This window comes from Elephas maximus, chromosome 12, assembly GCF_024166365.1.
Source record: "Elephas maximus indicus isolate mEleMax1 chromosome 12, mEleMax1 primary haplotype, whole genome shotgun sequence".
Taxonomy (NCBI): domain Eukaryota; kingdom Metazoa; phylum Chordata; class Mammalia; order Proboscidea; family Elephantidae; genus Elephas; species Elephas maximus.
This window is the reverse complement of record NC_064830.1, coordinates 83,817,005-83,876,630: the sequence shown is the minus strand read 5'-3', so window position 1 is coordinate 83,876,630 and position 59,626 is coordinate 83,817,005. Positions and strand designations below refer to the sequence as shown.

General features: G+C 40.1%; 2 protein-coding genes across 3 annotated transcripts; one reads left to right on the top strand and one right to left on the bottom strand.

Annotated features, from left to right (window-relative positions):
* Positions 1–2,589: 2,589 nt before the first annotated feature.
* Positions 2,590–28,722, bottom strand: DCTN5 (dynactin subunit 5). Its single transcript, XM_049903713.1, has 6 exons — positions 28,573–28,722; positions 27,766–27,834; positions 16,625–16,743; positions 13,206–13,317; positions 9,923–10,025; positions 2,590–3,957 (listed from the first exon to the last, which is right to left on the bottom strand). Exons 1-6 carry the CDS (start codon positions 28,618–28,620, stop codon positions 3,860–3,862), a joined length of 549 nt encoding a protein of 182 aa, XP_049759670.1. The 5' UTR covers positions 28,621–28,722; the 3' UTR covers positions 2,590–3,859.
* A 71-nt stretch (positions 28,723–28,793) lies between these two features.
* On the top strand, positions 28,794–58,315 carry PALB2 (partner and localizer of BRCA2). Of its 2 annotated transcripts, XM_049904035.1 has the most exons (14): positions 28,794–29,017; positions 31,528–31,587; positions 31,724–31,826; positions 36,107–37,564; positions 39,238–39,251; positions 39,356–40,174; positions 40,535–40,606; positions 42,228–42,389; positions 44,629–44,714; positions 44,975–45,136; positions 47,159–47,275; positions 51,392–51,479; positions 54,498–54,637; positions 56,917–58,315. In XM_049904035.1, exons 1-14 carry the CDS (start codon positions 28,970–28,972, stop codon positions 57,122–57,124), a joined length of 3,537 nt encoding a protein of 1,178 aa, XP_049759992.1. In that variant the 5' UTR covers positions 28,794–28,969; the 3' UTR covers positions 57,125–58,315. The 2 variants fall into 2 exon arrangements, with proteins under 2 accessions (XP_049759992.1, XP_049759991.1); XM_049904034.1 differs by lacking the exon at positions 39,238–39,251 and having other exon boundaries at positions 36,107–37,555; positions 39,351–40,174.
* The last annotated feature ends 1,311 nt before the right edge of the window (positions 58,316–59,626 follow it).

Sequence of the window (59,626 nt, the reverse complement as noted above, 5' to 3'; positions counted from 1 at the left end):
TCCTAGGGTACACACACTCATTATCGTCAATACACCTTTAAACAATACCTGCACATAATGATAGACTCGCTCGCTGTTTAGAGTAGCTATTGTTTTTGTCTTTCCAGCTCCTTGTTTCTGGTAACAGACGCTCTTTTCCCACCATGGGGGGATGGAGGGAAGGCTGTGACCCAGGTTGCATTAATCATAGGACTGACTACCCATGACCACTGTGATTGAGCCAAGATGGCATGTGACTCGTGACAAGCCACGGAGAACCTTTCTTTGAGATTTTCCAAATTATAACTGGAAGGGAAGAAAGCTTTCTTTCAGGATCACCAAGTTAGGAGGATATAAGTCTGTAGCTGTCAGCTGCCATGTTCCCCAAAGCACGGAGAAAGTTCATTTGCAGGAAGAGGAAAGGGAGCCTGCTTACTGCTCTCCCAATGTCCATTCTCCCTTCTCTTTTTTAATACTAGAAGCTCCTTCTTCAGAGTTTTGGCTGGGCACATGGCTGCTCAGGTAGAGACTAAATGCACAGCTTGTCTTATTGCTAAGTGTGGCCATGTGACAAGACAGTAAGAACCTAGGTGCCTGGATGACACTGTGGAGCCCAGCCACCTACCTGCCTGGAACACCTGCCTACCTCTGCACTGTTGGGTAAGACAGAAATACACTTCTGTGGTGTCTCAGCCACTGTATTTTGGTGATCTCTTTGTTACCGCATCTTAGTCAGTACCTTTACTAATGTGCAGGTGAAGACATAAAAAACAAACTGCCCTGATGGGGTTTAAATCCCTGGGTAGAGCTGTCCCTAAAATAATAGCTATTACTTATGGAATGCTTTCTAAGTGACAAGAACTGTCCTTAATGTTTACATAGAGTAACTTATCTAATCCACACCAACTCTATGAGGTTAGTGTTAACTGTTATTCCCATTGCTCAGATTAGGACACCAGAGCAGAGAGATTAAGAAACTGGCCCATTACACTGCCTCTCAAACTAGTCCTTTCCATGATTTGTTACATAAGCAAAAAAAAAAAAAAAAACCTTTTTTTTTTTGCTTAAATTGGTTCAAGTTGGATTTCTGTCACTTGAAACAAAGTGTTCTAATTGGATTTTTGTCTAATCTACTTTGCATATTCCTCTATAGAGTGTCAACCATCTCGTACAGAATTTTAAGACATCATTTAATGACTGCAAGCAGGACAATTCTCCCAAGTAACCTGCTCCCATTTAACCAGTCAGGCCACAACTGTGGCTGCAAGACCAACAGGGCGCATTGCAAGGAGATAGTCTTCTCAGAGGAGACACTAGGCTTCCTGCCATGGCAGACATGTTGACTCACCCAATATCCATTCCCAATATTCCTTTTACTTGCCTGCCTAGCAAAGCCAAGTACTCACTTTCTTAACTTTCTGTAAAGCAAGCGCTGGCCAGATGACACAATTTTGGGCAATGAAAGGTGTTACAACACAGTAATTAAAATATGGACTCTGGAACCAGAATGCCTGGACTCACCATCATAATAGCTGTATCAATTTGGGCAATTTGCTTAACCTGTGTACACTGGGAATAATAACTGTACCTTATGGTTCCTGAGGATTAACAGAATCAGTAAAGAGCTCAGGATAGTACCTGGTACATGAAAGACACCCTGTAAATGTTAGTAATTGCTAATATGGCATGATCACCGATATATTATTAAATAAAAGCAGCAAGGTATACAATAGCACAAATACTGTGCTCCCATACCCATTAGTATGAATAAAAACAGAGGTTGGCGCGCGCACGCACATGCACGCGTGCGCACACACACACACACACACCATAGGCTCTATCTCTGGTAATCTCTGGTAGAATAGGTCAAAACCTGTTCAGGGCAGTTGTCTCTGGAAAGTAGAATGTAGGACTGGGGCTCTGAATTGGGAAGATCTACTTCATTATAGATACCCTTCTCCTTCTTTACCAATTGGATTGAATTTTTGAAGTCCTGCACTTGAATTACTTAAAGATTTTAAAATCGTGTTTGTGGTAAGAGGCTAAAACAACAACACACGCACTTACACATTTTCTCTTAATTTTGGTTGTTTATCAACAAATTGGGCAGTCAGTCACCTACCTAACATGGCAAGCTTTTAGAGATGTTCAAATACAGGCTGGATGGTAATCTGTTAGACACGCCTGGGAAGAGTTCTGCAGTAAGCAAGAGGTTAGCCTAGGGAGCATCTACGCTCTGCCAATTTCTGATGGCACAAAAGGAGAAGGGAGTTGGGGGAAGATGCCAGAATAAGACCAAAAACACTTGCTGTCATCGCAGGCTGCTGGTATCAGATGGGACACAAGCAGATGTATCTTTCCAGGGCAGAGCTGAAGAGCACAGGCTATGGAGTCAGACACACGTGGGTGTGGCTCCCGGGTCGGTCACTTCTTTGCTGACTGATTTAAAGCAAGTTACCTAATGTTTGGAGTTTGTTTTCTCACCTGTAAAATGAGAATGACATCTACCTTACCGAGTTGTCGTAAGAAATAAACAACCTCGAGAATGCAGATGCACAGCCCAGCACGTATTGACATGCTTAAGGAAGACAGGCAACACTTTCAAAAGACTTCTTTCACGGATAACTGTTTTAATGTACAAACACGAAAAAAGGGACAAACCAGAAAGTCGTTTTACATTGACCTAGCAGTGATGACTACATACAGCTATACTGGCAAACCCTACAGCCGGATATTAAGAAGGCTCCTGCAAGGTTCTAACCTTCAAGACTGAACAGATCTACCCTATCTGTTTACAGCAGAAACAGACATTAAATGAGGCTAACCTCTTCAGCCCCTCACTTCTAAATCTTCCTTTTTAGGCCAAGCTCAGAGCAGAACCAGAAGGGTTGTGTGGCCAGAAGGAGGTGGTAAGAACAGTATTGGCAACTTTATTTAATCCTTGGGACCCTGTGTCCACAAGACAGTTCTAAAAGCCTCCAAAGTACATATGTGATTGAGTCCAAGAACAGATATTTTGGTCCGAACTGTGGGTTTTATGGCATAAACAGGGTGGGTTGAATGGTTCTAGCCAGAGAGTATCACAAGTGCTATGTCTTCAGTGGAATAAAACATATATCACTGCCCCAAAATATCTTCAGACAAGGAGTGACTGCCAGACTAGCCTATCCATATGGGAGACTCAAACCTGGGACTTTGCAACATAGAATCTCGGGTGCTAAGGTCCCTCCTTTTAGTGAAGGCCAAAGACCCTACCACAGAATGCTAAAATCTCTTACTAACCACACTGGGGACAGCTAAGGTCATTTTGGGAAGAAGAGAAACACTAAACACCCCTCCCTTCAAGTTTTAGTGCCCATCAGGAATCTAGTTCTGAAGATTCACGGAGACTATTTTCCAGGATTATGAGCGATGTAGCCACCAGCCAGTATGTTAGCAGCAGGGAAGCTGAGAGTGATCAGTGTGAGTGTGAGCTCACTGTGGGCTGCCTGAAGGCCATGAGAGCATACCAGCTACATAACCTCTCTGCTCAGACAAAGTGCTCCTGCTCGGCTGGCCTGTTTCAGGCAGGATCTACCCAGCCACAGGACCAACGGGCTGGGGCATCAGGAACGGGTGGTTCTGTGTTCCGAAGATAACGGTGTGAAGTGAATAAAGTTTAAGCACAGCATTTGGAGACACCTCCTCCAGGTGTTCTGTTACTAAATTTTTAAGAGCTTAGAGCCTTGAAGGATTGCAAAATTCTGAAGAATTAAAAAAAAAAAGGAGGGTAGGTAGGAGGTATCAAAGACATAAGAGCTCCTTGTAGGTGATGATTGGCTCACTTTGTTCCCAAGTTCATCTTAGAGCTCAAGCAAATTCAAGACACGAGGCAGAGATACTAGACTTGTGTCAGGGGCAAAAACTTCTGGTAGTAGCTCTTGGTGACGTCAATCATCAGCTCCTGGGTACACTCTGGGAGCTCCCCTGAGAAGAGTCCTGGGGAAAGAAAGACCCGGTCAACCAAGTGGAGCCATGGAAGGCTTGCAGCTATGATTTCTGTTTAAACCCTTGTAAGGTCGTTTTCTTTAGTCTTGAGTGTCTAAATGTTAGGTATCTATCTTCAGTACTAAGAGAATACTCTACTGACCACATCTTCTTGATGACATGACTGTGTGTGTATAAAACAAATAATATGGTACCCAAAATAAAAATTATACTCCAGATAAGAGAGGTTAATATACTATTACATGATCTTAAGAGTTATGGATCTCTGGGTACATCTGAGGTTGTTCCAAAGAAAGACTTGTCCACCACCAGGATTCTGGTGTGACACCTACTGAGTGAGTCAAAGTGAGGGTGCCCATGGGGGACAAAACTGCCCTGCTGTCCATGCAACGAAGCTGAATCCAATGCCCAGATATGCAGATACAGAGACAAATCATGGAAGAAGAGTGGAACAGATGTGTCCTAACGAAAGACAAAAGACAGGGCAGTTATATTTAATAATTTCAGGGGATGAGGCACTCTTACACACTACCAGTGGGTGTGTACATTCATATAACCTTTTTGAAGCGTAATTTAGAAATACAGTGAAACCTATGAAAGCCGGAACTCGATGGGACTGCCTTGTTTTTCTGGGTCTCCCAAGTTTTCCACCTTTGACAGGGTGCAGTCTTCCCACTTTGCTATCACTTTCTATTAGTGGAAAATATTTTAGTTTTCCTTCTCTGACAAGTTTCCGCCTTATATAGGTTCCAACTTTCACAGGTTTTAATGTGCCTAGCAAAATTTAAAAGTTAATATGCTGGGACCTGACAATACAACTTCTAAGAACTTATCCCACAGGTAATCTTGCTCAATTGCACAACAGTATGTGTACAAGTGTTCAATGCAGCAAAGATTCTAATGGTGACAAAGTAGAATAATGATCTATTATACTAGGGGAGCCCTGGAAGTACAGTGGTTAAGTGTTTGGCTGCTAACCAAAAGGTTGGCAGTTCGAATCCACCAGCTGCTCCTTGGAAACCCTATAGGGCAGTTCTACTCTGTCCTATAGGGTCACTAGGAGTTGGAATTGACTCAGTGGCAACGGGTTTGGGTTTTTTTTTTTACTAGCGGACTGATTAGATACACTGTGCTACATTTATGCAATGAAAAACACATAACCAGAACACATATAATGAGAATGTTTACCCACTGTGAAGAATGTAATCAATGTCACTGAACAATTTGTGTAGAAATTGTTGAATGGGAACCTAAACTGCTATGTAAACCTTCACCAAAAACATAATGAAGTATTATGAAAAAAAAGAAATAAGGAAAACCCTATGGACCACCGTTCTACTCTGACAGACATGGGATTACCATTATTCAAGACCAACTGGATGGCAACTGGATTTTTAAGAACCTAGAAGAAGCCACCAGACTACATGCAGTGGAATTAATCTCTTTTTATATGGCCTTTCTAGCCATGGCTTTGTAACTCCCACAAAATGATTGGCCGGGGCTATGCAAATTGAGTGACTTATGGTCTACTGGGAGCTCTAGTGGCATAGCCAATTGTTCGGCTATTAACCAAAAGGTCAGCCCTTCGAATCTACCAGTCGCTCCTTGTATAAACCCTATTGGGCAATTCTACTGTGTCCTATAGGGTTGCTATGAGTTGGAATGGACTTGATGGCAACGGGTTTGGTTTTCTGGGTTTTACAGTCTATTGAGGTGACTGGTCAGTTTGTGGTCCTGCTGGGTGGATCATGCCTTTAAATTGGTAAGGAGTAGACTTATATAAGGGCCAATCCCACAGAGGTTCAGGGGGACCTCACCACCATTAAGAAGAGTCTGGACAATTGATAAACGGTAGCTTTGGTAAAGGGTAACACAGTACACAATACTGGGGAAGCCAGCACAACTTGTCGAAGGCAAGGTCATGGACACTCCACAGACACATCCAAGCTCCCTGAGGGACTAAATTGTTGGGCTGAGGACTGTGGGGACCATGGTCTTGGGGAACATCTAGCTCAACTGGCATAACATAGTATATAAAGAAAACGTTCTATATTCTACTTTGGTGAGTAGCATCTGGGGTCTTAAAAGCTGTGAGCAGCCATCTAGGATACTCCACTGATCTCACCCCTTCAGGAGCAAGTAATAAGGAAGAAAACTAAAGAAACAAGGGAAAGATTAGCCCAAAGGACTGATGGACCACATCTACCATAGACTCCACCAGACTGAGTCCAGTACAACTAGATGGTGCCTGGCTCCCACCACTGACTGCTCTGACAGGGATCACAATAGAGGGTCCTGGACAGAGCTGTAGAAAAATGTAGAACAAAATTCTAACTCAAAAAGAAAGACCAGACTTGCTGGCCTGAGAGAGACTGGAGAAGGCCTGAGAGTATGGCTCCCAAATACCCTTTCGACTCAGTAATGGAATCACTCCTGAGGTTCGCCCTTCAGCCAAAGATTGGACACGCCCATAAAGACTAAAGGGGTGCACAAGCCCTGGGGCAAGGACTAGAAGGCTGGAGGGGACAGGAAAGCTCGTAAGAGGGAATCCAAGGTTGAGAAGAGACAGTGTTGACATGTCGTGGGGCTGTTAACCAATGTCATAAAACAATATGTGTACTGACTGTTTAATAAGAAACTAGTTTGTTTTGTAAACCTTCATCTAAAGTACAATTAAGAAAAAAGAGAGACAGAAAAAAAAAGAAGAGTCTGGAGCAGAGCACATCCTTTGGACCTGGGGTCGCTGCTCTGAGAACCTCCTAGACCCAGAAGAAAGAGCTGTAACACTGATGATGGCACAAGACGGTGAGAGACAGTAGTGGTGGGCTTGCCAGCTCACCAGGTGGGAGCTGAGCACCCTTGAGCAGGAGGCTTGTCAGTGGAGCTAAAAGAGCTGTTAACGTTGCTCCTTGGAAACTCCATGGGACAGTTCTACTCTGTCCTATAGAGTTGCTATGAGTCGGAATCGACTCAACAGCACTGGGATGGGTTATGCAGGGAAGAGGCCTGAGTGTGCCCTGTGCAGGAGTCTCCCCACGGCATGGCAGAGACACATGCCTCTGGGCAGGACAATTGCCAGCAGAGCTAAAAGAGCCATAATGCTTGTGAAGGGCAAGAGAGGCCCTAGTCTGCCCTGTGCAGGGGTTGCATGCCTCCCCCGCAAGCAGTGTGGCAGCAAGAGAGCCCCACAGGCCTGGGTAGCATGGCAGGAGTGGGCAGCACAGGCTAGCAAGGCCCAGTGGCAGAGCAGAAGCCTTGGGAACTGTGCAGACCCCCTGAGCCACATGGTGGTAGCTGGAGGCAGTGGTGATGTGAATTCAGCATCTGACCTGAACAATGGTGTGCCTGCCCAGTGACATAAAAATGGACAAGGGGAATTCTGGGGAGGGCAAGTGGTCCTCCTTGTAAGAATCTGCAGTTATTGTTTACTGTTTGCTTTGTATAAATAATAATAATGGCTTTCACTTTGCCAAAAAAAAAAAAAAAAAAATGTAACCGTTAAAAGGAATGGAGTATCTATACACTGATAAGAAAAAATTTCCAAGACATGTTGTTAAGTAAAGAAAGGAAGTTTTATAACAATTTAGAGTGTGGTAAGAATGTGATTCTGTTTATATAGGCATTAACAGTTCATATATCCATATTATATATACCCCCCCCCCATATTTTCGTGTACATACATACAGCATGTACGACAGGACAGAAAAAATAGTCTAAAAAATACAAAATTCTTAAAGGCACCCTTTGCAAATTAGCTGCTCGTGTTAGACTTGCAAACATATGTTGGGTCTGCATAATATTTAACATGTTTTTAAAAATTAGTAGCCAACATTTATAAGTTCTGAGATTTCACATAAAAATTCAGATTTTTAGTTCCTCTTAAAACATTACAAGATCTCAAAATTCTTAGATGGCTATGACAGCTACTACTTCGTTCATTCACATTATCTTCCTGGCTCCTGTAGGCATCTGAGTTTTTGGCTCCTGACCCAGATTCCTCCGGGATGGTTTGCCTTTCATTTTGTTGGAGGACTCAATTTCATGCTGTGTTGCCTTCCCAAAATGTGCCAGTTTTCCTGCAACCCTATGTCTCTGTATTAAAAAATGGGGGCTGCCAACAGCAGTATCCAGATGGTTAGCATTTGTTTGTAAAACTACAGAACATAAACATGGGGAATATCCTGGCACATGGGAAGTACAAAAACCACTGGACACTAAATAACAAGGGGTCTTAGGTGCTACTCAAGGCTTTCCCGCTTTCTGCCACCTCTGACAGCCCGAGCTCTCTAGGCCTGTTTCCTCACTCATGGAGCTTGAATTCTTCATCATAATCTCCAAAACTGTGTTTATTTGGTTTGAAAAGGCAAGTTGTGCTTCCCTGCCTGCTGCCATTAATGCTCAACAACCATTGCTTCTAATAAACTTGAATAAGTTTCTCAAAGACAACTAAGATATTTCTCTGGCAATATCCATCTCACCTCAAATCTGCTTGCCTGACAATCACTTAAAACAATCACTGGGACTGTTCTGGTCCAGCACTTGCTGAGAACAGCTAAACTTTTCCATAGTCTGAACCCACCATGGGGAGAATTGGGAGCCCTGGTAGCGCAGTGGTTAAGTGCTCAGCTGCTAACTGAAAGGTCAGTGGTTTAAACCCACCAGCCACTCTGTGGAAGAAAATACCTGGCAATTTGCTCCATAAAGATTAATAGCCTAGGAAACCTATGGGGCAGTTTTACTCTGTCATAAAGGGCCACTGTGAGTCAGAACTCACTTGATGGCATATGACCACAATAACAAACAACATGGGAAGAATTACTAAACAAAAGTCTCTTCTTCCTCTCTGCAAAAGCAGAGATGCATGAAACAACCTAATGGCCAATTTCCTCCCTAAAGAATTTGAGTAATGAGTCTGTACGTCTTTGCAACTCAAATTCAATGATCTGAGTGATTAGATTTTTTTAATTGGAAAAATAATTAAATCCCCCAGTGGCAGATATCAAATCTATCAAATCTCTCTCTTCCTATCATTCTCCATCTGTGAATTTGTAAATGTGACTCTGTACACCCTACATGATTTCAACTGTGTAAAACAATATGTAGAAGAAAAGAGACTGTTAAGAAAAATGAGCCAAACAGTAGCAGTAGATGTCCTGGGCTGGGGATGGAGACTGTGGGATTTTCTTCCTCCTTCTGGTTTTCAGGGTTTCCCAAGTTTTCTGGGATCTGCGTGTTACTTTAGTTTCCTCCCATGGTTTGTAATTTGGAGCTCTGAGCGGGGTTGGGGTGGAGGAGCTTTACCTGTGGGCTTCTGCTCAGCCAGGGCTGAGAGGCAATGCATTTGCTTCTGTCAGGTGTCCCAGGGGAATCCTGAGTCTCAAACCATCTTTTATGTTTACTTTTCAATTCGGGGATTCCTTATCCAATGTGAGGGAAAGTCCACAGCTAGAATTCTCTAGAGACGACTTCTTTTTCCACCCAGAGCCCAGGCCAAGAGAGACAAGCTTCCTTGTACTTCCCCTATGCTGGTGGGAAGATTTATTCTACATTAACCTTTTATTGACATCTTCAAGGGTACTAGCTGTACTAGAGGATCTCAGCTCAACTCTCTGCCATGTGTGGATTCAAGGCTTTACCTCCCATCCCCACATGAATACCAAACCCTAAACCACCTGATCATAAAGATGGCATCATCACCCAGGCATGCTTACAGCTTGGGTTTAGTTTCCTTTTTTTTTTTGACCCTTAGTAGTTTTCTTATTTTCTTGTGACCCAAATTATGCATTTTAAAACATATTTGTTATATTTTAGATAATATTTCTAGGTTCTTTTTATCAACAGAATTTTTAAGTTAACTAGACCAACATATTATTAGAGACAGAATCATGCATTATTTTGTGATAGAAAATAAGCTTGAGTTTTAAAGAGTTTTAAAATAGTCTACATCCAAAGTTACCTGGGCAGCCTGAGAAGACGGTGAATGGTGGGACCACAGTTTCTGGGGGTAATACTGTGTTGTCAAGAATTTTGCAACAGTCTTTCAAAACACACCGGCGTCCCTGAAATTAAAATGTTAATAAGAATGTCACCAACGTCACTGAATTGTACATGTAGAAACTGATAAATTGGTGCATGTGTGTATATTTTGCTGTGCATATTGCCAACAACCACAACAAAATTTTAAGAAATTTTTTAAATGATGTTAATAGGAACCAAAAAAAAAAACCTGTTGCTGTCGAGTTGATTCCAACTCATAGTGACCCTATAGGACAGAGTAGAACTACCCCACAGAGTTTCCAAGGAGCGCCTGGTGGATTTGAACTGCCGACCTTTGGTTAGTAGCTGTAGTAATTAACCACTACGCCACCAGGGTTTCCGTTAATAGGAAATAGATCAGGAAATGGAAGTCAAAGTTGTCTAGTTTCCTGTGTGGAAGGCTATTTTGTATCTTCTCCATTCATGATATATGACAGCCAGAAAAAGCAACAAGAAGTTTGGCCACAATCCCCTGACCAGGAGGAGGAGGCAGAGGTGTGTGTGTGTGTTTATGTGCACATTTGGCGGAGAGGGGTTGTATGACAGGGACAGTTCGGGTTATCCTAGGCATTACAGACTATGTGAATTTTGATCTTCCAAGAGTTTTGCTTAATTTTCTTTTTTACTTCTTTTAGTGGACACTTGTTGTTTTGCGTTCCCAATATCCTTGCCCTTTCTTCTGATAATAGAGCCTACATTTTCCTTGAGGAACCACCCTATCCCTATCTGAGTCCATGTGCTTCACCCCCTATCCTGCACTGCAACACACATGCCTGGCCACAGCAATTGGTTTAGGGTATCAACATATGAGCCAATATTAGTCTGATGAATCTCAACCTCAGGCTACTGCTGGAACTACTAGAAAAAGCAGCTCTTTCCACTGAGGTTTCTAGAGGATGCAACAGAAACCTAGAACAGCCATCTTGTTCCCAGGAAGAAAAAAACCTGCCTGAGGGTGAGCTTCCCAGGGGAAGGCAGAAAAGGGGTGGAGAGTAATTCTCATGGCCTCAAGGGTTTGCTTGCTCTTTTGTCAAGTCTAACTTGAAAAGGCCTGACAAATTCATTTGGACATGAAGTTATTATTCATCCATTTGTTCTTCCACAGGCAAGCATTTATCATTTGAAGGTTTGGGCTAAACCTTATGCTTGACCTTACCCACTGTCATCACTTTTCAATGAAATGAGGTCTGGAAGACTCATTTGTTTCATGAGTTAAGGGAAAGGAGAGGCTTCTGTACACACTTCAAAGCTGTGCTCCAGACTACTTGCTGAGAAAATGAAAGTTTCAGTCTTTATTGGCTGAGTTTATATCACCCGGGCCTATAAGCTCATTTGTGTTCTGGTTAGACGATCTGATAAAATGTGCCAAAAATGTGGAAATCTTAACAAATGCCAGGAAAATGCTAACCTGTCCAGATCTCAGGTTTTACCAAAAAACATGAATGACACTTTGATACGGTTATGTTGAAATTTTCCCCATTATTAAATACCCAAATAATATGTATTTCCAGGAAAGGCAGACTGCCAAACAAAGTTTTGTAAAAATCTTGTACCTCAAAGGTCTGAATTTTGTAAGTGGCTGACTAAGTTGTCTCCAGCGTGTGGATAATAGCTTTGGCACTATCTGACAACATCCTTAGCTCAGAATAAAGTTAAGGTTACAACTCATCAATCCTCCTCGGTAATCCTTCCACAGATTACCTGATCTTGGCAATTTCAAAAATATGGCAGTTAGCCATCTCCTAGTGACCCCTCACCCCCAAATTAATATTAGCTCAAAGATATCCTTATGATGTCTGAGCTCCTGATAGCTTAGACTAAGGGGCAGTGAGCAAAAGGAGACAGAACAAGTTGCTTAAGGCATGATACACACACAAATAAGGATTTCTGAGACAAAGAGCCCTGGAAAAGAACTGCAGAAATAATCTTTTCACTGTGTATCACCAGCCACCACACAGTCTGGAGGCACCCACTCTGGCCACTAGCTGGCCCTTCTGCCCACTCAGAGAAATGATGTTTAACTGGGTTTCAGAAGCGTTCTGGGTAGACTGATAAATTAAATAGCAGCAAAAAAAATTAAAAAAATGCAGGTGCTTCTTAGGCATGAATGGATTGGCAATAGCTGAGGAGGTAAAAAGCTCATTTGCATTTTCATTCCTCCCTGGAGAACTTTCTAGGGAGGAGTAAAGAACTCTTGCTTCTATTACTGCATATATCTCCTTGAAGAAGGCCTGGTGGTGCAATGGTTAAACACTCAGCAGCTCACCGAAAGACTGGTGGTTTGAACTCACCCAGTGGGTCTGTGGGAGAAAGACCTGGCAACCTACTTCTGTAAAGATTACAGCCAAGAAAACCCTATAGGGCAGTTTTACTCTGCCATGTGGAGTCGCTATCAGCCAGAATTGACTGAACGGCACCCAACAACAACAATATATACTTGTGCAAGTCATTTAGCATCTCTGAGCCTTGGTTTCCTCATCTGTGAAAGGGGACGTAAAATCAAACCTGTAGGGATGTTGTCAGGATTAAAGATAACAAATGTAAAACTTGTATCACAAATAACAGTGCCTATTATTATTGTTAACAGCCCTGGCGACACAATGTTTAAGTGCTTGGTTGCTGAACAAAAGGTCAGTGGTTCAAACCCACCAGTCACTCTGCAGGAGGCAAGACCTAGTGGTCTGCTCCCATAAAGATTCCAGCCTGGGAAACCCTATGGGGCAGTTCTACTCGGAATTGACTTGACAGCACATAACAACAATTATCATTGCTTGTTATGATTTTTCTTCGGGCTTTTGGGGAATTCTGATTAACACCTACAACTTCACCTATCCAAGCATTAATTAGACTACCTCATAGGATGCTATAGGAAGGCTTTTGTGTCATGGGAAAAGTTGGACTCTAAAAGAGTCTTCTCATCTGCAAATCAGGATAATAACAGTACCTACCATCCTTGGATGGCTGTGAGAATTAAATGAAATAATTCAAGGCAAGAGTTTATCACATAGATGAGGTTCAACAAAGGTTAGCCATTATTATTAAAGCTAGAGAAAACTCCAAGTCCAGCAAGAAAGACCCAAACTCCAGAAGACTGGAAACTACTCCTACTCTGCCTGATCAGAGAAGCAGAGTCCTACTGATGTGAGGGAAGGAAGCTAGAGGGAAGTGAGGCTGTTTAGCCAGCCGAGAGTCGCCATACTCACAATCACACAGTTCTTTCCAACATGAACATAAGAGCCAATCTGAGCTGCGTTGACCACACAATCTTCCTCAATAAAGACATGGTCCCCAATATGTAAAGGAAAGAAAGCAACTCTAGAGAAGGAAAAGAGACGAACAAACAGAGTCAAGGTAATATACTTTTGGTCAAGAATTATTTAAGTACAGTTCATAATCTCAACTTCCTCATCTTAATAAGACTGTTCCTAACCCTGCCGTCAAGTTGATTCCGACTCATAGTGACCCATAGTGACAGAATAGAACTGCCCCATAGAGTTTCCAAGGAACTGCTGGCGGATTTGAAACTGCCAATCTGTTGGGTAGCAGCTGTAGCACTTAACCACTACACCACCAGGGTTTCCAAGACTGTTCCTAGCAAGGAAAAAAATCCTCAGACTAGAGAAATTCTAATATTGGAAGAGATAACGAGACTACTAGCTCAAAATCATTAATATTAGACCAAAGACATGTACCAGGAAACTGCAAGAAAGAAGTGGTAAGACCTTCAAAGCTAAAAATAGCAGGCCCTAAATGAAAAGTAATGGATGTTTGCTGATTCCTGCTGCCCTTGAAAATATTCACAGATCACATTTTTAGAAATCTACTCTATATTGTCTCAGAGGACTGACATCAGGTTCATGGGCTCTAAGTTCCAGCTCCCAACATTCTGAAAATTTATTTATTCACCAATTATATTAAGTGTGAACTACATGCCAGACTCTACCCAAAAGTTAGGAATACAATGGTGAACAAAAGACAAAAATCTCTGCTCTTGAGGAGCTTACAATTTAGTAAAGAAAAGAGAGATTAAACAAATTATTATATAAGTAATTAGTTATAATTGATATAAATGGTATAGAAAAGAAATACCAGGTTTTGAGAGGGTATAACAAGGAGGATTTACCCAGAATGGGGGTTTGTGGAAAGCTTAATTGAAAGTAACATTTAAGCCAAGACTTGAAGGATGTGAGAAGTTAGCAGGCTTTCTCCAGATTTTTGACATTGTTCCCATTCTCTGGGATTCCTCAAATGTCACTGCGTTTGTGATCACATTCACAAGTAATTTCAGGTCCTTGGGATGTAGAACCAATATAAAGCAGCTATATGCTTACTGGAGCACTGGTCGCACAATGGTTAAGAGCTCAGCTGCTAACCAAAGGGTCAGCAGTTTGAATCTACCAGCTGCTCCTTGGAAACCCTATGGGGCAGTTCTACTCTGTCCTATAGGGTTGCTACGAGTCAGCATTGATGCCACACCAATGGGTCTGGTTTTTTTATATGCTTACTAGCCCTTTTCAGTCCTGTGTTCTATTCTGTCAGGAGTATTTTGTCCGAGATGGATATTCTATCCATTTTATAGATATGGACCTATAATTTATTTAAATCTTTCTTAATGCATTAATATTTCTAGTCTGTATCCCATGTGCAGCACTGAATTCCTTAATCTCACCAGTGTCTACAGCAGTACTGCTAATTCTTAATTTTAAATTAGAATTTCCAAATTTATAGTAGTTCTGGTTCTGGATATGCAGAGGTGAAAATCCACAGTCACCTTTTATTCATGTGTTACTATTTACACTTTTGTGTCTACATATCTTTCACATGGACTATTCCTACCTAAGTATCCGTCCATTTACCAGTAAACCTCTTGTTCATTCTTGTTGACCATATCCAGCCCAACAGTGCCTTTGTCACAAGGTCATCTCAAGAACTTTAGCAGAGTAACAGCCACTGTAGGAAACCACAAAAGGTACCACGTTTTCTGGTTTGGCCCCAATAGCCTTCTGAGCTAATGAGCAAACATTTTCATGGGAATGATTTACAATGACTCCCTGATCCAATTCCCAGATGTAACAGGAAGCCTGGAGTCCAACATCATCCAACACTGTGGGATTATTTCTACATGATATACTTCTAAGTTTCCTTAAAACCCACATAGAGCAAGTATTACAGTTAGCCTGAATTAGCTGCTCCCTTCTCTATGCTTCCATGGCTAACTGTGCTCATACCCTGTGACAGCACTGATTACATTATATAACTATCCTGTTTCTACCCCTAGGTTTTGAGAACCTCGAGGACAGGTACACTGTTTATCCATCTTTACATGCCCAGTTTATGGCCCAGTGGCTGGCATAAAGTACTAAATATTTGCTGAATTAATGTAAGAGATGCAGACTGTGCCATGGGTAGGAACCAGGAGGACAGGTTAGCCAAGGAGGAGAGAGGCAAAGAGAATACTACCACAGCAGACATCTTGGTCAGTTCTCCTTTCCATGTCCTTTCTTGGACAGTCCTTATTCCCACTGAGGGGTCATTAGGCCTGACTTAACCCTGCCCTTTGGGTCACGGCTTTTTACACCAGGGGTGGGTACTTTACTCAAGTTGAGCCAATCAGATCCCCTCTCCCAAGAATTTGGAACTGAGACATAAGAATTCCAGTTGGTGTCTGTTAAAAGTCAAAATGGAGAGCTGATGTAAATAAGGGGCTGAGATAGCAAGGTTGGCTCCATGAACAAAAGGGCCAGACAGAGCCAGCCTGAGAAAGAGGAGAGCGAAGCAGAAGTACACAGAGGATAGGTAAGAAACAGTATAATCTCAGAGACAGAGAAAGGTAGAGACAGAATAGTTGACTTGATTCTAGCTAACAATCTAGTTCCAGGTTCTAGTCCCTGGTGAGGCCCGGCTCCTTTTTCTACCCTTAGGTTCCACCAAGTATGCCTGTGTCTCTTTGATCAGAGCCCTCTTTGTTGTTGTTGTTGTTGTTTTTAAATAATATTTTACTGTGTTTTCAGTGAAGATTTACACAGCAGTTTAGGTTTCCATTCAACAATTTCTACACATGTTGTTCAGTGACATTGGTTACATTCCTCCCAATGCATGAACAATCTCATTTCTACTCTGGTTGTTCTATTTCCATTAACCCAGTTTCCCTGCTTCCTTATAGTCTCATCTTCATCTTAAAGTAATACGTTGACTGTTTGTTCTCATACAGGTGATTTTTTAAAGAAGCACAGTACTTATGGCTGATATTCATTATACTGTGAGCCAATTTGTTATCTAGCTACAAGGCAACCTCAGGGGTTAGTTTTGGTTCAAGGTTTGAAGAGTATCTCAGGACAACTGTTTTGGGGAGTCCTTCGGTCTCAATCAGTCTAGTAGGTCTGGTTGTTTTTTTTTTAGAGCCCCCTTTGCTTTTGCTAGCTTAAGTAGCTTCTGTTTCTGGCAAGCAACCATCCCAGACTAAGACAACCACCTTCAGAGTTGCGCTCATTATGGTGAATTCTTACCCAGTGCCCAAACAACAGGCTAGGGCCTGCTCATTATACTACAACTAAACACATGGATAATACCTTCTGTAGCAGCATCTTCCCCAAGACTGAATCAAGGCAATTACATTACACACCCTTTGCTGAATTTCTTGAATGGTGGCCTTATGACACTACGACTTTTCACAACACAATGGCGTCCAACTCTTACGTTTGCTAGATCCCCTCGGATAATACAGTCATTCATCACGATGGTCTGTAAAACAAGCACATTTAAAAAAATTACTAACAGCCTAAAACAACAACAAAAAAGAATACTCAACAACACACTGATTGAAAGTTATGTTATGATCCAGCAAGTCACATGTTTTGTCAAAAGAGAAAACTTGTAAGGTAAAAAGAATTGTCCTTATGGCACTGACTGTAGAATGTTAGAGATGTTCCCAGTCATCAGAAGCTTTGCTCTTAGCCTCCACCAGAATGAGTCGAGCATAACTAGATGGTGCTAGGCTACCACCACCAACTACTTTGACAGGGATTACAAAAGAGAGTCCTGGACAGAGCTGGAGAAAAATGGAGAACAAAATTCAAACTCACAAAAAAAGACCAGACCTACTGGTCTGACACGGACTGGAATGTGACCCCCAGACACCCCTTTAACTTAGTACTGAAGTCACTCCTGAGGTTCACCCTTTAGCCAAAGATGAGACAGGCCTATAAGACTAACAACACACATAGATCAACCATGTACATGAGACTAAACGGGCCTACCAACCTAGGGGCAAGAATGAGAAGGCAGGAGAGGACAGAAAAGCTGGATGAATGGAAATGGGGAACCCAAGGTTGAGAAGCGGAGAGTGTTGACACGTCATGGGATTGGCAACCAATGTCCCAAAGCAGTATGTGTGTTAATTGTTTAATGAGAAACTAATTTGCTCTGTAAACTTTCACCTTAAGCACCCCCCCCCCAAAAAAAAGCAGCAGCAGCTTTGCCCTTAATATTCCAAACAGGACTCACTGAACAAACAAACCTTGACTGAGAGCACCTGAAGCAGACCTAGTTTACGCACTTTCTTAGATTGACTCGGAAACCCTGGTAGCATAGTGGTTAAGAGCTATAAAGGCTAATCAAAAGGTTGGCAGTTTGAATCCACCAGGCACTCCTTGGAAACCCTATAGGGCAGTTCTACTCTGTCCTTTAGGGTCACCGTGAGTCGGAACCAACTCGATGCCAGGGGGTTTGGTTTAGTTTGGGTTAGATTCGCTCAGCACCACCTGCCTCCTAAGTCTTAGCTGCTTGCTCAGTGAGAGTCCTGGTTGTACCTACCTTTGTCTTATTTATCTAGTGATGCTATAAAAGAAATACCACAAGTGGATGGCTAACAAATGAATTTATTCTCTTTCAATTGAAGAGGATGTAAGTCTGAATTCAGGGCGCCAGCTCTAGGGAAGGCTTTCTCTCTTGGCTATGAGGAGAAGGTCCTTGTCTCCTTTCAACAACTGTGGGCCCAGCATTCCTTGGAGATCTCCACGTTTCTGGGCATCAAACTTCCCCTGGGTCTAGGAGGTTCTCTGCGCAGGGATCCCTGGTCCAAAGGATGAACTCCACTCCTGGCTCTTCTTTCCTGGTGGCGGTGAGGTCCTCTCCTCCCTGCTCATTTCTCTCTCCTTTTATCTCTCGTAAGATAAAAGGTATGTGTCAAGCTATGGTGTGGCTTGAGGAAGGGTGTGGCTTGAGAAAGGGTGGTAACTTGAGTAAAGGTGGTGACTTGAGTAGGGGTGGTGACTCAAGATACACTCCACACTAGTCCTGCTCATTAACATACAGAGGGTAGGATTTATAACACATAATCATGGCCTAGCCAAGGTGACACATATTTTAGGGGGACACAATTCAATCCATGACACCTCCTAACACCACTGACTATCTTCAATTTCATGCTCCCAGAGGTGTACCCACTGAAGCTGTTTCCTCCTCCAACTTCTAGACTCAAATCAACTGCTACAATGCCAGGTGTGGGACCTGGCTTCCCAAGAGATGGCCTGGTGGGACTGAGTAATACAACCAAGACGTTTTGGGGGGATTAATGCCCCATATTTGGTAAACAGTAGGCATTCTAGAAATGTCTGTTGAGTAAATCGGGTAAAGAGTGTATAAAGATGAGAGGCAAATGGCTGAAGTTGCAGCTGAAAAAGCAAGCAGAGACTAGATTAGGAGGAACTATGTATGCTAAGCAAAGAAGCTCAGATTTTTTTTCCTAGATGACATGATGAATCAACATAAGATTTTAAACAGAGGATTAGCACAAATGAATTTTTGTTTTAGAGTATTACTCTGAAAGCAGTCTGGAGTACAAATGGAGAAGGCAGGTGGAGAGAAAGCGAACCCTTAGGTGGTTGCAGTCGATCATGGTAAAAATAGATATGAGCCTTATCTAAGGCAATGGATGTGTAGGTGGGAAGGAGAGATAAATAGGAGGTAGATGAATCTGTCTGAAGCCTCTAGATCTAAGTATCGGTTTGGAGAAAATACAGGGATGAAGATCATATTAAACAGCACCATGTAGATACAACCAGCCAACGTAGAAATAGGAAAATTCTACAGGACAAGTGATCCAGTTTCTTCAGTGTATAAATCACGTGGGGAGAAAAAGAGGGTAGAGAAAGAGAACTGTTACAGATTAAAAGAGATTTAAAAGGCTTATCAAAAAAATGCATGTGCGTGTGACCTTGTTTGGATCCTGGTTTGAACAAATCAACTATAAAAAGACATCCTTAAGGTAACTGGAAAAACTAACCATAGACTGAGTATTAGATGATATTAGGGAATTGCTATTTTTTTTTAATGGCATAATAATGGTATTATACTCTTTTTTGTTTTTTAAAGTCTTTAACGACTAGTGATACTTATTGAAGTATTTATGGGTGAAATATGATGTTTGTAATTTGCTTTAAAATAAAATAGGTCTGGGTTGGGGGAGGATACAGAGATGAAACAAGAAAGTCAGAATACTGCTAACTGTAGAAGCTGGTGAAGGAATGTGTGGGGATTCATTACATTATTTTCTCTACTTTTGTACATATTTTTTTTTAAAGTTTCATAATAATCCTGCTCAGTTGTATGAGCTGGAATCAACTCAACAGCAATGGGTTTTGTTTTATAATAAGGAATAAACTACCAATCTACCGCTATATGTATCACAGATAAATCTTCAGACATTATGCTAAGTCAAAGAAGCCTGATGCAAAAAGTACATGATTCCAATTATATAAACCCAAGGCTGTAGAGTTGATTCCGACTCATAGCAACCCTACGGGACAGAAAGGAACTGCCCCATAGGGTTTCAAAGGTTGTAATCTTTAGGGAAGCAGACTGCCACATCTTTCTTCCGAGAAGCGGTTGGTGGGTTTGAACAACTGACCTTTTGGTTAGCAGTTGAGCACTTTAATCACTGTGCCACCTGGGCTCCTTTTCCAGTTATATGAAACTCTAGAAAACACAGAACTAATCGAAATTAGTTCAGATCAGTGGTTGCCTGGGGCGAAGGGTGGGAGAAGGACTGACTGCAAAGGATTGTGGTGGAGGTTGCACATATGGACATGTTAGTCAGAACTCATGTAACTGCATACTTAAAATGGGTACATTTTATTGCATGTAAATTATATCTCAATAAAGTGACTCTCTTTAATGATCCATAATAAAACATATATATATATATATACATAAAAAGAAGATAATTAAAATGACTTGGCCATTGTTTGAATGTCAAAGGTAAGAGAAGTTTAGGATGGGACAAGCAGTTCCGGGGATTAGGTAACAAAATCAATTTTGAAGTGCTGAATTTGAAGCATCTTTGGGATACCCAACAGGCAGTTGTAAGTAAAGGTCTGGAGCGGAAGACAGGAGACCAGTACAGAGATTTGGGTGAGGTTTGAATTTAGATAAACTAGCCTGCACACTAGGCTCTGAGAAGACGCTGAAAAAGAAACAGGCTCCTACCTGGAAGAGCTTACCAGTCTCACCGGTACATGTTCAATCTTTAAACCTTCACACAGGTTGCTGATTATCAAATATTACAGCCCTTCTTCAGACGTCAGCTTCTTTAAGCTTAAAAAAAAAGCTGCCGTAGGGTCGGCTTCAACTCGTGGCAGCCCCGCGTGTCAGAGCAGAACTGTGCTCCGTAGGGCTCTCAGCGGCTGGTTTTTCCGAAGTAGATCGCCAGGCCTTTCTTCTGAGGAGCCTCTGGGTGGACTCAGACCTCCGACCTTTCTGCTAGCTGCTGAGCATGCCAACCGTTGGCAGCATCCAAGAGAGATGTCTAGTTCCAGTATACACTTCTCTCATCTGAGATCCTTAATTTACTGATCATTGTTTTCAGTTCTATGTTTCCATTTGCCATCAGAGAAAGTGATTTCCTTTTCTTTTGAAAAAGAACATAATTCCAAGAGTGCTTAATGTCTGGTGATGGTTGTTTTACTTTTCTAAATTGTGTTTTGAATAGAGAATATCATCTTAATCTTCCACTTAGTCTACCCCTCTCATGTCCCTTCACAGTGCCAGGCTAGAGTCAAGCCCGACAGAGTCGTCTGTCCCCTCTAATTTCACCAAGCCAGTTCCCTTGGCTGTGGTTTCACTGAATAGTAGGCAGGAACAGTGGGAATGCGGGAATGGGAATCTCGTTCATGGATTTATGCACGTCCCTAATTACGTGGAGCCCTGATGGCAGTAGTTAAGGTCCGACTGCTAACCAAAACATCGGCAGTTCAAATCCACCACCTACTCCTTGGAAACCCTATGGCGCGGTTCTGCTCTGTCCCACAGGGTTGCTAGGAGTCGGAATTGACTCAAGGGCAATGGGTTTGGTTTTTGGTTTTAAAAAGATGATGAGTCATCTGGCTACCTTAAGAGAGTCATGGTTACACCCGCTGTTTCACTAAATTTCTTCACTTTGACATTCAGAGCACTGGACAGAAATTACATTGTGTCAATTCATAATATAAGTCACTCGGTCAGTTTAAATTATACTCCAGCCAAAGAAAGCAAATGTATAAAAATTTAAGAAGTAAATGAAATCACAAGAAGCCAAAGAAATTTAGGAAAAATTTAGAATAAGAAGAACTGAGGATTCAAATCCTGGTTTCATATTACACATGGAGCGGAGCTAAAGAAGAGAAATTAGATTCAAAATAGAGGTGACGGAATGTTAAAATGAAAGTAGGTGGTTTACCATACAAAAATAAGTGTAATGTATCACATTAACAGAACAAATGGTGCTGGAACAACTGGATTTCTATATGTAGAAGAATGAAGTTGGATGCATCCCTCATATCATATATGAAAATTAATTCAAAATGGATCAGTGACTTAAATATAAGAGTTAAAAACCATAAAACTTTTAGAAGATAAAAGAGGAGTACAATTTTCAGTACCTTGTATTTGGCAATGGATTCGTATATATGACACCAAAAGCATTAGCAATAACAGAAATATAAATTAAACTTTTCAAAAATAAAAATTGTTGTGCACCAAAGAACATTATCATGAAAGTCAAGAGACAACTTACAGAATAGGACAAAATATTTGGAAGCCACATATCTGATAAAGGTTTAATGTTCAGAATATATAAAGAATTCCTAAAACTCAACAACAAAAAAAACAACCTAACCAAAAAATGGGCAAAGAACCTTAATAGACATTTTTCTAAAGATATACAAATGGTCTATAAGAACATGAAGAGATGCTCAATATCATTACCCATTAGAGAAATGCAAATCAAAACTGCAACGAGCTACTACTTCACACCTGCTGTTGTTTTTGCTGTTGGGTGCCATCAAGCCGATTCTAACTCATAGTGACCCCATGTGAGAGAGTATAACTGCCCCACAGTTTTCTTGGCTGTAATCTTCACGGAAGCAGATAGCCAAGTCTTTCTCCTACAAAGTCGCTGGGTGGATCTGAACCACATTTTTGGTTAGCAGCTGAGTGCTTAATCATTGCACCACCAGGGCTCCTTTCATACCAGCCTGGATGGCTATTCATATATCAGCAGGGTCACCCATGGCAGACAGGTTTCAGGTGAGCTTCCAGACTGAGACAGAGTAGGAAGAAGGACCTGGCAGTCTAGTTCTGAAAAGAATTAGCCAATGAAAATTTTATGAGTAGCAGCAGAACATTGTCTGATATAGTGCTGGAAGATAAGCCCCCCAGGTTGGAAGGCACTCAAAATGCACCTGGGCAAGAGCTGCCTCCTCAAAGTAGACTTGATCTTAATGACATGAATGGAGTTAAGCTTGGGGACCTTCATTTGCTGATGTGGCATGACTCACAATGAGAAGAAACAGTTACAAACATCCATTAATAATTGGAACATGGAATGTACAAAGTATGAATCTAAGGAAATGGGAAATCATCAAAAATGAAGTAGAACATATAGACATCGCTATCCTAGACATTAGCGAGCTGAAATGTACTAGTTAGTATCAGACATTTTGAGTCAGACAAGCATATGGTCTACTATGCCAGGAACGACAACTTGAAGAGGAATGGCATTGTATTCACTGTCAAAAAGAACATTTCAAGGTCTATCCTGAAGTACAACGTTGTCAGTGATAGGATAATATTCATACATCTACAAGGAAGACTAGTTAATACAACTATTATTCAAATTTACGAGCCAACCACTAAGTCCAAAGATGAAGAAATTGAAGATTTTTACCAACTTCTGCAGTCTGAAATTGATCAAATGTGCCATCAAGATGCACTGATAATTACTGCTGATTGGAATGTGAAAGTTGGAAATAAAGAAGACGGACTGGTAGTTGGAAAATATGGCCTTGGTGACAGAAATGATGCTGGAGTTCGCATAACAGAATTTTACAAGACCAATGACATTGTCATTGCAAATACATTTTTTCACCAACATAAATGGCAACTATACACATGGACCTCGCCAGATGGAATACACAGGAATCAGATCGATTACATCCGTGACTATGGAAAAGCTCAATATCATCAGTCAGAATAAGGCCAGGGGCTGACTGTGGAACATATCATCAACTGCTCATATACAAGTTCAAGTGGAAGCTGAAGAAAATTAAAACAAGTCAAAGAGAGCCAAATTACAACCTTGAGTATATCCCACCTGAATTTAGAGACCACCTCAAGAATAGTTTTGATGAACTGAACACTAAATGACCAAAGATCAGACGAGTTGTGGAATGACACCAAGGACATCAAACATGAAGAAAACAATAGGTCATTAAAAAGCAGGAAAGAAAGAAAAGACCAAAATGGATGTCAGAGAGACTGTGACACTTGCTCTTGAATGTGGAGTACCTAAATCAAAAGGAAGAAATGATGAAGTAAAAACTGAACCGAAGATTTCAAAGGGTGACTCGAGAAGACAAAGTATTATAATGACATGTGCAAAGATGTGGAGATAGAAAACCAAAAGGGAAGAACACACTCAGCATTTCTCAAGCTGAAAGAACTGAAGAAAAAATTCAAACCTCGAGTTGCAACAGCGAAGGATTCCACGGGGAGAATACTGAATGACACAGGAGGCATCAAAAGATGAAAGGAATACACAGAGTCACTACACCAAAAAGAATTAGTCAACATTCAACCATTTCAGGAGGCTGCATATGATCAGGAACTGATGGTACTGAAGGAAGAAGCCCAAGCTGCACTGAAGGCACTGGTGAAAAATAAGGCTCCAGGAATTGACGGAATATCAACTGGGATGTTTCAACAAACGGATGCAGTGCTGGAAGTGCTCACTTGTCTATGCCAAGAAATTTGGGAGACAGCTACCTGGCCAACTGACTGGAAGAGATCCATATTCATGTTTATTCCCAAGGAAGATGATCCAACCAAATGTGGAAATTATCAAACATTAGTGCCACACTCAAGTAAAATTTTGCTGAAGATTCTTCAAAAGTGGCTGCAGCAGTATATCAACAGGTAACTGCCAGAATTCAAGCCAAATTCAGAAGAGGACATGGAAGCAGGGATATCATTGCTGATGTCAGATGGATCCTGGCTGAAAGCAGAAAATACCAGAAAGATGTCTACCTGTGTTTTATTGACTATGTGAAGGCATTCCACTGTGTGGATCTTAACAAATTATGGGTAATATTGTGAAGAACTGGAATTTCAGAACGCTTAATTGTGCTCATGAGGAACCTGTACACAGATCAAGAGGCAGTCAAAGTTAGGAAAGGTGTGCATCAGGGTTGTATCATTTCATCATACCTACTCAATCTTATGCTGAGCAATTAATCCAAGAAGCTGGACTCTATGAAGAAGAGGGGGGCATCAAGATTGGAGGAAGACTCATTAACAACCTGCGATATGCAGATAACACAACCTTGCTTGCTGAAAGTGAAGAGGACGTGAACACTTACTGATGAAGATCAAAAACTACAGCTTTCAGTATGGATTACATCTCAACGTCAAGAAAATAAAAATCTTCACAACTGGACCAATAAGCCACATCATATTAAGTGGAGAAAAGATTGAAGTTGTTAAGGATTTCATTTTACTTGGATCCACAATTAACACCCATGAAAGCAGCAGTCAAGAAATCAAAAGATTCACTGCATTGGGCAAATCTGCTGCAAAAGACCTCTTTAAAGTGTTGAAAAGCAAAGATGTCACCTTGAAGACTAAGGTGCACCTGACCCAAGCCATGGTGTTTTCAATCACATCATATTCACATGAAAGCTGGACAGTGAATAAGGGAAGACCAAAGAAGAATTGATGTCTTTGAATGGTGGTGTTGGAGAAGAACACTGGAATATACCACGGACTGCCAAAAGAATGAACAAATCTGTCTTGGAAGTACAACCAGAATGCTCCTTAGGAGCAAAGATGGTGAGACTACATCTCACATACTTTGGACACGTTATCAGGAGGGATCAGTCTCTGGAGAAGAACATCATGCTTGGTAAAGTAGAGGATCAGCGAAAAGAGGAAGACCCTCAATGAGATGGACTGACACAGTGGCTTCTACGATGGGCTCAAACATAACAATGATTATGAGGATGGTGCAGGACAGGGCAGTATTTTCTTGTACATAGGGTTGCCATGAGTTGGAACTGACTTGATGGCACCTAACAACAACAACAACAGGATGGCTATTATTAAAAAAAAGGAAAATAACAAGTGCTGATAAGGATGTGGTGAAATCAGAACCCTCTACTGCTAGGGGGAATGTAAAATGGTGAAGTTGCTATGGAAAATAGTTTGGGGGTTCCTCAAAAAAATTAAACATAGAATTACCATATGACCCAGCAATTCCACTCCTGGGTATACACCCAAACAAACAGACAGCAGGGACTTAGATATCTGCACGTCAATACTCACTGCAGTATTATTTACAATAGCCAATCAGCCCTATAAAATAATGAAGTTCTAGAACATGTTATGACATGGATGAGCCTTCCAAAAAAAATTATGCTAAGTGAAATAAGTAAGACACAGGAGGACAAGTACTGTATGATCCCGCTTACAGAAAAGTATCTACAATAGGATTATCGACAAATATAGGTTAGGGTTACCATTGACTGAGAGAGAGGGGAATGAAGAAATAATAGATACAGAATCTCTGTTTGGGTTGATGAAAAAGTTTTAGAAACAAATAGTGGTGATGGTTGTACAACACTGTGAATAAATTAATGCCACTGAATTGTATACTTAAGAATGATTAAAATGGCAAGTGCTTTGTTACATATATTTTACCACAATGAAAAACATATGCATATATGGAGAAATTGCTCCAAGAAGTGAAAAAAAATAGAAAGGAAGAAAGTACCCATAAAGACTATGCAGGGAAGAAAATAGTACTTCATTGTAGTACTTCACTGAACTCAACAATGGAAATGTTGATTGAACTCAACCATGGATAGGGCAGAGGCAGCAAAATGGATAAATAAGGACTCATCCAGTAGTTCTGTTTTATGTAGCCCACACAGCAGTTTTTTAATCATTTAAATTAAATGCTATTATTTGAATATTGGGATATTTTGCGCACACACACACACACACACACACACAAAATCCAGATTTGCAGCTTCTTCTGAAAAAGTCAGAAGCTGTATATAGGTCTGTACTTCCCCATGGCAACAATCAGCTTGAGCTTAGATAGGTCATGCATTCTCTAATTCACCAGTTCCCACTACTCTGTATTGTTCACATCCTGTCTTCTTCACTCATTTGATTCCTGTCTAACCCCACAGGCACTGTGATACCTGATATAAGAATTCGGGAAAACAGAATTGTCAAAATTTTGAAAGGAACGGGATTGGAAATGTAACAGCAAAAAACTGGGAACAACCTAGCTATCCATCAATAGAACAGTGGATAAACGGAGCCTTATACAGCAGTGAGAATGCACAAATCACTGTCACATGTGACAACATGAATAAATCTTAGACACATGGAGTTGAGAATTATGACACATAGTACAATATGTGTTTCTTACTGTCATTAAAATAATAGAGTGAAAAAAATAGGTTGCAGAAAACGAAGTAAAGCTAACCAATGTCTATTATTTAGGATACATATATATTTGGCAAAACCATTTTTGGAAAGTAATCATAAAATGAAATTCAGGAAAGTGGTTTCCTCTTGGAGGAAGGCAGAAGACAGAGAGAGGAGAGGAACATAAAGGTAATACTGTATTATTAAATGCAGGTAGTCCCCGACTGAGGACAGGGTTCCAATCTGATGACTCCTTCTAAGTCGGTTGTGATCTAAGTTGAATACCTCATTTTTTTTTTTTTTAGTTTTCCTTATTATTGCCTTTTATCAGTATCTTTATAAATGTGATCTTTATTTGTCTTTGGGAGTTGGAATCATTACATATAAACATCTTTGAGTGAACATCTGAGAATGATAACATCAGAATAACATGCTTCCTAAAGATAAGGTGTACCTCCCCCATCCAAAAAAAAGGATGCTCATAAGTGCTCTTTGCTATAACTCTAACACATTGTAAGCTGGGGACTACCTGTATTGATTATACTCAAGTTTTTCAGTTGGGTGATGGGTTCACGAGCGTTGCCTTTATTTTTATGTTTCATAACTTCAATATACCACACATACTCTTTTGTGTGTACCAAATATCACCAATAAATCATTTTTTTTTAAAAGAAAGAGAACTGGAAAATGTACAATAAATAGGAGACATGGCAACATTTTATCTGCCCTGCTAAAGTGTTACTTAGTGGGAAAAAAAGCAAAGGTGTACATCCTTGACCTGGCTTTGCCCCTTACCTTGCCATTGAGGACAATGTTCTGGCTTCCACACAGCACTGACTGCCGACTAACTTTGTTCCCAGATGCCTGAAAGGAACAGCAGAAAAGTAGGGTGAGCAAACCAGTTATGGGCTGCTGGTGCCATCAAGAAAGCTCATATTGGAGAGAAAAGAACTTAAAATGAGGGGCAGTCTACAACGGAATGAGTTCCCAATAACAAAAAAGCAAGGATGGATTAAGAAACTAGGGATCCGAGGAATGGATTCAGAATTTGGAAACTGTAGGTCTATAGCTTAGTAGCATCAGAGCAAGACATGGATTCAAACTGCTGTTCTATGCTTCCATTTTACAAGCCTAAAATGAGGACACTGATTGTACCAATATCAAAAAAATTGTGAGAATTCAACAAAATAGTAACACTGATTGATTGAGCACTTGCTGTTTCAAGCACTTTACACATATATCATTTACTGAGGATAAAGAACCTAATAGTCCTTAGCACAGAATAACAGATTAAGAAACGTTAACTTAAAAAAATAAAAAGGCCGGAAGCCGGGAGATGTTGGAAAGAACTTGGTCCTACCTTCCGGAAGGCACTTCATCTCTAAAGAAGAAAAGGAATAAATACAAAAAGGCTAAACTGGCCATAAAAAAAAAAAAAAAAAAAAAAAACTGGCCATGCAAGGCACAAATAACAATGCCAGGCCCTACGCGAAGCGTCACTAGGTAAGCCCAGACTAGCTGCCATAGGGACCCGGGGTGGGGCTGGGACTGGATGGGGACGCAGGCTCGCAAAGGGGAAGGCAGATGTCTGGACACGCGCACCGTTTCAATGTACTCAGACTTGTTGTAGAGCAGCTCGCCCAGCTCCATGGCTGACCACCTTCTCTGTGCAGCTCCGGCCCTTGTCAAAGTCTGTCCGACTGAGTTTCCGGCTACTTCCGGCTGCTCCTCCACTTCCGCTCTAGGTGGTCTCATCCACAGCTCGGCTATCCCCTAGGTGGCCCCGCTCCATTGCTCGGCACTTGCCATCCGCGCATGCGTAGGCTGAGCGATGGCTTTAATTGGCCTGATTGAGGGCGCGCCAAGCCCTTGAGGGCCAGCTGGTCTCGCGTTGAGGGTATCTCGGGCACCACATTTCTTAGCTAGGCGCCTCTGGGGTCAAGGGCCAGCCGGGCCCGGGGCTGGCGATCGCTGCTCTTTTCTTTCCTCCTCTGGCCCGATGGAAGAGCCTCCCGGAAAGCCCCTCAGCTGTGAGGAGAAGGAAAAGGTGCCGGGGGTGCGGGAAGGGCAGTCACAGGACTCTGATCGCCCCCCCACCCCGCCCACCTCTCTCTTTCCCAGGCTTTTAGACTTGTCTCTGTTCCCTCTGCCGTACGAGCGTAGCAGTGACTTCTGACTTGTTTTCTCTTATGGTTGAGGGGGGACGGGGAATGAAAGTGTGTAGAAGAGCGCTGTACTCGCGTGGTGGCGTTTACATAACAGATTTTCATCATTATAGCCGTAGTGCATAAATACAAAATGTGAGACTTTATAAAGGTAAAGTCCTCTTTGATAGTCCCTTTGTGCCGCACACACACTTTCAATCTTGGTTCCTCCCCACTCACGGGTAAATCTGTGTTAGCAGTCTGATACTTCCAGGTTTGTTCATGTGTGTGGTTGTGGTGGTGGTTGTACTTTCTAACCCTTCAAAAGTAATGTGTACACTTTGGAGAGGAGAATGTTCGGAAGTAGTATGGTCTGTATTGTTTTGCAATTTCCTTTTTCTTATCCACGTGTAACGTCCATGTTAGCTCGAAGGTATTTTGTGCCTGCTGTGCCAGGCATTGTGCAAAACTCTTCATTCACATTAACTCATCAGTCCTCTTATCCCGGCATGCCTTCTAGTGGGGGAGAGACAGATCATTTGCAAGTAAACAAGATAACTCCAGATGTTGATAAGGTTCGTGATAAACACAGCCCTGTGAGAAGCAGTCTAGAATAGAGGTTAAGAGCCTGACTGCATGGATTTGAATCATGCCATTTATCAACTTGTGAACGTGCACAAATTGCGCACAAATTGCTTTATCTATCCACGTTTCAGTTTCCTTATCGAAAATGGGAATAATAGTAGAACCTAGTTTATAGGATGGTTGTGAGGATTAAATGAGTAAATATATGGAAGTCAGAAAAGTTCTTGGCACCAACTGAAGCACATTACAAAAGTGTCAGCCATTACAGAAGTGTCAGCCATTATTGTTATTGTGTGATTGAGAATGAATAGGGGCAGAAGTGTCCTTTTTAGATACTATTAAATACTATAGGGAAACCCTGGTGGTGTAGTGGTTAGGTGCTGCGGCTGCTAACCAAAAGGTCAGCAGTTCAAATCCACCAGGCGCTCCTTGGAAACTCTATGAGACAGTTCTACTCTGTCCTATAGGGTTGCTATGAGTCGAAATCAACTCGAAGGCAACGGGTTTAAGTATTATAATTAACAGGGTGCTATGGAAACTGAGAGAAATGACGTAACTTGCTTAAATTCACACAATCGATAATTCGTGTAGTAGCAAACGTGTTTTGCAGGTGGTAAGTCTTTTTTTTTTTTAAGGTAGACACTGAGAATAAAAATTCTGGTGATGTTTTATTGGCTAAAGAACTAGTTCCTCCAAAAACTACTCTTGGTCCCTAGAAAACAAAGGAAAAAAAAAAGAGAGAGAGAGAGAGAGTGGCTTTGCTGCTGAGAGAATGCTGTGAACCTCAGAAATCAGAAAGATAAAGGGAATCCGTAAAGTTTTAAACTAGTCATCGAACTCAGCCCAACTTGGTTATATATTTATTTAATAAGTATGTGTTGAATGCTTACTGTATGCCTGATTGGGAATTCAGCAGTGAAGTCTTCAATTTCACTGGCCTTCTGTATGTTCCTCAAATACACCCACTTTCTACCATGGGGCCTTCACATTTGTGGTTCACCGTGCCTGCAATATCTTTCCCTCTGTTCTTTCCAAAGCTAGGTCCTTCTTCAGCTCTAAGCTCAAATTTTCATCAGAAATGCCTCCCTGGCCACCCATTGAAGCAGTCCATTCCCTGTAGCCCAGTCACTCACATCACCCTGTTTATCTACGTATTGGAGAACATAGGAAATCATCTTGGCTGTTTACTTGTTTCTTTTCTGTGTCCTTTACTATACGTAAGCTACCTGAGAGCAGAAGCCTTGACCACCCTGTATCTCTAGCACCTGGAACAGGAACTGACACATAATGGGTATCAGTTGTTGTTCCAAGTTTTAGAGATACCTGGAACAAGAACTGATAAATAAAGAGATTGATTTGTTGAGTGTATGTCTGAGGATGACTGCCTCTGCTGTCTTCAGGGATCTCACAGTGAGGTGGAGAAACAGAGAAGTAAACAGACAGCATAGTGATAAGTACTGTCATAGGGGAAGCACAGGGAATGGGTAGATGTCTAACCTGGATTTGGAGGAGGACCCAGAAGGCTACCCCAGGGAGAGAGAAATCTAAACTGAGATTTGGAGATTCAGTAAGAATTAGAAAAATTAGTGGTGGAGAAAATGCTCCAGGTGATAGGAACAGTATTTTGGAAAGGTCTTGAGATGTTAAGAGAGTTTGGTGTTTTGTGAGAATTGAAAGTAGATTGTTATGGGCCTGTATTACTCCATCCACTGCCTCTTGCTGAGGGACCCTTCTGAGCAGTACACACTCATGTCTGATTGGCACTGCATCTCTTCCCTCTGACTCCATCTTTTTCCCTGCTCAGTATTGTTTGGTGTCTTTCTTCCAGTTGAAGGAAAAACTAGCATTCTTGAAAAGGGAATACAGCAAGACACTAGCTCGCCTTCAGGTAAGTGAATCTTATTGTTCTTTCAAACTAAGGTCTTTTAGTACTAACTTTATAGAAACAGTTCTTCATAATATAAAGTTTTATAGAAAACTTATTTCTTTAAAGTTATTCCTTGAGCTGCTTTTGTTTTTTCTAGCGTGCCCAGAGAGCTGAGAAGGTTAAGAATTCTGTTAAGAAAACAGTAGAAGAACAAAATTGCTTGCTCCAGCAGGAAATTTCACCACGGTTAAACCACTCAGGTAAAACTAGCACATTATTCACTCATGCTTGCTTTATTATTCATTTTCCAAGTATATTTGGCTGTGATTCTTTTTCCCAGAGTAGACGATAAGGACTACTAATAGACTTTTCTTTTTAATGAGGGTGTCGTTCATGTAACATGAAATTCACTCTTTTAAAGTTGTTACGCATTAAATTATGTCCCCCCAAAATACATGTTGTAAATCCTAACCTCTCTGCCTGTGGTTATAATCACATTTGGGAATGGGCCGCTTTGGTTACGTTGATGAGGCAAGATTAGTATGGGGTGTATCTTGAGTCAGTCTGAAACTATGAGAAAATAAATTTCTGTTAAAGCCATCCACTTGTGGTATTTCTGTTATAGCAGCACTAGGTAACTAGGCAGAATTTGGTATCAAGAAGTGAGAGTGCTGCTTTAACAGATAAACTGAAGATGTGGAAGTGGTTTTGGAATTTGGGTAATAGGTAGGGGCTGGGAGAGTTTGAAGGTACCTAGTTATGATAAAAGCCTAGATTGCCCTGAAGAGACTGTTGGTGGAATAACGGATGTCAAAGGCAATTCTGGTGGGGATCAGGAGGAAGTGAGGAGAGCTACAGAGGAAGTCTCTGTTGTCTTAGAGAATGCATATGGCACCAGCAACAGAATGTTGCCGGAAATATGGATGTTAATAATGCTCCTGGTGAGGCTTTAAAAGAAAATGATGGACATGCGATTGGACAGCAGAGGAAGGGTGATGCTTTTTATTGCAGTGGCAACAACTTGTCTAAATTATGTTCAAATGTTTGGTAGAAGGTAGAACTTGTAGGTGACGAACTTGGATATCCTGCTGACGAGATTTCTAAGCAAGATGTTAAAGGGGCTGTGTGGTTTCTTCTTGCCACTTATAGTAAAATGTGAGAGGAAAGAGGTGGACTGAAAAATAAACTGCAAAATGAAAACAGAACTCAGAGATTTAGAAAATTCCATTGTACAAACTAAGAACACATGTCCCAGAATGCTCACCAAGGACGTGGCTACATCAGTCTTTTGTTAAAGAGATTAAGCCTGTGACTGATGGGTCTAACTATCTACGACAGCAGAAAACCCATCAGCCTAAACTGAAGGGAACAGAAAGAACAACAGGAAAGAATGCTGTCTGCCTCTTGGAATTCTACAGGTAGGAAGTAGGCCAAAGGAGTTATATCTGTTGCCCTCCAAGAAAAGGATCATCCTTGGAGCAGCTCAGACATCCACAGAACTATTGGAAGGAGCACAGGAAGCAAGGCCTTCTCACTTTCAAAGGATGGAAACAACGTCCCTTGGGTTTCATAGGATGGGGCCGCAGCCTGCTAGGTTTCAAAGAGTTGTGTCTTTGCCAGCTTGGTTCAGGAGTGTGGGGCTGCTGTTAAGATGTGCCAGGGGGATGTGGCCACCACCCAAAGCTGAAGGGGTGAGGCTACCATGCCCAAGGGGCAGAAGAATGGGGCTTGCCAGGGCTGAGTAGGTGGAGTCACTGCTCAGATGGACTAGGAAAGTGGGGCTGCCTAAAGCTGAGGAAGCTGAAGTCGTGGCCAGCACCCAGAGTCTGGAGGGCAGGCCCATTGCCCAGATGGTCCCAAAGAACAGAGGATTATTTTTAGTCCTTGAGAGCTAATATAAATTGTTCAGCTGGGTTTTGGACTTGCTTTGTGCCCGTTATCCCTTCTTTTTCTCCAGTTTCTCCCATTTGTAATAGAAATGTCTACCTTGTGCCTGTTCTACCATTGTTCTTTGGAGACAGATAACTTGTAGTCTAGATCTCACAGGTTCACAGATGAAGAGGAATTTTGCCTCAGGATGGAATATTCCTAAAGTCTCACCCATATTTGATTTAGACGATTCAGAAGATGAGATTTTGATCTTGGAGTTGATTTAAGACTTTTGGGATAATCTGATGGGGTGAATGTGTTTTGCATATAGCAAAGACATTAATTTTGGGGGACCAAAGGATGGGATGTTATAGATTGAATTATATCCCCCAAAATATATGTTGTAAATGTTAACCTCTATGCCAATGGTTATATAATTCCATCTGGGAATGAGCAGCCTTTGTTATGTTAATGAGGCAGGATTAATGTAGGGTATAACTTGAGTCAATCTCTTTTGAGATATAAAACAAGTTAAGCAAGTAAATAAGAGACATGGGGTAAGATAGATGCCAAGACATGGGGAGATCTCTACGGAACTAGGAAGCAGACTCTAAAGAGACAAGGGCCTTCCTCTAGAGCCAACAGTGAAAACCTTCCCCTAGAGCTGGCACCCTGGATTTGGACTTCTAGCCTCCTAAACTGTGAGACAATAAATTTGTTAAAGCCATCCACTTGTGGTATTTCTGTTACAGCAGTACTAGATGACTAAGACAGGTGTACAATTCAGTGGGTTTTAGTATATTCACAAGATTCACAAGATTGGGTAACCATCACCACTGTTTAATTACATCATTTCCCAAAAGGAAACCCTGTACCCATTAGCAGTCCTCCCTATTTCCCTTTTCACCCTGCACTAGGCAACCACTAATCTATTTTATGACTCATCAATTTGCCTGTTCTGGATGTTCCATATAAATGGAACTATACAATATATGGCCTTTGTGTCTTCTTTCACTTAACATAATGTTTTTAGGGTTTATCTATGTTGTAGCATGTATCAGTACTTCATTCCTTTTAAAGGGTGGATAATATTCCATTGTATGGGTATATCACATTGTGTTTATCCATTCATCAGTTAGTGGACGTTTGCTTTGTTTCCACTTTTGGCTTTTGTGAATAACGCTGCTATAAACATTCATGTCCGAGTTTTTGTGTAGACATATAGTTTCAATTCTCTTGTGCGTATACCTAGGAGTGGAATTGTTGGGTCATAGGGTAACTCTGTGTTTTAAGTTCTTAAGTAACTGCCGACTCTTTCCCAAAGTGGCTGTACCATTTTACATTCATAGAAGTAATGTATGAGGGTTCCAGTTTCTCCATATCTTTGCCACTACTTGTTATTTTCTGTTTTTGTTTTTTATTATAGCTGTCTTCATGGATGTGAAGTGATAGCTTACTGTGGTTTCAATTTCTAGTTCCGTAATGACTCATGAGGAACCCTAGTAGCACAGTGGTTAACCATTCGGCTGCTAACCAAAAGGTCGGCGGTTTGAATCCACCAGCTGCTCCTTGGAAACCCTATAAACCAAAAAAAACCAAACCCACTGTCGTTGAGTCAATTCCGACTCATAGCAACCCTATAGGGCAGTTCGATTCTGTCTGATAGGGTTGCTGTGGGTCGCAATCATCTTGACAACAACGGGTTTGGGTTTTTGTTTGTTTGTTTGTTTTAATGACTAATGAAGAGGTCTGGTGGCGCAGTGATTAAGTACTCTGTTGCTAACTGAAAAGTCGGCAGTTTGAACCCACCAGCTGCTCCACGGGAGAAAGATGTGGTAGTCTGCTTCTGTAAAGATTACGGCCTTGGCAACCCTATGGGTAGCTGTGAATTGAAATCAACGGAAAAGCACACCACAACAACAGCGTTGATGACTAATGTTCAACATCTTTTCATGTGCTCATTGGCCATTTTTATGCCTTCTTTAGAGAAATGGCCATTCAAGTCCTTTGCCCTTTTAAAAAGTGTGTTGTGTTTTTATTGTTGAGTGTTTATCACATATTCTGGATATAAGACCCTTATCAGATAGATGATTTGCAAATGTTTTCTCTTCTCCCATTCTCTGAGCAATAGACTTTTTATATTTTCAATTGGATTGTTTATTTAGTTGCTCTGTTCCCCTCTGAGCTTTTAGAGCTTACATTATTGCTTAAATATTAGAAAGATTTTTTTTTTAAGTAAGTATGTATACACAGAAAAAAATCTGGATAGAAATTAAAAAACAATGGTCATTTCTGGTATTAAAAGCCAGATAATTTATAATCATAAAATTGGGAGCTGTTGAAATAGGGAAGCGGTATTAAAATTACTTGAGCCAAAAACAAAGAAATAGATGGATATAAAAATTAGGTGAGATTAAAAAATGAAAAGACGATTGTGATAAACAATTATCCTTAGTTAAAAAAAAAAAACTTTTCACTGCAATTCTGTTGTGTCTATTTACTTAAAATTATCATGGTTTATTAGCTTATTAAAAATGTGTACCTTGATCTGCCTGGAGAAATACTATTAATCTTTCTTAAATAAATATTTAGTAGTATTTATATTATTTTAAAATATATATGGAGTATTTTTTGTTTTTAAAAAAAAAATTATATATTTTTTTCTTCTCAGAACCTAAAAGTAAAGTATCTCCTTGTGACAAATTACAAATCAGCACTCATCTTGATGAAGAAACTGGAGAAAAGACGTGTATCACTCTTGATATTGAGCCTGAGTCCTTTAACCTTGGAGATGGCCCAGTGGAAGAATCACATCTACAAAGAACAGATGGTGTCCAAGAACATTTTCTCTACAGGGACAATGACCCCAATGGTGAGAAAAAGCAGAGTAGGCTGCCAGGGAGACAAAAGCAGCAGCAGAAAAGAACATTTATTCCTCAGGAGAGGGAGTCTTTCTTTGACTCTGATTCACTTATACTCTCTGGAAAAAGACTAAAGGGACAGGAACAAATCAACAGGGAAAAGCCTAAAACTCCAGTATTTGAAATAAGAACTCACCTTTCTAGTTCTAAGCATGAAATACCAGATTCTCCAGCATTAGTTACGGAAACTAATGGAAAGAATCTATTAATTCCACCAACTGCCAAGCCAGAAAGAGATTTTGACCGACTCTTAAGAGGAAATAATTTCCCCAGGGTGACTACAGTTCATTTGCATACTCCCTCAGATACTAGTAGGGGCCAGCAACTTGAACACATGCCTCCAAAAGCTAACTGTGAGCTTACTAACATTAGCACTTCTTCACCCGTAAACTTAGAGGCCCGAGGTAAAAAAATGACTGTCTTTGCAAATAACCCCGTGATAAATAAAAATACAAGTGCAAGTGACCAGCTGCTTGGAAGCCCTAACTTAGTAGCAGAGAATTCATGTTTTATAAGTGAGCTCACTTCCAATAACTCAAGTGAAAACCAGAACTTAAAAGAACAGAATCACACTAAGAAGTCTTTAAAATCTCCCAGTAATACTCCTGATGATAAAAATGAAAGTCTTCTGGAGAATGAGGTTCTACATCAATCTAAGAGTTTTAGCCTAGAATCAGTCTCTCCTGTTGCTAAAGAAAATCAAACACATTCTTGCACAATGCTTGAAGGTCTTCTGTTTCCTGCAGAATATTATGTTAGAACAACACGAAGTATGTCAAATCGCCAGAGGAATGTAGCCCTGGAAGCTGTAATTCAAAGTCATTTGAATGTCAGGAAGAAAGGACTTAAAAGTAAGGCAGCAACTGAAAATTTAAACCTTTCCTGTGAAGAAGCTGACCAAGGTGAAATTAGGGTATCTGACACATGGACAGGGCAACCAAGTTCAAGAAGTTCTTCTCAGAAAATTCTCTCATTAACTGAGGTCATCTATCCCACCAGACCTGCTAAGGATAATGACTTGACTAGTAAGTCAGTTATCCAGCCATCTTGTGGAAGAAATAGAGGAAAAAGAAAATCAATATGCACCCCACTCTTCGATGATCATGAACTTACTTTGCCAGCTTCTGGCACATCGGGTGTTACCAGATCCAAGGAAGAAGTCACCTTGCTCAAAGATCTAAATGAAAAAGAAATTCATGGTGAGGAGAGTTAATGTGATTGATGATGATGACGATAGTTAACACTGTTCTGTTCTGTCCTGTGGGATTGCTGTGAGTTGGCATCACCTTGACGACAGTGGGTTTGGTTTTTCGGTTTATGTGTCTGGCGCTGTTCAGATGCTGTATAGATACTAAATCGCTGAATCTTCACAGCAGCCCTATATGAGGTAGAATCTATTTTTATCCTGGTGTTACAGATGAGGAAACTACGACACAGATTAAAGTGACTCACCAAGGGCACACAGCTAGTAAGTGGGAGAGCCAGGATTCAAAGCTGGCCGTATGGAGTCACAGTTCATTAATGTGGTTGAAAAAGTAGGCACTGAAAAGAAAAATATAACAGTTAATATTTTTCAAGGAACCCTAGTTGAGCAATGCTTAAGGACTTGACTGCTAATGAAAGGTTGGCAGTGTGAACCCAGCCGGTGGCTCCGCAGGGGAAGGCCTGGCGATCTGCTCCCATAAAGATTGCAGCCTAAGAAACCCTGTAGGGCAGTTCTACTCTGTCACATGGGGTCATGATGAGGCGAAAATTGACTCAATGGCACCCAGCAACAATATTCAGGTACAACATGGCCTTTATCCATGAGTAAAAGCTTTATAACTACTGTAGGAAGCCTTTTTTAAGTAAAAGCAAGTGTGTATCTGAGTAAAAGTTCACTGACAAATTCTGTTAGGTGTAATCATAAAAAAAAAAAAGCACAACTTTTTTGGGTAAAATAGCTAATGTAGTCTAAGTTCTGTGGGACACAGGATGGCAAGTGCTATGTTATCATTTAAGCGTTTTAACTCATTTACTGAGAAGTTATCATAAGCTGAGCACAGAGTGGATAATTCACTATGGCTTTCTATAGTAGGGATTAGCAAACTTTTTCTGTAAAGGGCTAAATGTAAACATTTTAGTCTTTATAGTTTTATACTGTTGTATACTCAGCTATGGTATAAAAGCTACCATAGACAATATATAAACATTACTGTGTTCCAATTAAACTTTATTTATAAAAACAGGTGGTGGGCTGCTTTATACCATTGGACCCACACTTTGGTCTATGAGCTATAATTAATTAAGTTAAAAATAAGTCATTCTGGCTTTTTTGGTCTTTTAAGGCAGCAAGAATACCAATGAAATAATCTGCTGTGATTTTAATTATCTGCCACAATTTGAATGTATAAAATTCCAGTCACTTTAGGACCAGTAAATTACTCTTTGCTTGAAAAGAGGGTTACGTTTTCTTCAGTGAGAAGAGGCAGTGTTTTGTAGACTGTACTCTGGAAGCCTGATGGAATCATAGAGGTGGAAAGGACTATAGAAATGTTTAGTCTTGTCCCCTATGAGGGACAATAAGAGATGAGGGAAGATGAAGTGAATTGACTTGCTCAAGGTAACAGCAAATCAGTGGCTGAGCTGAGACTAGACCCGGGTCTTCCTTCTCTCAGTCAGTGCTGTCAGCACACTGTTCTGCTTTTTTGGTACTGCAGAAGGGAGGACTGCTAACCCATGTCACTGAACAACTTACATAGAAATTGTTGAAACTAAATTTCTATGTAGACCTTGATGGAAAACACAATAAAATATTCTTTAAAAAGAGGAGGAGGAGGAGAATTGCTCATTAACCACTAAACTATGACCATATTTTGAATCCTTCGTTGAGGTTTCAGAGCTGTGGATGGAAAAGTAATGAATATTTTGTAATATATTTGTGTTAAAAGTGCACCCTAATGTTTCTTTTCTTGGGCTTTCTTGTTATTGTTATTGCTTATTTTTCTATTTTAGGGAAGGAAAGTCGTTGTCAAAAAGAGAACTCTCTTGCTTCCAAAGATAAGGCTTATTATTTAGCTTCGGATCACTGTGCTTTCAGTCCTCCATTTCCTAAGGATGAAATGCTAAGTTTAAAGCATCTTTCATCTTTTTTCAACGTCACAGACTTTGAGTTACCTGATGATGACTTTGGACCTCTTAAGCTCCAAAAACTGAAGTCCTACTCTGAAAAAATGATTGAGTCTTTTGAATCGAAAATGTGTGCAGAAAGGTATCTTAAAGAGGGAAGTTGTACTGTTTTGGAGGAACTGATTCTTAAACAGATAGATACAGAAAAGGAAGTCTTGGAAAAGGAGCCCATTGTTTTACCAGGGAAAGCACATCCTAAAATGCCACACCTGGAAAGCCAGTCCAGCAAGGGGCTCTCTTCATCCATATTACTTTTCACTCCTTTAAACACTGTTGGACCTGATGATAATGACAGACCTACGGCAGACATGTGTTCACCTGCCTTCCCCATCTTAGGCATTACTCCAGCTTTTAACTCCCAAGCACGCTATGAAAATGTGTCTGCAGAGGTTGTTGGACGTGCTTGCTATACTCCCCAACTGTCTCACTTGAAAGACACAGTCAGTATCGCTAGTGATAATAAACCATGCAACAGTTCCATCAGTCCCTCAAAATTGGATACCAGCCTCCATGTGTCAGATAGAACGGGACAACCAGACCGTGACTCGGGCTCCCAAGCTGCACCTCTACCCATGGAGTCATTCACTGCCAAAGGAAATCAGCTACGTGGAAGTACACGCCTGGAGCCGTGTAACGATTCATTTGAACAGGTACAGTCTCTTTCCTTCATGAACTGTTCTTTGAAGAAATGAAATGTCTTAGTAAGCATGGACAGCATGACTTCCTTACACATTGGCCCTTCATGTTTAAGAATGTTTTAACATGTTTCTTTCATATGTCTTCATTGTAAATATTAAGTTCATTCTGGAGAAACTAAGATTAAAATATGTATTTTTAAAATATAGGGTGATCCTATTTTCTTTGTCATTAGTGAAGCAGTTGCATTTGGAGCTTTGCTGCTGTTACTGGAGGAAATAAAAATATATGCTGTAGACATTTTGATGAGTAAGTGATGCAGGCAGACATCATACATAAAGCATAGATTAATGGCGTGACCTTTGTTTCCACAGGCTGAAATATCAGACCTTCCGACTTGGGATAGCCTAAACCCAGGCAGCCTACACTTGGTTTCAAAGTTAAAGGTCAGAAGAATGTTTCCTAGTAGTGTATCTTGTATTTTACGTCTCTGCAGCATTTAACAAATTGATAGGAAAATGAAAAAGAATTTGATCGTGTAGCTTTTTGTTCTTCATTTAATTAAATTGGTAAAACAGACTCAGAAAAACAGAATTGTATTTCAAAATATTCTACCCGTGTTTATATTGTGAGATCGTCTAAGGAAGTTTATATGTAAAACTGTTGACAACAGCAATGTTTATATTGTAAGATCTTCTGAGGTAGTTTATATGTGAAGCTATTGACAACAGCAGCATAGGCTGAGTAACTCAACTTTGCATCTAAATTTAAACCAGGCATTCTGATCAAAAGAGGGGCAGAGGGGAGGAGAAAGAAGACTCATTCATGCCTCTGCTACTCCAATGGTGTAATGTTTCTAGAAGAATTGTTAATGGTGGGTTAGGAAGTAACTAGTATACCTCGGCATTGTTGACGTTTTGGACTGGGTAACTCTGTGGTGTGGAGGGCCATCTTGTGTGTCATAGGACGCTTAGCAGCATCCTTAGCCTCTGCCTCCTAGATGCCAGTACAATCCCTTCCCCAGTTGTGATAACCAAAAATGTCTCCAGACATTGATAAACATCCCTTGGGGGAGCAATGTCACCCCCCGTTGAAAACCACGGGTGTAGAGGAGAGAGCTTTAAAGCCACGTAGACTGTTTTTGCCTCTTATTGACTGACCCTCAGTGAATTATTTAGCCTCTGAGCCCTAGTTTCCTTTTCTGTGAAAGGCAGATAGTAATAGCTGTGGTCTGTTTCAAAAATTATAACTTAGTTTCTTAAGAAATGAACATTTCATTCTTATTTTGAAAGTTATATGTAAAAAGTTATTCTAAATTTTTTGTCTGTGTATGTAATTAAGCTTCCCCCCATTTCTATTTTTTTTTTTTTTCTCTCCTACATCAGACTTACCAGAGATTTATCCATTCTGTTGGGCTTTCAAAAAAAATCAGTTTTTGGATGTACTGATTGTTGATTGGGTTTTTTTTGTTGTTTCCTGTTTCATTTATTTCTGATTTTATCCTCAATAATTCTATTTTTCATTGTGTTTATTTTTTTATTCTGTTATTATTATTTTTTTTTTTTTACTAACGTCTTGAGTTGCATTCTTACTTTATTTTAATGCTTCCTGTGTTCTAATAAATGCCGCTATGGTTATAAATTTTTTTGGAAATACTGCACTGGCCATACCTTGCAGTTTTGGATAGACAGTGCTCTCTCCTTATTGTTTGTTTGTAAAAATAGTGTGTCATTTCAATTTTTATATCCCCTTCAACCTTTGAGTGGTTGATCGGGATGTTTAATTTCTAAACAGGTAAGTTTTCATAAAAAAATTCATAGGCATTCTTTTTCGTGGTTAAAACTAAATTTATTCTATTTATTCTATTCTAGAGTTATGTATTTTTAAATCTATCTATAAGTGTGTATAGATAGTTTTTTAAGTAAAATTGTAATTATGCTAACCTGATATTTCATCTAATCCTTGAAATTCATTACTTTCAAAAAAAAAAAAATTTTTTTTTTTTTTTAAATAAAACAGACCTCAAGTATCACTTTAAAATAACTATTGTTGCTATTTTGTTGTCAGAATCCTTCAGGATCCTGTTCCGTGGATGTGAGTACCATGTGGTGGGCAACGGCTGGTTATAAAGAGCCCTGCATCATAACTGCTTGTGAATATGTAGTTTCTCTTTGGAAACCTATGGATAGTTGGCAGTGGAAAAAAGTTTATACCTGGCACTTCACAGAGGTAAGTCAGAAATCTTAGAACTGAAAAAGATCTTTGTACTGATTTGCATGATAATGTAGATGGACAGCTTACCAAAACTGGGATCTATGACCATGCGGATCTGTGACCATGCAGGCTCAGAACAAATTATGGATAACATCTGGAAGAATGGGAATTCTAAAATACTTAATTGTGCTCATGAGGAACCTGTACATAGACCAAGAGCAGTCGTTTGAAGAGAACAAGGGTATACTGTGTGGTTTAAAGTCAGGAGAGATGTGCGTCAGAGTTGTATCGTTTCACTAGACTTACTCAATCTGTATACTGAGCAGACAGTCTGAGAAGCGGCACTATATGAAGCAGAATGCAGCATCAGGATTGTAGGAAGACTCATGAACAACGTGTGTTATGCAGATGATACAACCTTGCTTGCTGCAAGGGAAGAGGACTTGAAGTGCTTACTGATGAAGATCAAAGGCTACAGACTCAACATGGATTATACCTCAACATAAGAAAACAAAAGCCCTCAAAACTGGACCAAGAAGCAACAGCATGATGAAAGGAGAAAAGATGGAAGCTGTCAAGGATTTCATTTTACTTAGATCCACAATCAACACCCATGGAAGCAGCAGTCAGGAAATCAAAAGACATATTGCATTGGGCAAATCTGCTGCAAGAGACCTCTTTAAAGTTTTAAAAAGCAAAGATGTCACTTTAAGGACTAAGGTGCACCTGCCTGTGATGTTTCGGTCACCTCATATGCATGCGAAAGGTGGAGAATGAGAAGGAAGTCTGATGAATTGACACCTTTGAATTATAGTGGTGGTGAAGAATATTGAGTATACCATGGAGTGCCAAAAGAACAAACAAATCTGTATTGGAAGAAGTACAACCAGAATGCTCCTTAAAAGCAAGGATGGTGAGACTGCATCTCACATACTTTGGACGTGTTGTCAGCAGGGATCAGTCCCTGGAGAAGGACAAGGGACTTGGTAAAGTAGAGCATCAGAGAAAAAGAGGAAGACACTCAATGAGATGGATTGACACAGTGGCTGCAGCATGGACTCAAGTATAACAATGATTATAAGGATGGCGCAGGACCGGGCAGTGTTTCGTTCTGTTGTATATAGGGTCACTATCAGTCGGAACAGACCGGATGGTACCTAACAACAACAATATGACTGCAAGGGTCAGCAGAAATGAGTTTTTTCCCATCATTTGCTTTATCATACATTTATCCAGAGAGATAAATTTTTATACCAGACATATTGGAAGAGCTGGGAATTTCATGCCTTTTCTGACTTCTAAACTTGCTGGTACTTACATTCCTTCTCCTTCACCGAAACATTATTTCTGCTTCATTTTGGGATGTATTTCCTTCTAGTCTTTGTCCACAGTCACACATATCTTACATGGTTGCAACCCTACTGTGCTTAAAATTTTTTAATATACCTTTTTTCACCGTATAAACATTTTTCTTGTTTCTACATATTCCTTATTGTTGATCGTCATTCTTATTCTCCACCATATCCCCAGCTCCTTGTACTATGCTTTGCACACAAGTGCTCAATAAATATTTGTTCAGTGAATAAACTTTAATTTTAAATGGCTGCATAATGCCAGAATTTAGTAATTATTCCCCTACTGTTAGACGTATAAAAAAATTATATTAAATAAATGCTACAATAAATGTTGTTGGTGCTGTTGAGTCGATTCTGTCACGTAGCGACCCTGTGTGACAGTAGAACTGTCCAATAGGGTTTTCTAGGCTGTAATATCTATGGGAGCAGATCACCGGGTCTTTTGTGGAGCCACTGGGTAGGTTTGAACTGCCAGCCTTTCAGTTAGCAGCCAAGCGCTTAGCCATTGTGCCACCGTGGCTCCTTGCTACAGTAAATACTATTGTTGATGTAGCTTATTTGAATTTACAGCTTATTAAAAAGTGATGTTTACTGAGCCTTCTCACACTTATTTGAATGTTAGAAACTATCTTGGCATAGCGAGAATAGAAAAGAATGCGATAAATTTTGGAAAATTTAGATTCATTAAAAATGGAACACCAGAAGCCATGTGGGAGAGTGGGAAGTAACGTCATCCTGGGGCCCAAAGACATGAGTTCGAGTCCTGATTGCTGTTTACTAGTTGTGTGACCTTGGACATCCTGGTGTCACTGAGGCTCTCTGAGAGTTATTTCACGCCATTGAAATCAACAACGAGATAAACAACGAAATGTAATTTTTGGCTGTTTTGTTTTATTTAGGTTCCAGTATTACAAATAGTTTCAGTGCCTGATGTTTGTAATCTTGTGTGTGTGGCTTTGGGAAATTTGGAAATAAGAGAAATCAGGTATGTAATTTTCAAGTTAATTTTTTTTTTTCTTTATCTTTGTTTCTGTCAGACGGTTATGAATACAGATTATAACCTGGCTTGAGTTTTGAAAGAATCTGAATTTAGATCTAAGAAGATTTGTTTAAGGAAAAAAAAAAACAAAACTATCAATAGAATGGCATCCTGGGATGAAGTTTCCATTTAAAATTTGAAACTAGCCCTTTAATATTGAAGACTTCTTCCTGACTTCTCCCCATTTTTCCTTTGATTTTGTTTAGGGCATTAGTTTGTTCCTCTAATGACAGAGGCGAAAAGCAGTTGCTACTGAAATCCGGAAATATCAAAGCTGTTCTTGGCCTGACAAAGAGGAGGCTGGTCAGCAGCAGTGGGACCCTTTGTGATCAACAAGTAGAAATCATGACATTTGGAGAAGATGGAGGGTAAGAAAAGCATTACTTGATTTTAACTATGAAGTAAAGAATGATTTTATCACAGGGTTCAGAAAGTTGGATCGCCAGAATCTTGGTTTTTCTGTGCTGTAGTTGGAGAGTCTGGTGGAGCAGTGGTTAAGCACTCAGCTGCCAACTGAAAAGTTGGAAGTTTGAATCCACCAGCTGCTCCATGGAAGAAAGATGTGTCAGTCTGCTTCTGTAAGATCACAGCCTTGGAAACCCTATGGGGCAATTCCACTCTGCCGTATAGGGTAGCTATGAGACGGCAGTGGGTTTAGATGTAGTATAGCAGGTATTGCCTCAACACTAGACCATAACAGAAGCACTTTAGGGAGATGGAAGCTAGACGTGACAGGGAAGATATAGTGGAGTAGAGAGCCTCAGCAAATGTATTCTGCTTTTTCTTTGGCTTTTTTTCAAATCTCTGTCTTTTAAATATTAGAAGTACCTAACTGGATTGACATTGGGAGCCCTGGTGGTGTAGTGGCTAAGTGTTATGGCTGCTAATCACGAGGTCAGCAGTTCCAATCTGCCAGGCTCTCCTCAGTAACTCTATGAGGCAGTTCTACCCTGTCCTGTAGGGTCGCTATGAATCGGAATCGACTTGACAGCAGTGGGTTTGGTTTGGTTTTTGGAACTGGATTGACATAGTGGCTGCAATGATGGACTCAAGCATAGCAGTGATTGTGAGCATGGCAGCCCAGGCAGTGTTGTATGTAGGGTCACTATGAGTCGGAACTGACTCTACCGTACCTAACAACAGCAAAGGTCCTAGGCCCTTTTCTTATTCCATACACTTCTTCAGTTACCATCTAGGTGCTGACTTCTTGCAAACATATATCTCTAGCTCTCTGCTCTCTCTCAAGCTCTAGACCTGCATACCATTTATTAGACATCTCCTGGGTACCTCAAATTCAACATGTTGAAAGCTGAACTCTTAGCACATCCCATGTGTTTCTCGTATACTCATCACAGTTTAATGTGATTAATTATTCATCTGTCTTTTTTTTTTTTTGTACTTTAGATAAATGCTTACAGAACAAACTAGCTTCTTGTTAAACAATTAGTATGCATATTGTTTTGTGACACGACTTGTCGGCAGTTTCTCTTCTTGACCTTGGGTTCCCTCTTACCAGCTTTACTGCCCCCTCCTGCCTTCTAGTCCTTGCTGCTGGGCTAGTGTGCCCCTTTAGTCTCGTTTTGGTTTATGGGCCTGTCTAATCTTTGGCTGAAGGGTGAACCTCAGGAGTGACTTTATTAGTGAGCTGAAAGGGTGTCCGGGGGCCATACTCTCGGGGTTTCTCCAGCCTCTGTCAGGCCAGTAAGTCTGCTCTTTTTTGGGGAGTTAGAATTTTGTTCTCCTGTCTTCTACAGCTCTGTCTGGGACCCTCTATTGTGATCCCTGTCAGAGCAGTCGGTGGTAGCCAGGCACCATCTGGTTGTACTGGACTCAGTGTGGTGGAGGCTGTGGTAGTTGTGGTCCTTTAGTCCTATCTGTTTTTTCTGATAAGGGACAGCAGAGATCTTGCTTGTCTTTTCATTCATGACCTGTTGCAGTAATCTAGGGAAAAGACAAATAATGGTTTGCTTAAATTAGGAAAGTGTTACTGGAGATGCACAGAATCTAAAATCATTAGGACTTAGTGATTGACTGAAGACAAACAGAAGAGACAAGGATATTGTCCAGGTTTTTGTATTGCTTGCTTGGTTAGATGGTACACTTTGTTGAGATAAGGAATATAGAAAGAAACACAAGGTTTGAAGATAAAACTTATGAGTTTGATTTTGGATATGATGAATTTGAGGTACTTGCAACATGTCTAAGTAGATAATATGCAATAATATATGCTCAAAGTGAAAAAAAATAGAATATGCATACTTTCTGGTTTACATTTTTTTTTTCCAGAATAAGGCTAGTTTTCATCATGCATAGTTCAAGAATGTATAGAAGAACTGCTTAGAAATTGTTTTGGTGCAAAGCACTGATTTTTAATGCTTTTTAAAATGCAGAAGCAAAGAAAAACAGTTTTTGATGCCCCCTGAAGAGACCATACTGACTTTTGCAGAGGTCCAAGGAATGCAAGAAGCTCTGCTTGGTACCACCATAATGAACAACGTTGTTATTTGGTAAGTTTTCCCTTTGGGTCCTCAGTTCTCTCATCTGTAATATGAGCATTTACCTGTAACTTCACAGAGTTATTGTGAAGATTAGATAAGAGATGTATAAACACGATTGGGTTTTGTGTTTTAACTGTCCGATCCTATATACCTGTCTCAACCAGAACATCATATTAATTCCAACATTGTGGAAGGGGTCAGTCTGAGTAGAATACTTTAAAACAAATGGAATTTTATTATTATTGTCAAAATTTTCAATTGTTTTTGCCTCTGGTTAATGGCTGAGTAGCTTCTATAGGACCAACTCGCCTACCTGAAGTGTCTATAAACTCTGGACAAAATATTAAAAAAAACAACTATCTGAAGGCACTGAAGAGCAAACAAAAGTGGAAAGATACTAGAGGAGATCCAGCACTCTGAAGAAGGGAATGGTGCTGGGCGAGTTTCCAGTTTTTATGGCTGGAGGGCAACACCTGCTCTGGGTACTGGGTGACTAAAACCCTGTAGAAAACCTTCTGTCTTGCTGGCTTAAAGAAATAAAGGACAGAGTTTAGAGTAATCCCAGTAGCTAGAAAGGAAGGAAGGAAAAAATCCCAAAAAGGAAAGAGCCAGAGAAAACAAGCTCTAATTCTGGGTATATAATCTTTGTGTAAACACCTGGCAGGCTTTCGTGTATTTACGGGGCAGTCTTCAAGCAGCCCCGCTAAGACTAAAAGAACTGAAATGTGATTTCAGCATTTAGAGTTTAAATTCAGCCAAGTTAACTGCTTAGTAGGACAGCAACAAAAAAATCAATAATCTTCAGAGGAGCATTACAGAATCCAGAGTTTATGCCACGTATCATTATAATGTCTAGGATACAATCCAGATTTGCTAGATATTTAAAAAAAAAAGAAGTATGCTTATAGGAGCCAAATTAACAAATTTGTGATGGGATACCAAAGCTGAGGAGTCCTCAGCTACCTCCTTCTCATGAATACAGGGGAGAACTATACTCAGTCATAAGCACTTACAAGGTTAATTCTATACTATTACTTTGTAAAACACTCTTCCTTCCAACTTCCCCCACAAAAAACCTTCAGTGGTTCTTCTTTGTATTCAACCTATGTCCAGATTGTTAGCCTATCCCTTAGGGTCCTCTACAATTTCCCACTCACCTGTCTTTTCCATCCTTATCTTACATTCTATAGTGCTCCAAACAAAGTAGACCACTTGTTCCTAAAACAGGCAGTGCTATTCTTACCCTGTGCTTCTCTTCAGACTCTATAAGAACTTCACAGATAGTTTTGGCCCAGCTCTGCCACTGCCCTTAAAATCAGAGAAAGACAGTCATGGGGCCCGTGCTTGCCTTTCCTCAGCTTCTACTTCTCCAGCCTCTGTCACAAGACTTCCTCTCCTGCTATGCCATCCTCTTTAGCTCCCTTTTTTCCTCCCATCCCTCCCCTTTTCTTAAATGTAGTCCCTTGGTGTTTCACATATAATGGATGACAAAGGAATTTAAAGTTGGGGAGGGATCTCTATACTTGGCTTCTCACCTTCCTTTAAGGGGTATTTTTAGCTCCACAATTGCCTTAAGTTCTTCTCTGTGGCATTACCTCAGCCTTCATTGACGTTCTCACTCCGAATTCATATTGACCTTATTTTTAACTTAGTTTATACTACTTTGTATTATTTATCCTTTCTGATCCTTGAAGATAGGTGCCATGTCTTATATTTATTCTTAGTGCCTGCCTCAGCTCCTCGCATAGGGTACTAAAAGATGGATTGATTATACAATATATCAAAAGTTATTACTTACCTTTTGGGATCTACATAATTTTTTATTTGCATATAGTCTTTAGCTTTCCTATTTAACTCCTGACTTGTTAGGTCTCTAAAGCCATTCATGTTATAATCAAAGTTCAAGTGGTCTTCTTTGAAACTGTTACGGAAAGGTCTAAGTATTTCCTCTTGGTCAAGATACATTAACTGAGCACCCATCTTTCAATCATCTATTTATGTACCAGTCTCTGTGAGAGGCTCAAGATGAATCAGATATGAATCCTTGCCCCAAGGCCCCTAGAATCTCATAGGTAAATCAAAGACTACTTCATAATTCTAGGACAAAATCAAAGTGATGGAGGTTTGGTCAGACTCCTCTGGAATTTGAGGAAGGAGCAATTACTAAATACAGAGCATATACTTACCTCTGTAGGGAATAAACCTACTCTAGTCTTTTTTTTTAGTATCTGGTACTCCTGATGTGACAAAAATTAATTAAAATTAATTGAAAATAAACATTTTACTTTGATTTCAAGAGGTTTTTTTACCCACGAGCCTAAAAATACCTAACCCAAAGCTGATCCTGCCTGTAGCTTCGCTGACCTGTTTTTTTCACCCAGAATTGCTAATTAACTTTGCAGCATAGTTAAACTTGCTTGTTTGTTTGTTTGTTTTTTCCCTAGCTCAAAGAGAGCATTCAATTACCTTGTGGTTTAATGAAAAAGACTGTATGCTTCCTTAATTTTAATTTCAAGAGTATTCAGTAAAGGACCAAATTTTCAGGAGTTACTTCCTAATGCTAACTCAGGAACCATTAAGTACTTCGTCACCATGGAAACTTGTATTCATTAAGCAAAAACTCTTTAAATCTCTGTGAAATCTCCCTTGTGCAAGAGGAGAACGTTGCCCCAATTTTGCAAATTGGTTATCAAATCATAGAGCAGTCAAATATTGTGTTATTCCATTAGATTAAGATATTATTTTTAACACTGATGTCAGGAAAACCTTGCGTATACACATGAGAATTTAATTTTTCTTTTTCAGTTTTTTATACATAGTACCTGGCCCATAGAAAATTCTGTAAGTATTGATTGCACAAATAAGACATGTGGACCAGACTGTAGGGAATCAGGAGAGGAGATGACTGTGGACTGGTGTAGACAGGGAGGAGAGAGAATAGTAATTGAGCTCATACAACTGGGAGGAAAGTAGGGCATAATCTAGGCCTTAAATAATAGGCAGTGTATTTGGGAGGGGGTAGCTTGAACAAGAGGGAGCCCTGGTGGCGCACTGGTCAAGAGGTAAACTACTAACCGAAAGGTGGGTGGTTTGAACCCACCCTGCTCCGCGGGAGAAAGTTGTGGCAGTCAGCTTTCGTAAAGATTTACAGCCTTGGAAACTCTATGGGGCAGTTCTGTTCTGTCCTGTAGGGTCTCTAGGAACCAGGAATATACATATGTTCTACGGGTAGTTAGAAGATTTTAGGTAAGAGAGCAGTGAGTAATAGTGTCGAAATATTGACAGCACTAGATTCATTAAAGTTATAAATACCGTGAAAAAGAACTTGGACTTTATCTGTGGTGAATGTGGAGCCACTGAAAGTTTTTATATCAGTAGAGTGACATGATAAATCAGTTGCCAATGTCACAAATCCTTGATAAAGCTAAAGAGTGGGTCCCATAAACTTTCTTGTTTTCTTCTCCCCGTTTTTATTTCTTCATTTTATTTTCAGAGAAAGTTTACACAGCAAATTAGGTTCCCATTTGACAATTTCTGCACAGATTTTTTTTAGTGACATTAGTGACATTTTTCATGTGTCAGTGTTCTCTTTAATTGCATTCTGTTTCGTTCTGTTTCCAGTACTCTGTTCTTCTTTATATTTACCCTGTTCTCTTCTGTCTTTTTCCATTTTTTCCCCATCTCATTGTTCCCTTCTCTCCAGTATTTTGGTCTAGTGCTTGTATAAACATAGAGACACAAGTATAAGTATTTTAGGTTTAGTCTCTCACCGAACCGAATTTGGTTTCCTGGTCTTTGTCTTTTAATTAAAACAGGCATAATAAGTGTCACAAAATCATACCATGTGTCTTGTTTCAATATCAAGTAAAACAGGGTAAAGGAAAACATCAAATTTGGAGAGATTTATCCCTGGCATGACAGATTTAATCTAAGACTAAATTACCAAACTAAACTATTGGCAAATTCTATGTTTAACCAGATCAGTGACTAAACAAAACTAAGATACTGTGTCCTTAGTTTTTCCCTTCATCACTCCCTAAAGGATGCTGTGATAAATACAAGATTATTGTGTGGAAATCAGTTTGCTGGAATAATGTTATCAGCTTATTTATTTTTGGTATCTAGGAATTTAAAAACTGGTCAGCTTCTGAAAAAGATGCACATGGGTGATTCCTGCCAGGCCTCAGTCTGTCACAAAGCCTATTCTGAAATGGTAAGTGGAGGAGGACCGCTGGGACCACTCTGAGTGAGAGACATAACTTAGTAAGTAGTAATTAACTACTAGAAAAGAAATCATAAAAGAAAAGAACATCATGGTTGGTAGAGGAGAAGGTCAAGAAAACAAGGGAAACCCTTGATGAGATGGAATTGACACAGTAGCCAAAACGGTGGACTCTAACGTACCAACAAACATGAAGATGGTACAGGACCAGGCAAAGTTTTGTTGTTATACGTAAGGTTGTGTGAGTTGGAGCCAACTTGACGGCACCTGCAACAACAACAATTAGCTGACCATCCCTATTGCCTACATTTTTCATGTTTGAATAGCAAGTGTTTGTTCTTTCGTGAAACTGATGCATGAAAATAATTGTTGGTATAATGTGATTAGTAAATTTTCTGTCTGTACGACTTAAAACCAAAACTTAAGGACTTAAGGAAACCGTGGTGGCGTTATGGTTAAGAGTGGTTAAGAGTTCGGCTGCTAACCAAAAGGTTGGCAGTTCGAATCTACCAGGTGCTCCTTGGAAACCCTATGGGGCAGTTCTACTCTGTCCCATAGGGTTGCTATGAGTTGGAATCGGCTCGACAGCAACGGGTTTGGTTTGGTTTTATAGGACTTAAGGGCATTTTTTTTTTTTTTTAAGGGCATTTATTTCTAACTGTCAATTTGTGCTGAGAGGTAATATGCCCATTATCAGGTTTGACTTCTAACCACATTGCCATAAATGATTTATGATGTGAATGAATATCCTTAGGGAAAATGATTAAATGGTCATGATGTTTTTCTCTTAGGTTTTAGTGTTCCCGTATAGAAACGAAAACAGTTTCCTAGCCGTTGTGTTAAAAGACTTGGTATACAGTCTAGTTTTGACATCTGAACAAATCGAAGGTAGTTGTTCAGGAGTCAGGAATAACTGCTTGAGTATTGGCCATTGAAACCAGGAACAGAGGCACTAGCATCAGGCTTAGCACCTGTGTCAGTGGCAGCCTTGGGAGTATCAGCACCTGGAGGCTATGAATGCGAAGAATGCCTCTTTCCCTAGTTTAGCAGGATATATGGAGTTGGACTCCAAAGTTGCATGCTCTTAGACAGGTCACATAATCTGGAACCTAACTTCTTTCATCCGTAAAATAAGGGGATTAAACTCATCTCTGGAATTATTAAATTTACCTATTATACATTTACGTAGCTTTATATATTTTTAATTACAACATAATACCTATTTGGAATTAAAAATTTTAAATGATGCAGAAATGTATTAAGATAGTAAGCAGAAGTCCCTCATGAAGCCAGTCTCCAGAAATAATAGTTAATAGTGTAGTTTCACTAGGAGTTGGAATCGACTCCACGGCACTGGGTTTTGGTGTTTAGTGTAGTTCAGAGATCAGTAAAGGGCCAGATAATATTTTTTGTTTTGCAGGCCATACAGTCACTGTTGCGACTACCCAGTCCTGCCACTGCAGCACAAAAATAGCCATAGATGATATATATGTAAGCAAATGGCCATGGCTACGTTCCAGTAATACTTTATGGATGCTGAAATTTGAATTTCATATAATTTTCAAATGCCACAAAATATTCTTATTTTGCTTTTTTCCAACCAATTTAAAAATGCAAAAACCATTCTTGTCTAGTGGTCCATACAAAAACAGATACTGGGCCATATTTGGCCCGTGGGCCATAGTTTGCCAGCCCCTAGTTTAGAATTGGAAACCCTGGTGGCGTAGTGGTTAAGTGCTATGGCTGCTAACCAAGAGGTCGGCAGCTCGAATCCACCAGGCACTCCTTCAAAACTCTATGGGGCAGTTCTACTCTGTCCTATAGGGTCACTATGAGTCGGAATCGACTCGATGGCAATGGGTAGTTTAGGATATGGCCTTTAACATTTTTAAATTCCTAATTGTTTTCCAGTTGCAAAAGTAATTCATTCTCATTATGAAAATTCAATCATTCTAGAAATGTGTAATGTAAAAAAATGAATGTTATTAATCCTAAGGTAGCCCTATAATGGAGTATGTGGGTGGTGCAAACGGTTAAAGTGCTCAGCTGCTAACTGAAAGGCTGGAGGTCTGAGTCCACCCAGAGGCACCTCTGAAGAGAGGCCTGGTGATCTACTTCTGAAAAATCACCCATTGAAAACCCTACGGAGCACAGTTCTATTCTTACTCATGTGGAGTCGCCGTAAGTCGGAATTGACTCAACAGCCACTATAATTTTCCCAACCCCACTCCCAAAGATAACTACTTTTAACAATTTGGGAGGTGTGTATACACACAGGAGCACTGGTGGCGCAGTGGTTAAGAGCTCAGCTGCTAACCAGAAGGTCAGCAGTTCAAATCCACCAGCCAACCTTGGAAACCCTACAGGGCAGTTCTTTGACCTGTAGGGTCGCTATAAGTCAGAATTGACCCAACAGCAATGATTTTTTTTTTTTTTTCTCCTTTTGATACATGCATAATTTCCACACACATTAATATTTTTATAAGGAAATGTAATTTTAAAGCTGAGAGAAACAGCCATGGATGATGGTATCTTTTTCTGCTACTCTTAGTCTTAGTTGAGAGTAGTGGTGTCTGGGTCTTAAATAGACTATTGTGAACTGGCCTAAGAATTCAGTCACCACTTATAAGATTGTTTTTATGGGTAAATGTGTTCTGAATTTTAAAAGACCAATTTATAAATAAACATCTGTAATTTGAGGAACTCCTTCCACATGATGACACGTTCTCTTTCCCTACACCAACATTTCAGCAAATGGATGGCATGAGATGTGGTGTACATGTCTAACCTAGATTTATGTCTTACAAGATTGACTGGAAAACATTGGAACCCTGTAGTAGAGAACCCAGAAGTCCAGCTCGGTGATAATTTCAACAGGATTAAATCCTGGGCTCTTTAGAGCCTGTCAGTGATTCTGGCAATTCTTTGGTTTTATCTTTGCCAGTCCTTTCTCTTTCCCAGCATACTCTTGATGGTTTATTTGGTTATTCATTTTTCCTCCTAAATTAGGGGCTCCTATTTGTTGTTCTGAGCCATCCTTGTGCCAAAGAGAATGGAAGCCCTGTGTTTCAGCTGATTGTGATTAACCCCAAGACGACCCTGAGTGTGGATGTGATGCTCTACTGTCTTCCACAAGGGCAGGCTGGCAGGCAAGTGTGTGTGGCTGCCGTTCAATGAGGGTAACTGTTTGAAAGGCACTAGAGCAAATGCAAAAAGCAGGTAATTTCGTGTCACTTAGATGAATGGAAAACATGAAATGCCACAGATCACAGTAAGAAATGTTAATCTCAGTAAAATGAATTCAGTAGATTTGAGAGTCAGACTCCATATTCCTTACATCTTGATCCCTACCAGTATGGGATTAAATAGGCATTTTTTTGTTTATTCACCCTCATTTTTTTTCATAAGGGAGACATTTTAAATACAGATTAATTAATGTTCCCTACAAAACTTTTAAGGAGTTTTTTACAAAACTTTATGGAGACCTGGTGGCATGGTGGTTAAGGGCTCAGCTATTAACCACAAGGCCAGCAGTTCGAATCCACCAGCCCACTCCTAAGAAACCCTATGAGGCAGTTCTACTCTGTCCTATAGGGCCTCTACGATTCAGAAGTCTGTGTTCTTTCCATAAAACTTAAATGAAGAAAGTTTTAAAGGTACTTTAGGATGAAATCTTTACTTTGAAATCTGACTTGAGATCAACCTGAGCCTCTACCATCTTAGCAATTGATATTTATCTATTGGTAGATATTTATCTACTCATTTTTTGACTGATGATAAGATATATATATTTATCAATAACACAGTTATTGGTATCCCAAGTGTTTTCTAAGCTGTATAGAGCTTTCAAGTAGTGTTGACATTGTTAGGCCAACCCAGAAATGTCTGAACATGTAATTCCTGAAGACTGCCTTTATTAACTTTTAAATTAGCAGCAAGGGTTGAGAGTAGACCTAATAAATCAAAATCATGACGTTTTAGCTTTAGTAACTCATAAGGATAAAGAACCTGGATAGTTACAGTGCATATTTCTTTGGGTCTTCTACAAAGCTTGCTTGACCAGTGCATGTTCTAAAAGGCACTCCCTCTCCCTGTGCGCTTGGCCAGCTGTGGGATTTCTTCAGATGTTCGTAGTTTAATGAGAGCCTCAAAACTGTCATCTGCAATATATGCTTATGCTTAGAATTTGCTTTTGTGAATATGGAGGGAGAACCATAGTCATTGACCTAGACATTGAGGATAAAGATTTCATTTGTCTCTTGTCGAATCCATTTGTTCAGCCAACCTTGAAAGCCTACTTGATGCCAAACCTGTAGGAAGCACTACTGTTTCTATCTCATGAAAGCTAGAAAACTAGTGACTGCTGTTCAGTGTAGAAAGTGCCATGAGTGACGTTTGCATTGTTAGGGAGCACAAAAGATGGAGGGGCGCCTTAATTGGCAGTGGAGCATTGCAGGGAGATTGTCAAGGAAACTTCTGTGGAATTTCAGACAATGAGTTAAGAGTTAGCTATACATAGTTGGGTGGGAGCCAGGGATAAAAAATATCGTTCAGTTCACTCAGAGTATTCATTGAGGACTGACTTCTGTAAGGCACTAATGATTCAGCAGTGAGGAATAATAGCTGATTTTAATTGAGCACATCCCATCCGCCAGGTGCTGTGCTAAGCTCTTTATAGGAACCATTTCATCAAACCTCACAACAGCCTTATAAAGTCGGTGCTCTTATCATCATCCCTGTTTTACTGGTGAAGTCAAATAACTTGCCCAGGGTGGCATAGCTCTTAAGTTGTAGAGTTAGAATACAGACCCAGGTAGCTGAGTGCAGAGTCCCTGTCTTTAAAAGATGACCAGACTACTGTTTCCATGATGCTTAGATTTTTGTGGGGTAGGTGGACGCTCACCATAAATATAAATAGGATAATTTCATATAGTGAAAATATGTAAATAAGGTAATCTCACATATCTGTGAAGATAGAAACAGGTAATGTTATTGAGAGGGGCCCAGTGTGTGTGCTGCTTTAGATAGGTCATTAAGTGTGACCTTTCTAAGGAGGTGAATGGCCTGAATGATGACGAACACAGCCACGCAAGGATATAGGGATAGAGCCTGCCAGCGACAGAGAGTAGCAAAAGCAAAGACACTGAGGCGAGAGTGAGCTTGACTAGTTTGAAGACTAGAGGGAAAGACCGTGTGAACTAGAGCAAGAACAGTAGAGATAAAAAGAGATAAGGAGGAACTGGGTAGAATCAGATTATGTCCAAAGCTGTATCAGACTAGCCCACAGCCTTCTAGCAAGGCATTCATATTTACAGGTATTTTTGTTTTCACTGTAGCTTTGATAGGAATATGGTTTTGCCCCATTTTAAATAGAAATGTGTTTCTTTTAATATGTGATTTTAATGGTCTCTTCTCTGCTTGATACTAGGTTCCTGGAAGGTGACGTGAAAGGTAATTTTGCAGCAGCAGTATTGACTTCTGGAACAATTGCCATTTGGGACTTACTTCTGGGCCACTGCACCGCCCTCCTTCCACCTATCTCTGACCAAAATTGGTCTTTTGTTAAGTGGTCAGATACTGATTCTCATCTGCTGGCTGGACAGAAAGACGGAAATATATTTGTATACCGCTACTAATAAGTTTGAACAAGAAGGAACAGTTTCCTGGATATATTTGGCCTCTTCAGTACCTTTCTGAAATTGTAAGTTTAAAGGAGAATATCTGAGAGATGTTTAAAGTAATTAGTCTTATTCATTCAGACTTTCTTTTTTTCCTAGTGGTGGTGGTACTACTGATTTTGAATGATCATTTATACTTTGGAGGAAGGGGTTTTAGGCTATTTTTTATAATTCCCCACATTTGTTCTTAAAGGTGTACATACAGTAGTCTTAAGCTTCAAGTGTTAATAAATACTTACTTTGTACATTCTGCTTGGCATTTTTTTAATAGACTTTTTTAGAGCATTTTAGGGTCACAGAAAATGCAGAGTTCCCTTGTACACCTGCCCCCCACCACACACAGTTTCCTCTGTTACTGACATCTTGCAAAAATGTGGTATATTTGTTACAATTGATGAGGCAGTATTGATACGTTATTATTCACTAAAGTCCATAGTTTGCATTAAGGTTCAGCCTTTGTGTTGTGCAGTTCCGTGGGTTTTGACAAATGTGTAATGTCATGTATCCACCATTGCAGTATCATACGGAACATGCCCTAAAAACGCCCGATGCTCTGCCTATTCATTTGTTCCCCTCTGCCCAGACCCCTGGAAACTACTGATCTTTTTACTGTCTCTATTTTTATAGTTTTACCTTCTCCAAAATGTCATATAGTTGGAAGCATACAGGTATGTACCCTTTTCAGACTGGCTTCTTTCACTGAACAATGTGCCCTTACATTTCTTTCATGTCCTTTCATGACTTGATAGCTCACTTCTTTTTATCGCTGAGTAATACTCTGTTGTATGGATGTACCACAGTTTGCTTATCCATTTACCCCTTGAAGGACATCTTGGTTGCTTCCAGTTTTGGGCAGTTACGAATAAAGCTGCTATAAACATCTTATACAGATTTTTGCTAAGTTTTGAACTCATTTGGTAAATAACTAGGAGTGTAACTGCTGGATCATGGTGAGACTGTTTAGCTTTTTAAGAAACTGCCAAACTGTCTTCCAAAGTAGGTGTACCATTTTGCATTCCCATCAGCAATGAATGAGAGTTCCTGTTACCGGCACCAGGATTTGGCGTGGGTGTTTTGAATATTAGCCATTCTAATAGGTGCGTAGTGGTTACTTCACTGTTGTTTTAATTTGCAGTTTCCTAATGACGTATAATGTCGAGTATCTTTTCATATGTTTATTTGCCATGTGTCTATGTTCTTTGGTCAGGTATCTGCTTAGATCTTTTGCCTGTTTTTTAAATTAGGTTGTTTGGTTTCTTACTGTTAAGTTTTAAGAGTTCTTTGTATATTTTGGATACCTTTGTCAGATATGTTTTGCACACATTTTCTCCCAGTCTGTGTGTGACTTGTCTTTTCATTCTCTTAACAGTGTTGCATAGCAGAAGTTTTTTAATTTTAATGAAGCCCAATCTATCAATTTTTTCTTTCATGTGTTGTGCTCTTGGTGTTGTATATAAAAAGTCATCACCAAACCCAAGATCACCTAGATTTTTCTCCCATGTTACCTTCTAGAAGTTTTACGGTTTGGGGTAAACTTTTAGGTCTGTCATCTATTTTGAGTTAATTTTTTGTGAAAGGCATAAGGTCTGTATCTAGATTCAGTTTTTTTGCATGTGAATGTCCAATTGTTCTAGCACAATTTGTTGAAAAGACTGTGCTTTCTCCAGTGGATTGCCTTTCCTCCTTTGTCAAAGATTAGTTGACTCTGTTTGTGTGGGTCTATTTCTGGTCTCTTTATTCTGTTCCATTGATCTATTTGTTCTTTTGCCAATACCACACTGTCTTGATCACTGTAGCTTTGTAATAAGTCTTGATGTCCGGCACTATGCTCTCCGTGTTGTTCTTCTCTGGCATTGAGTTGACTATTCTAAGTCTTTGCCTGTTCATATAAAACTTTAGAATCAGTTTGTCAGTATTTCCAAAATACCTTATGGGGATTTTGACTGGGAATATGTTGAATAGTTTTGTGTTCTGTAGGGTCGCTGTGAGTTGAAATCGACCTGTCGGCAGTGGGTTTTGTGTTGAATCTGTGCATCAGGTTGGGAAGCATTGATATCTTAATTGAGTCTTCCTTCCCATGAACCATGAACGTAAAATATCTCTCCATCTCTTTAGATCTTGTTTGATTTCTTTCATCAGAGTTTTATAGTTTTCCTTGTATAGCTTTTATATATTTTTTATTATATTTATACCTATTTCTTTCCTTTTTTTTTTTTTGGTGCTAATGTAAATTGTGTATTTTTCCTTTCAAATTCCACTTGTTCATTGCAGGCATATAGGAAAGCACTTAGTCGTGACATATAATTTCTTTTATACATGGTTGAATTAAATGTGCTAACGTTTTGTTGAGGATTTTTGCATCTATGTTCATGAGAAATATTGGTCTGTAGTTTCCTTTTTGTAATGTCTTTGTCTGCGTTTGGTAATTAGGGTAATGCTAGCTTTATAAAATAAATTAGG

What these genes read in the sequence shown, in the direction of transcription:
- DCTN5 (XM_049903713.1), bottom strand. Translation starts at nt 28,620, where the DNA reads ATGGAGCTGGGCGAGCTGCTCTACAACAAGTCTGAGTACATTGAAACG. An exon ending in ACATTGTCCTCAATGGCAAG is followed by an intron (nt 16,744 to 27,765) that starts GTAAGGGGCAAA and finishes CTTGTTTTACAG; the next exon opens with ACCATCGTGATGAATGACTG. An exon ending in CGTCTTCTCAGGCTGCCCAG is followed by an intron (nt 3,958 to 9,922) that starts GTAACTTTGGAT and finishes TTCTTTCCCCAG; the next exon opens with GACTCTTCTCAGGGGAGCTC.
- PALB2 (XM_049904035.1), top strand. Translation starts at nt 28,970, where the DNA reads ATGGAAGAGCCTCCCGGAAAGCCCCTCAGCTGTGAGGAGAAGGAAAAG. An exon ending in TTGGAAATAAGAGAAATCAG is followed by an intron (nt 44,715 to 44,974) that starts GTATGTAATTTT and finishes GATTTTGTTTAG; the next exon opens with GGCATTAGTTTGTTCCTCTA. An exon ending in ACATTTGGAGAAGATGGAGG is followed by an intron (nt 45,137 to 47,158) that starts GTAAGAAAAGCA and finishes TTTAAAATGCAG; the next exon opens with AAGCAAAGAAAAACAGTTTT.